We start from the raw sequence: 63,011 nt of genomic DNA on the forward strand, positions 1-63,011 counted from the left end.
GCACTTTAGTGGATTGTCTTGTTACCTTCTCTTGTACTTCTGCTTGAGGTACTACACCATGATATGGCTTGAGTCGAGAGACATGAAAGACTGGGTGTATGCGCAAATTCTTAGGCAAACTCAATTTGTAAGCCACCTCACCAATTCTTTTCTTCACTTGGTAAGGTCCAAAATACTTTGGAGATAGTTTGGTTATGGGATCCTTGCTTAAAGAAAATTGTCCATGGGGTATGCGCTTTAACCAAACCCAATTCCCTACTTGAAACTCTTTGTCCTTTATGTTTTTGTTATATATTTGTTTCATCTGATTTTTGGTGCTCTTGATGTTTTTCTTACGAATCCTTAGAATTTCATCTCTTTTACGTAATTGGTGATCTACTAGAACAATGTTTGCTATCCCTTCTTCATAAAGAAGAGTCTGAGGAGGGGTTTTTTCATATATGGCTTCATAGGGAGTCATTCCCGTGGTGTTATGGAATGAGGTATTATAACACCATTCTGCCCAAGGCAAATATTTCATCCATTCATCCTGCTTCTCACTTGTAAAACACCTTAAGTATGTCTCAAGGGCTCGATTAACTATCTCAGTTTGCCCATCGGTTTGGGGGTGACTTGCTATGCTAAAACACATTTTTGTTCCTATTGATGAAAAATACTCTTTCCAAAACCGACCAAGGAATGCTGGATCTCTATCATAAGTGATGGTCCTTGGCATTCCATAGAGCTTGGCCACATTTTGAACAAATATTTTTACCACCATTTGAACTGAGTAGGTACTTGGTAGAGGTATAAAATGAGCTCCCTTTGACAGTCGGTCCACTACTACCAAAATCACTTCCTTTCTTTGGGACATAGGTAATTTATCAATGAAATCCATACTAATGTCAGTCCAAATCTGATTTAGAATGGGAAGACATTGTTGAAGACCAGGAGGCTTAATCCTCTCATACTTGCTTGGCAGGTGCGACATTATTTGACATATTGTTTGATATCTCTTTTCATTCTTGCCCAATAGAGCTCATTTTTTATCCTCCAACAAGTTTTGTGAATTCCCTCATGTCCTTTCATTCTAGAGTCATGAAAGTGTTCCATGGTCCCCTTAATAAGAGTTGGATCCTTAGGCACAACCAACTTGTATTTATAGAACAATCTTTCCCCTTTCAAGTTATAGGAAGAATGACTTGTTGGGTCTTCTTTTAACTCTTGAATCATCTTCTTAATTTCCTCATCTTCACATTGTATTTGAGTTATATTTTCCACAAATGTGGAAGAAACATAGGTGATGACCAATATAGATTCATCCTCCATCATTCTAGATAAGGTATCAGCTACCACATTCTCGACCCCTTTCTTGTATTTGATTTCAAAATCGTACCCCATTAGCTTGGTGAGCCATTTTTGTTGAAGTGGTATAGTGATTCGTTGTTGGAGTATGTACTTAAGACTTTGGTGGTCGGTTTGTATTTGAAAATGCCTTCCAAGCAAATATGGTCTCCACTTATCCAAGGCTAACACAATAGCAGGTAACTCTTTTCATATGTTGACAAACTCTTGCTCTTGCCGGATAGAGCCTTGCTCAAATAAAACAAGGGATGCTTCTCTTGTAAGAGGACAACCCCAATGCCAATATCACAAGCATCAATTTCTAAAACAAAAGTTTTTTCAAAGTCGGGTAGGGCAAGGACCAGTGTCTCTACCATTGCTTGTTTAAGCCTTGAGAAAGCTTGTTTGGCTTCTTAATTCCATCCCCAAGCATCTTTTTTAAGTAAGGTCGTTAAAGGATGTGCCATAATTTCATAATGATGAATAAAATGGTGATAACATCCGGTTAGGCCCAAGAACCCTCTTAGAGCCTTTATCGTGCGTGGAGTTGGCCAATTGACCATGGCTTTAATTTTCTCCAGGTCAACTCCTATGCCTTTGCTTTCCACAATATGACCCAAGTAAGATACACTTTCTTGGCCAAAACTATTATTGCTCCTTTTAGCGAAGAGAGTGTGATCTCTCAAAATCTTCAATACAATTTCAACATGTTTGAGGCGTTCTTCCCAAGAAGTGATATAGACCAAGATGTCATCAAAGAAGACTAAGACAAATCTTCTTAGCAAGGGTCTAAATACGTCATCCATGGTTCTTTGGAAAGTAGCCGGTGCATTTATTAACCCAAAAAGCATTACAAGGAACTCATAGTGCCCATCATGAGTTCTAAAAGTGGTTTTCTTAATGTCTTCTTTTGCCATTCTTATTTGGTGATAACCCACTCTTAAATCAAGTTTAGAGAAATATTTGACGCCATTCAACTCATCCAATAACTCATCAATAACCGGAATTGGATGCTTATATTTAAAAGTAACTTCATTGAATGCACGATAGTCTATGCAAAATCTCCAAGTGTTATCCTTCTTGCGCACAAGGAGGACCGGTGAAGAGTATGCGCTAGAACTTGAGCGTATAATGCCACTTTCAAGCATTTCTTGAACTAGCTTCTCAATTTTACTCTTTTGTGCAAAGGCATAGCGATATGGTCTCACACTTATCGGCCTATGTCCTGGCTTGAGTGGAACATGATGATCTTGGGTGCGTATAAGAGGTAACCCTTTGGGTTCTCCAAAAACATCCTTGAAGTTATCAAGGAGCTCACACATATCGCTTGGTGTGGTTTCTTCTTCTTTGATATAACCTTGATTCACAAGAGGTTGAGCTAGGTAAATAAATGTCATGTGAGTAGCTTGAAAAAATTTCAAGGCTTCATGACCATCTACTAATCCACTGTCACCTTCTTGATTGGCATTTATACTTAGCGGTTTTCCGGCCTTGGGAAATGTCATTTCCATGTCTATGAAATTCCATGTGACATTTCTAAGTGTTTGGAGCCAACACATTCCAAGGACTACATCAGCACTATGGATAGGTAAAACATATAAGTCCAATTTGAAATAAGAGCCTTGAATGTTAAGCTCCATATCCTTGCGCAAGCGACTGCATTTGAGATGGCTTTCATCTCCAACCATGACATCAAACTTGGGATGTTCACTAGATTGGCATTTGAGTTTAGTTATCAACTCTTCTTGCATGAAATTATGAGTAGATCTCGTGTCAATAAGAATGTCCACCCTCTTGCCACTTAGATTGCCAGAAAATCTCATAGAGTTAGGGACAACTTTACTTCCCAATGCGAAGCATTGGCCAATCGGTCCTTGACATTCATCAATTTCCTCTTGGTTCAATTCCTCCATTGAATCACTTTCCTCCTCTTCACTTTCCTCCTCTTGTGGTGTCACAATTAAACATTTTAGGGAATTGCATTTGTGACCGGGCATCCATCTGTGTTTACAATTAAAACAAAGCCCCTTTTTGCAAAGGTCATCCATCTCCTCCCTAGAGATGCGATCCACTTTATTTTTTTGAAAATCTTTTGATTTCTCTCCCTTGTTAAATGTAGGCTTTTGTGTGACTTTGGAGTTAGAATTTGCATTCCATGAACTCTTACATATCTCTTGAGTTCTCTTAAGCTTTTCTTCAATAATTCGTACTCAAATATAGTATTCTTCTAGTGTAGTTGGATTGTGAGCTAGCAACTCATGCCTTATGTCATCCTTGAGCCCCCCCATGAAAGAACTTAGGAGAGCTGCTTTGTTCCACTCATTAGACAAAGAGCACAAATCTTTGAATTGTGCTTGGTATTCTTACACACTACCCACTTGGCGCAATTGTTTCATCTCGACACCATGGTTGGTGTAAGGTGTAGGGCCGAACATTTTCATGAGTTCATTTTCTAGGATATCCCAAGTCGAGTATCTTCGTCTTTGTTTCAACCATCGAAACCAACGTAGTGCTTCACCTTCGAAACCCATAAGTGCGCAACACAACATTTGCTCATACTTCACATTATGACTTGTGAAGAATTGTCGCACTTTGTAGAGCCATTCCTTGAGATTTTGACCTGAAAATGTGGGAAGAGGTATTCTCACTGATCTTGGGAAGCTGTGATCCCAACTTCCCTCAACATATCATGGAGCATTGCCATAATGCTCCTCCTTGAACCCAAACCGAAGTCTTTCATCGTCTTCAAGAAATTCGTCCTCAAGGTGGTCACTTTGACTTATTCTAGTCATGCTTAGATTTGAATTTATCTCCTTGGAATTGTGGTATTCCCAATTTTTTCTTGAATTAGGGTCTTGACCCTTCTCATAGAGCATGGGCTGTTCACGACATTCACGTTCATGCATGGCATAGTATTCATCTTCATCACATGTTTGGTAGCATTTGGAACCCTCCCTCGCTTCACACACATCGCGGGCATCCAGCAGACCGCGGCCATCCGGTGCATGGCGCGCATGGACAACACTGCGCTCTTGGGCCATGTTGTATTCACTCTGTGTGTAACGCCCTTTGCGGAAGAGTTCACACGACAACTGCGCGTTGCGTGCATCCACAACATCATGCACGCCTCGCCTGTCGCCCGCCTCACAATTTCCACACGCAACCGAATTACCATGCGCATCATAGTTCCCACGTGCACTTCACATGTCGCGCGCACCATACACGTAGCACACATCGTTTGCGCCATGCGCGTTGTGATCGTCATGCGCATCACGCATGCCATGCATGTATCATATATCCTGTGCGTTGCGGCTAGACAACATTGTGCGTCTGCCAGGGTTGGCAAACACTTCCTTCATGTCGTCCATGTGGCGCACATGAGAGGTGTTCTGCCAAGCATCCGTCTGCTGTAAGCAATCCGCGTGTCAGCCTTTCTTTGTCGTGTTTTGCTCGACATCACATGCACAACAATCCTGCTCACTTGGCTTACCTGTGAAGTCAAGATCCGGTTGATTTGTGCGTGCACCAGACAGATCTGTCTCTGCTGCAGGTGGTCCTACAACTGGTGCAGCCTTAAGCACTTTCTGCTTCTCGTTGGATCGTAGATGAAGCAATACCTCAACAAATTTATTAGTCACTTCTTGTTGAAGTGCAGTGATCCTACTGTCAAATTGATCCAGTTTTACTTTAACTGCAGACGTTCTTGCCACAAGCAGATCATTCTTTTCCTCTAGCTTTTGCTGTAGATTATCAAGCTGATCCTCTTTGAGCGGTGTCTTCGGCGGCATGGCTCTGATACTAATTGATACGGTCCCTCTTTGAATTTGGATCTCCGCCGAGCTATTAACAAGTCCTCAAGTCTGGATACAATCTTTTCCTAGATAGCACACACATGCGCCTCCAATGCAAGTTAAGTTGCACACGGTTGAGCATAGCAACAACGCGTGTAGGAGCTTGCTGGTGATGTCTTAGTGATCTAACATCATTAACACATGCAAGTGTTCTGGTTGCTTAGCTTATGTCAAAGTAATACTCAAGTGACGACTAGAGCTCCAACTGTGATGTCCGACCTGCAGTGCAATATAGTTAATGATCTCCTAGACAGAAATAGCAATCAGAGTTGCTAATGCACTTAGCTATTTGGAATGGCAAGTGACTGAGATTGGCTCAAGTCACTGAGGCAATTAGCTGATATTCGATTAGTTGCATTCAACTAAGGTGTGTTCCCTGCTGCAAAATCTGCAGTAGCTCCGTGCATGATTTCAAGCTTAAACCAATACTTCAATAAAATTGGAAGTTGATTTGATTGCACTTAGCTGGAACCATGTGATCAGTGAAATTAGATAATTCTAATTACACCGGAAACAATATCAGTATCTCAATTTCTTGATCAGCCTTAACTGCTTGTTGTTCAAATCTTAGAAGTATTGAACTCCATAAAGATGATGATGAATAACGATGGATGTTAGATGTGATCTTCCTCAGCCGATGGATGGACTAAGGAAGCCGATCCTCACTTGGAGGCCTCTCCCAAGATGGAGCCAAAAAGTTGCCTTTTATTGAATGAAAATTTGTTACAGAAAAAATGATCCAGAATATTCAATTACAAAGTCAAAGCACTATTTATAAACTAGTCGAAAGTGTGCGCCAGCTCATTGGGCGGCCCACTGATCCAAACCTGCGGGTGACACCCTTGTTCCCAGGCTGCAAACCACTTACCCTCTGCATGTGCTCACAAGTCACTTGTTGACTGAGTTGTCCTCCATTGTTGTACATGCTCTGTTGGCTGCGGTTAGGAACCTTAGTTGCGCTCTCCCTTGGCTGCTTTTGTTCTTGCTAAAACGGTTTCAGCTAGGCCCGTATCACCTGTGTTAATGGTATGCTCTCGTAACAATCGAGTCCCCTTCAAACCGAGCAAAACTCCAAATGTGCCTCGCACACCAACTAAGTCCCTCTTGGACAACTCCAACTTTAAATCCAAGCTTGTATGTATCAAGATGTAAACACCCCAAATTTTTACCCTCATCCAGTGTTTACATTTTATGTATCATTGCATACATTCGACATATCATTTCATTGCATTGCATAGCATTGCATGTCAATGCATCTCATTATCGAGATCCAGAATTCTTGTTTTCAAAATATTAATCCAGATTCGAGTTTTTAAAACTCTTCTTTCGAAATCAATTTCAAAACCTCGGTTTTAGGTCGATGATTCTGTCATTTGCTAACCCCGAGGATCTTATATTTTGAAATGTTTTTCTCAGAAAACAATCTCGATTCATTTTAAACTCAATTTCAATTAATTTCAATTCTCAGATGAGGCCCATTTAGGTGGTGTCGCCTCTGAATCCCTTTTATTTATCAAAAATCTTAAAAATTTTAAAGTCCTAGTCGGATCAGGACTCTGTATTTTCATCTTTTGAATCTTTTTAAAACCCCATTCTGATTTTAAACTAGCTGTGGTCATATCCTTGTCCATTCTTGGCCAAAATTTCAGAATCTCAGTCCAATCAGGACTCTTTTTCTAGAATTCTAGTTGGATCAGAACTCTTTTTCTAGAATCCTAGTTGGATCAAAATTTTATTTTTTACTACCTTTTTACCTGTTTTTAAGAAAACCTATCAAAATCCTTTGTTTTTGGCCAAAATTCTAGAGTCTCAGTCAAATTAGGACTCTTTCTTATAGTTCTAATCGAATCAGGACTCTATCTGTTATAGTTATTTTGCTTGTTTTTAACCAATTCTTTCAAAATCTTTCAAAATGAGTCAAAAACTCAGAGTTTTAGTTTAACCAGGACTCTATTCAAAGAGTCCTAGTTGGATCAGGACTCTGACTCTGATTTCAATTTTGTGAGAATCTTTAAAAAATCCTTTTATCTATCCTTTCAGGAATCAAAATTATTATACCCTTGTCATGAAATTTCAAAATTTTGGGATTTTATCTTAGAATTCTGATCGAATCAGGACTCTACCCCAGAGTTCTGATTGAATCAAGACTCTATCCAAAGTTTGTTTTCACACTTCATTTTAATTGGTTTTCAAAAGCTTTGTTCAAATATCATCATTTGCTTTTCAGAAAATAAAAATAAAATTTCAGAGTCCTAGTCGAATTAGGACTCTTCTTCAGAGTCCTAATCAGATCAGAACTTTGAACCGAACTTCAATTCTATCTTGTTTTACTTGTTTTTTAAAATCCCCTCAGTTGTTTCTCAAAAAATCCAAAATTTATGGGAGTCCTAATCCAATTAGGACTTTGTCCCCAGAGTCCCAGTTGGATTAGGACTTTGTTTTGATTTCAATACTTGTCATCATTTTCACTGTTTTCATAAGTTTTTTCATTTGCTTTTCAAAAATAATCAAAAAAATCTAGAGTTTCAGTCCGATCAGGACTCTGTCCCAGACTCCTAATTCAGTTAGGAGTCTGTTCTGATGTCTGTTTTTACTTCCATTTTCATTCATTTTCAATTGTTTTTCAAAAATTAGGTTATTCTGTAGAGTCCCAGTTGATTCAGAACTCTATTTTAGAGTTCTGATTGAGTTAGGATTCTAACCTTGACTGCGTTTTCTGACTTATTTTACCATTTTTGATAAAATCTTTCAAAAAATTCTTCATTTGGCTTTTAAAATCCTAAAATCTCAAAGTCCTAAAATTTCAGGACTCTAACCCAGAGTTCCAGTTCGATTAGAACTCTATTTTCAAAACTTTGAATTTCAAATATTGATTTTAACTCATTTTCAAAGCTATTTTCAGTCTTTATTTAAATTTTTTCAAAACTGCAATGTGGGGCCCACCCATTTGGTGCCATATCTGGGGGAGTTCTGACCTAGTCAGAACTCTATGCTATTTCAAAATTTTCAATCTCAAAATCTACTTTTAAGTATCTTTTGAAAACCCTCTTATTTTTAAGCTTTAAAATCATTTTTGAAAATTCAAGTGGGGCCCACTCGGGGTGGCACCACATTTGAAGAAGTCAGGGTTAGACTAGGGTTAGTCATAGTTCTAGTTAGTTTAGAGGTTAGGAATCTATAAGAGTCCAAACTTGATTTTAAAAATCATATTTTTTTTTAGTTTAGATTTTAACCTTGATTTTAAAGTTTTAAATTAAGGTTTTTGAAAAATGCCAAGTGGCGCCACATTTGGGAAGTTCCCTAAAACATTTAGAAGTTTAATTGGGGTTAGTTAGGGTCCCTGTAGGGTTAGGAAACCACAAAAAATCATCCTCCCTTGATGGTTTTAGATAGAGTTTGAAAAAGTTAAAGTTAGGTATTAATTAGCCCTAATTACATGGATTTTCAAAAATCTATAAAAAGGGGTCTTTAGAAGGGTTAAAGGGGGCTCCTTTTCTCTCCCAATTTCGTGGCCTCTCTCTCCTCTCCAGCACCTCCACTTTTCGCCATTGCAGCTGAAGCCCCAAGGTGAGTTATTTAATATTATTTTATTATTTTTTATTACTTTTTTATGAATTTTTTTATAGATTTCACCATAGAAACCCTCTTTCATAGTTTAAACCATGGAATCACCATCCAAGAACCTCAAGTTTGGTCCAAAAAGATGATATAATCTTGTTTAGTGCTGTATTTTGAGATTCTAATCCATTAGAATCGTTTACATTATCGTTTTTCATGTTCTTAACCAAAGAAAAATGAGATTTATCCATTAAATGGATTAAATCCATGTTTTCAAAGGTGAAAATAATTTCAGCCATGGATTCCCTGTGTTCTATTATTTTTTTTATCAAATTAATGTTCATTTCATGTCTTCCAACATTAAATTTAATTTTGTTTTGCTGTTATATACTTTTTATTGTTTTTCATTGTTAAATCATGTTTTTTTTAATATTTTATTGGATTTTCATGTGTTTTGATTCTAGATCTGTGAAAAGCATGTTATTTCACATTTAAATCTTCGTTAGAAATTACTGATTTTTTTGTATGTGATACACAAATATGTTATTGAGTTTTTGTAAAAAAATCAGACATTTTGGGATTCGAGAACCCTGCTAATAAAATACAAAGTCAAATCGGGATTTCTGTTGGTTAAAATCATTGTTCAAATTCAAGTATAACTTGTAGATGCGATATTTCTCTTATCCGATATTCGATTTGAGATCCATAAAGTAGAGTGGCTTAGTGTTGATGTAAGCTATTTATTGTAATATTTCATAATTTTTTGTATCTTTTTGATATTTTTCTTCTGCCAGAAAGTCGGATCCATGTTTTGAAACTCGTTATGATTTACTAAAACCTTAATCCAACTTATACTGATCATAGATCTTTAACTGTAGATCTGATTCATGATCCGTAAAAAAAGAATCTATTTATTTTTCTGTCTATTAGTCAGTGATGAAACCTCAAATTTTTTTGATGAAGTCTGTTATTTTTTATTGTATTTACAACCAGAAGTGCTTGTTTTAATCAATTTTATATTCATTAAATTTAAGTCCAGATTGCCGGAACAATATCTCCCTAACCGAAGATGATTTTTCTGCTCTGTAAAATGGAGATTCTTTATTTTTTTGTATACTATTGTTCTATAAAATTTCAAAAATTTCCATGGTGAATTGGTTTCTGATTCGGGTCTAACACTGAAACTGGTACGCGATCGTGGGTAAAAATAGCATATTTTAGGGTTTTAATGCAATTTTTGAATTGGAATAATGTCAAAAATATATTTTAATAATTCCAATCCAATTGTAGGGTGATAACCAGTGCAGGTAGTGATTTTTGAGAATTTTAGATCTCATTTGATGCTTGAATGGATTAAATTACAAAACAGGGTGCCCGTAGGATCCCAAAACACTGCCAAAATCATGATTTTCATGATATTTCTGATATTTCGTGTATAAGTTCATATTTTTAGGGTTTGTTCAAGTTTAGAATCATATTAGGATGCTTCATGTTCAATTTTATGTTCATTTGAATCTTTTTAAACCCTAAACCCAAAGTTTTTACCAAAATATTTTCTGAAAACCCTGGTTTCAAGGCCATAGTCTTGCTATCGGGAGCATTTTGGTCATTTGACCTTAATTTTGACATTCCTAACTTGGTTTTCTCATTTTTAATCATATCATATCATCTTTAGTTCAATTTATCCTTATTTGAATTTCAAAAGTTGTATTTTACAAAATATCTTTCTCAAAACCCTGATTTCAAGGTCATAGTCTTGCTATCAGAGATATTTTGGTCATTTTAACCCAAATTTTGAATTTTCAAATCCCATTTTCATATTTATTCAATTTTATTTCATATTTCATTATGTTTATCTCAGGGAATCATGGAAAAAAGCTTATATCTAGCAAAATCCAGTAATTTCCAGATATTACTGGATAAATCTAGAAAGCTGACATTTCTTCACTAACAAGTTTGCTAGTTTTGCAGGGATATTGAAGACTTTATTTTCCTTTATTTAAATTCAATTAGTGATGTAAATCAAATATAATATTTGGAATAAGAATTTCAAATTCTGCTTAGCTTAGGATTTGCGTTGCATATAGTTTAAACTTTGATATATAACTGTTATGCTTGTCATTCATGTGCATATTTTTGCAAATCCACCATGGTCTACACGAATGGCACGTGCACAAGCTCTTAAGGAGTTGACAAACTTGGTGAAATTCGTATTTATGGCTATAATCAGAATACAAATGAGACCCGGATTTGTGATATTTGTATTAGCCACATTCATCCTACACTCTTAGGCTAACTTCAAAATGCACTGCATTTCTCAAAAATGCAAAAGAATTTTCTCAATTCCTCAAAATCAAGTCTTTATAATCCATATTCATTCATTTCATTCATTTGCAAATTTCAATTCCAACCCAGAGAAATCGATTTTCTAAAAAAATTTTAAGTCATAATATCTTCAATTTCAAAGTCTGAATTCAGAGAAATCAAGTTTTTCCAAAGTTATTTGAAATTACTCAAAAATTGATTTTCACAAAGCACTTGCATTTCTTCAGAAACTTTCTCCCAATCATGATTCACAATTTTCAAAGTGTTATATTTTCCAAGAATTTTCCAAGTATTTCAAATATTCAAAGTAAGCATCATGTTTTCAATCTGCATTTTCTGAAAGCCATATCACATGCCTGATTCTTTGTGCACTTAGGAAATAAAACATGATTTAGACAAGTTGAGCAAAGCTAAGCACACTTTTGATCCTTGGTTTGATTACCTCTGGTAAAGGCACCAGGAACTGTTGAACCTCGTACCGACAGGCGAGTCCCATTCTTCAGAATTATCCCGCATTTTAAAACGGAGGCAAGTTATTTTCAAATTCTTTTTCAAATGTCAGTTTGACTTGCAAAAGTAAAATTTTGCAATGATAACACAAGATCACAATACATGGCTAAGTTTGGTCCTTTATACCAAACACCAGCAAGGTCGAGTCCTACAAACCCACTCTACACTAATATCGGGTTGGATCCCTCAGGTCCCAAGCTTAAAAGCATTAACTTGCACCCAAGCTACAAAAAAAAAATCCTCTCACAAGCACTAGAGTCGACCCAAACCACTCAAGGCTCAACTCAGGCACTACAGGGTTGACCCACACTCACCAGGGATGACTCAACCACTGTAGGGGTTGACCCACACTTAATAGGGATGACTCAACCTCTATAGGTGTTGACCCACCACCTGTAGGGGTCGACTCTGACCTAATATGGGTCAACCCACCCTCTCTAGGGGTTCACCTTGGCTAACACATGGGTAGACTTTGCCTATGCAGGGGTCAACCCACCCTCTGCAGGGGTTCACCATGGCTAACACATGGGTAGATTTTGCATATGCAGGGTTCACCCTCAGGGCCAACCAACAAACAATATAACAATAGGGTGTCGACCCCTGACAATCCTTTATTCATTTTCACACTCTGAAAACTAAACTTTCTTAGGATTTTTTGCCACCATTGTAAGCAAAACAACACCCCAATACACCCAGGAGAAAAACACACAAACTATAAGTATTCTACCACACTTTCCTTAATTATTTTAAGGATTGGGCATCCTATCTCATTCAATATGCACAGAATCATGTCCCGCATGGGGACAAATCTAAAATCAATTGAATTATAATCATAACAAAGCCCAAAACAACATATAGGCACTTTAAATCAAAATCTACACAAGTTACATAATTCCTACGTATATGTTGCACGCCAATAAGCAAAACATGAAAGTACAAGACCAAACTTCGTAATCACCCAAAAACAACAAACAATCCATGAGATTATAACTCAAGCAATGTCCAATCAGTGCCTCAAATCCACCAAAAATGCCAAATCACCAGCTCCTAAATTATTAAATAATCACCATTATAAAGGATTTGAAAATCAGGGGTGTTATAAAGTTGGTCATCTCGTTTTACAAAGCAAAACATATCTGTTTAAGCGTTATCCTCTGGCATTTTTTATGAAGAGGAGTATAAAAAAAAGTTTTCACAAAAAATACCAAAAAAGAGCATTAAGAAAAAAAAGCGACATTATTGGAAAAAGAAAAATGTGAGAAGACTCCAAAAAATCCAATGCTTTCTCTGCAATTGAAGATCTCAAGTAAAAGATGCTCAAGATTTCTTAACCTATTTTCTTTTTTTTGAGCCTCATGTTTAAGAATGATGTGTGTAACCTTCATTGGTATCCCTTTTAAGCCTTGTGATACCCAAAGTTAAAGAAAATAAAAAATAAAGTCATTACCATTTCATTTCTCATTATCGTCAATCACTTAATTCAATAACCCGTGTCCTATTTGATTCCTTCAAAGTCTTTGAAACATGATTGACTACTTGGAAATATTCAATATGGATTTGTTTGATGCAAACCTTGGAGTAAGGAGGTTAAAATTCATTGAATTGAAATGTCTGAGGCTTTTATGCACTTAGAGCTCCCATTTTTAGGACTGAATGGCCAAAAAATCTTGCATTTGAAGAATTAGATTGGCATTCATTGACGCATGAGCTTATATATAACTAGTTGCTTTGAAATTTGAGGGTCAAACAAAATATTTGTTCTAGTAAAGAAGAGCAAGCTTATTTATCTTATGATGACTTTAATTAGTGCCAAAAAGCTGAAAAGCGAAGTCAAATCAATATTGGCAAAGAATCAAGCTACTGTTGAGTAATGCAAATTGCACACACTAGCTTATGCACTCACTCTTCTCATGTTTGCAACACTTCCTAAGGCAATCATCTAGCAAGATGAAAATGTTGATTTTCAAAATTTGTTTTCAATTTTTTTTGCAAAGGGTGGTTCCTTTTTTCTTTTGAGAAAAAAATGGAACAACATTTTTAGACTTAGGTCATCATGTGCATTGCATTTCATAAGTCCTACCATGACAACTAGCATTATGTCATGCACCATTTCCATTTATAAATATCATCTTTGTCTTGTCATTTGTTTATCATAAAGCTCTTTAACATCATGATTTGATTGTCTCATCCATAGCTTTCATACTGCAGTCATTCATTCATTCATTTGACCCATAAAGGTCTACAAGTTGGTCCTACCATAAGATTATTTTGGCAATTTTTTTTTGCAATCTTTATCAATTTTATCCAAATTGAGTTTTTCATAATGCCTAGATCATTGTCATAGATTTTGCAAGAAGTGTCATTTTGAGTAAACTGATGCTTATCTTGTTCTTTCTCTGATTGTGCTTGATCTAATTTTTTTAGGCACCTTCAGCTTTGGGGATATACACGTATCCTATCAACAAGGTGGTTTTTCCTTATCCTGTCGGTCATCCCTTTCTTACTTCTTGACTTTTTTTTTTTGGCCCTTGACTTATCTTTTCTACTTTCAGGTGTTGTGGAGGCCCTATACTTGAGAGGAACGACAATTGTTGGGGGTTGCTATTATTCTAGATAGTGCCCCTTGTGTGCTTCTATTCAACAGGATTGAAGAACCTTATTATCTTGATTTAGTGATGAGGCAGTTTAGTCTTTGTCAATTGATTCCTCCTACACTAGGGTTACAAAGGTTGTTCATAGCTCCTTAGTTCGAGGCAGGGTCGAGAAGATATGGTCAACATGGCTAGCTTGAAAGGCTTGAAGCAATCCGATACTTTCAAGGATTGTGTGGGAATGACTTGAGGATGACTCATAGTATCCGAGATGGTACTCTTTAGTGCAGTTGGGCCCACTCTACAATATATTGGTTCTAGAGGGAGCTCAGGTAGGACCAGGACTATCTGTTCCAGAGTAGGCAACAACAAATGTTTCTGGTGAATTCTAGTCGGGAGAAGATCAGGGAGCAATGGGTGGTGCAAACTTCTTTTCCTATGAGGAATTAGGGGTCAAGCCACCAATATTTCATCTAGAGCAAGCACCGAAGGAGAGATGGACCAGACAACCTTCTCAAGAGTTTGAGGTATTGTTCTCGTTATCCTTTATTTTTGATGCTTTTTGCTTTTGAGGTTTGCAACTCTAAGCTAACTTTCTTTTGACTTTCCTTTTCCTTATAGGAGGAGAGAGATATACAAGGTGATACAAATCCAATTGAACATGTATCTACATAGGCAAAGATTGGTTTGGATCTTGAAGAATATGAAACCGCATTAGCAAAGCTTGGAACAAGGCCTTAAGGGCCCGTATCCATAGTAGCATTAGACGAAGCAGATTGAAAAAGCCCCGACCCTATCTTGGAGGGATCTGGATCTAAAGAAGGATTGGAAGGGCTAGCTGGACCTAGCGGGACCCACATGGAGGTCGACCTCCCCTTAGAAGGTGCCTAGATGAAAGTGTGGTCACTACAAGAAATCTGTGGATTAGCGATGACCTTAATCCGTCGCTAATCCATCGTCAATCCGTCTCTAAACAGTTTAGCGACGGATCAACATCGACTTAGCGATGAATAACTTCCATCGCAAAATAATCTGTCACAAATTTCGTCGCTAATTTGAGATGAATTAGCGAATGTCATGATTCGTCGCAAGGCTGTCATTAATATATGGAGATTTTGGTTTGGCGACGGATTAAAATCTGTTGCTATTGTAGCGACGGACTTAGCAACGAATTAAAATCCGTCGCAAAAACATTGGCCGATTCACTTTTACGATGGATTAATATTCGTCCCTAATCTATCGCTAAATTGGACGCCGATAATAAATAGTGATGGATAATATCTGTCCCTAATCTGTCGCAAACAATAAAAAAAATTAAAAAAAAAATTGTTTAAAACATAAATATCGAGAAAAAAATTCTCGTGATACAATTTATATTTCCTGTACAATTTATATTTCCTGTGTATAAAAAACAAAGTACACATAAAAAATATATATAAAAACAAACTAAAACAATTTATCGATCCATTATAATCCTCGCCAAGTTCTAATTATTTACAAGTGAACATTTACAAAGAGTTTTTTTTTTAAACAATAAGAAGGTACAACAAATTCAACACATGAATCTAATCATCGCCAAGATTTTGTGTGTCATCTTCTTCATTGTCTCGATCTGACCCTTCAGCTCCTCTACGCTGATTATCTCCAGCATCCTATAAGAGAAAAGAAATGTTAGTATTGATAAACAAAATATAATGAAATAAATTATATGCAATGCACATAAGTTAAGGCAATCAAAGTAACATGAAATCTAACGACATGCAATACATCACATGAAACTTTCATATCTGAGAGGCACCTGCAGACGAAGTTCCTCTGTCCTGAAAAAAGTTGCACAACTCTTTACGGACTATGTCGAAAATTGTTTCATGTAAATAGTTACGCATTGTGTCCTTAACAAGCTGGCATACACCATCCCAAGAATTAGGTGGGTCAGTCGGATGCTTGGAGTTGATGCTGAAGGGAGAACTCTGTGAGCCGTGACTGGAGGAGGCAACAACTGGTGAGGTATTCATATTACTCCCAAACCTGAATACACAACCCTTTTTGGGTTAACTTGTTACAGTCACCCATGCTGCACGATAAAAAAGTGGATGTTGAGTGGAGTCATCGTCATATCGCTCTACTATCTATTGCTCATATGACTCCTACAAAGTAATGATTACAATATGAATTAATAATTAAGAATTACAATATTTAAGATAACTTGTATATTATAATGTTTATTAATATAATAAATATATGTCATTGTCGTTCTTGCCTTCTCTGATACGAACTCTTCCATGGTCTTACGTTTATGTGTTTCAACAAACACATCCTTGTATGACACAATGCCTCCTTTTTCTGCTTTCTGCGAAGTTAAATGATAAAAGAATTATTTAACAGGTATGCAACAATACTGATAAAATTGATAATATATATATTGATGAGTTACCATTTTCTTCAGGTGGCTCCCAAAAGTCCTAGATCCACCTGTGTGTAGATGGGCATTGAGCATTTTTACTCAGTTTTATGCAGCCTTCGCTGAGCGGTTTCGAAATTCATGCCCCGCCCACTTGTCGCACATTGCATCCCAAACATTTGACCTGATAGTAGGAGTTCATGGCCCTTCCACTGCAGTGGATCATTTATCCCACCAGATGTTTTTCTTGTTGCAGTCTTCATATTGTGCAGCATGACAGCAAATCAACTGGTAGCCACCTTCTGTCACACATTTCATGCATCTTGCTACTCCATCGTAGTCGCGAAGCGATTCGAAAACTATAAATATTTTAAGAAAGTTAGCAGACATGACTATACCAAAAAATTAAATATGAAACACATTAACTATGAGAAACGACTGTATACCATGAATAAAGACCATATTCTGTCCAACACATCTTTCGGGTACTCTTTTCATTGAGAGACTGGTCCTGGTAGATGTTGAACTAGTGAATTTTTAATCTCTCGTATTACTTCTTGTGGCTCGAACCTCGCACTGTACATGAATTGATACACATTAACTATCAATATATAATATTTATAAGATAAGTATAGGATAAGTGAAAATATAATACTTACAGTTGATTATCGATATACACTATTTGAATGGATCTTTTTGTGTCAGACTGAGAACACCCTATATTTAGCGTTGTCTCGTGACTTGTATGAACAACTGGTGTTGGTGGGTCATGTGCAGGCGAAACATCATCTGTAGAAAAATGAGTTAGAAATTCACACAACATGCATTTAAACTAATCAAGTATATAATTAGTTAAATGATATACCTATCAAAGCAGCCCATGCAGATGAAGGTTGAGACTGGTTATCACTGGGTGATCGACCACTGTAACCGCCACGAACCATATTCTAACAAATAAAAAATATCATGCAATACATTCAAACATTGCAATACCTTCAAATCATTACAATACATTCAAATAATTTAAATCATTCAAATCAAATATTGCAATACATTCAAATCATTCAAACACGTTATAATATATTCAAATCATAACTCTATATGTATCAAAGATACATAATCAAAGAATAAAAAATGTCATGCAATATATTCAAACATTGCAATACCTTCAAATCATTCAAATCATTGCAATATATTTCAATACATTTAAATAATTCAAATCATTCACATCAAATATTGCAATACATTCAAATCATTCAAACACGTTACAATACATTCAAATCGAAACTCTATATGTGTCGAAGATACATAATCAAAGAATAAAAAACGTTATGCAATACATTCAAACATTGTAATACCTTCAAATCATTGCAATACATTTCAATGCATTCAAATAATTCAAATCATCTACATCAAATATTGCAATACATTCAAATCATTCAAACACGTTACAATACATTCAAATCATAACTCTATACGTATCGAAGATACATAATCAAAGGATAAAAAATGTCATGCAATATATTCAAACATTGCAATACCTTCAAATCATTCAAGTCATTGCAATATATTTCAATACATTCAAATCATTCACATCAAATAGAGGTTTGTATTACAAGATTTATTTCACTAGCTCAAGAATTTTTCCTCATCACTTGTTTGACTTTCATATTCTTCTTCTTCCTCCTCCTTTTTTTCATCTTCTTCATTGGCCGCTCATCCACTTAGTATATCATTTGGATCACATTCTTCCATGAATGTTCCATCGACCAATGGAGATATGACATGCATACCATGCGCAATATCGTGACCATAAGAGAAGTCATAAATATCATCTAATTGATAATAATCACTCTCTTCAATTAACTTGTCTTCTTGTAACTGATCATACTCGGGGTATAGTTTGGACTTCACCTTGCAATACCCACCATTCATTTCTATCTAACTTCTTTGTACTCGGATATAAAGTATAGTAAACTTGTTGAGCTTGCGAGGCTAATATGAATGGTTCATATGTTCTAAACCTTGATTTATGATTCACCTCCACAATGCCTGAGGCTTTGTCTACTCTTGTTGCAGTGGGATCAAACCAATGACACTTGAATAAAGTTACCCTATTATTTATGCCTAAGTAAGTCAAATCCATTATTTTTTCTATAACACCGTAGTGGTCATGTTCATTTTCACCGTAGCTGCTACCCTTGACACACACACCACTATTTATCATTGACTTGTTTACACCGTAGTCTTTTGTATGGAATCAATAACCATTTACGATGTACCCATTGTAACATTACACAGCTTTGGTCAGACCATTTTTGTAAATCACATATTCCTTGATCTTTAACATCACCATGATGGACCTATAAACATAAACAATGACTGTGATTATGACCAATTAAGTAATTTATTGTTATTTACACAGAGACAACAATGTATGTCATCGTCCTTACCAACTCTTTCAACCATGACACAAACTTATTTTCACGTTCTTTTTGTACTTCTGCATCAGTGAGATATGAAAGTTCACTTCGCAACTCCAGATCAAATCGTCTGCACTTAACAAATACTTATATTACCGCACCATGTATGAACATATAGAACATAAAAGGATATAGATTTGTGTTGGGTCTACATATATTTACTCGATGTATGGGTCGATCACTCAGCAATTTAAAAAGATATAGATTTGTGCTGCATCTTGCTCTCGATCTTCCAAGAGTCTTGATCGGCAACTGCCAAAGGCATGTTCAAGTGGTTGAAATATCGACAGTTTGTCAGCTACAGTAACAAACTTATTTTCACGTTCTTTTTGTACTTCTGCATCAATGAGATGTGAAAGTTCACTTTGTAACTCCAGATTAAATCGTCTGCACTTAACAAATACTTATATTACCGCACCATGTATGCACATATAGAACATAAAAGGATATAGATTTGTGTTGCGTCTACATATACTTACTCGATGTATGGGTCGATCACTGAGCAATTAAAAATGATATAGATTTGTGCTGCATCTTGCTCTCGATCTTCCAAGAGTCTTGATCAGCAACTGCCAAAGGCATGTCCAAGTGGTTGAAATATCGACAGTTTGTCAGTTACAGTAAATTATTCTCCATCATCGTTACGAGGTGGGCATGTGTAACATGTTGGAATGTAAGGTTCAAAGTACATAGATGAGAAATTTGAAATCTCTTCTAAAGTGCATGCCTCACAAATAGCGCTCTCTACTCTTGCTTTAGTCCAAACCTTTTTTTTTAGGTCAAACATGCATCTGTCAAAAATATACATATTAGATTATAATAAATTTCTCAATAGCATTGAAAAGAAAAATATAAGAAAACATATACCTTTCAAATGGGTACATCCACCGATATTGCACAGGACCATCAACCCTTAGTTTATATGACAAATGTATGATCAAATATTCTATAACATCGAAAAATGCTGGCGAAAATATCTTCTCTAGTTGACAAATAATAGTGGCGACAGAATCTTCGAGATTCTTTACCTCAGATACTACGACTTACAATACGCACAATATCCTAAAAAATCTACTCAAATCGGATAATACCCCCCATATAGGTTTGTCTAACATATCATGGAATGCTAGGGGTATCAACCGTTGCATAAAGACATGATAATCATGGCTCTTCAACCCATATAATTGTCTCTCATCTATCTTCACAGCCCGAGCAATATTAGAGACGTATCCATCTGAAAATCTCAATTGTCTTAACCATTGACATAATTGCTTTATTTGATCTAGTCCAAGTACGTACTTTGCCTTTGGTTTATGTACTTTGTCATTGTACTCTTTGAGTTTCAATTCTGGTCTTTTACATATTACTTTTAAATCCATACGAACCTTTGGATTATCCTTTGTTTTCTCTTTCACATTCATTGTTGTATTGAACATATTACCAAACACATTTTTTTTCACATGCATCACATCCAAATTATGTCGTATTAATAAGGTCGGTCAATATGGTAGTTCCCAAAATATAGATTTCTTTGTCCAATTGTGATTCTTCCTAAATCCAAGGAATGGCGTCGAGCTACAAGCATCTGTCAGTCCATATGAAAAGTATCACAATCTTCTTAAAATCTCTATGCTAGACAATCTTATGGGTGGACCTTCCATTTCAGTTGTGCCTTCTCGAAACACATTCCTTTGTCGTCGGAATGGATGGTCGCTGGGTAGAAATCGATGGTGACACTTAAACTAGCATGACTTCCTTCCATGCATCAATCTAAAAGATTTTGTATCATTCGTGCAGTACGGACATGCCAACCTCCCATGTGTGCTCCAACCAGATAACATACCATACGCAGGAAAGTCACTGATTGTCCATAGAACAACAACCTTCATATTAATTTTTTTTATGAGCATCATACATGAGAACACCGTCATTCTACAGTACTTTCAGTTCATCAATCAATGACCTTAAATATACATCAAGATTTTGACCCGGAGAGGTCAGACCAGGGATCAATAGAGACAAGAAAAGATTTTGACACTTCATACACAAGCTTGGAGGAAGGTTGTATGGAGTTACAAATACTGGCCAACACGAGTATGAAGTTGATCTACTACCAAATAGATTAAATCTATCTGTACATAAACCGAGCCTAACATTTCTCACTTCCATTGCAAAGGTCTGATGAGTACGATCAAAGTGCTTCCAAGCTTCCGCGTTAACAGGATGCATGATCTTATCTTCATCATATCAAACTTTATTTGCATGTCATCTCATGTGTTTAGCTGTCCTCGAAGACATATACAATCGTTGCAATCTAGGGGTGAGAGGGAAGTAACAAAGCGACTTGTATGACACTTCTTTTGACATCGTGCTACCATTGCCTCTTGTCTTTGGCTTGAACCGAGGATGCCCACATGACAGGTATGATCTGCTATTTTCTTGATCTTTGAAATACAACATGAAGTGATTTGGACAAGTATCTATCTTTTGATACCCCATACCTAGAGCGTTGACCATAACTTTCGCACGATAGAAATTTTGTGGCAATTTCTCATCCTTAGGCAACATACTCTTCATAATAGAGCACAAATGATCAAAACATAATTGACTCAAATTAAACTCGGACTTTAAATTCAGTAGTTGAGAAACTGCGAAAAAGATAGTGTGACTCTCGCAACCATTCTAAAGTGGCTCATCAGCATCTCTAAGTAAATCATAAAATCTACTATTTGCATCGTTTGGTGCTTCTTCCTCTACCCTAGTTGTTACATCACTAGGACCTATAGTAGAACCCAGCTCTAGTCTTGCGACATCAAATATCAAATTCATATATGGATTATCGTGCACCACATCCACCCGTGCATCAAAATTGTTCTTAAATTCTTCACCATGAAACGTCCAATTTTGATAATCACTCACAAAACCCTTTCTGAATAGGTGATGTCTAATGCCATGAGGTTCTACAAATCGATTGTTCTTACAAATCTTGCATGGACACCTAATTCGACCTTTGGGATCCACTGTACTAACACTTGCCGTTGCAAATTCAATAAAACTTTCAACATCATCCATATATTCAAGCGATACCTCATTATCAACTATCCTACGATACATTCATTCACAGTTTGCAGTCATTTTGTCGTATGATGTTATGAATATTATCTTAACCAGTTAAAAGAGAATCATCAGAGTGCTATGATGAAGAAAATATCAAATTTATCATGCATTCGTGGTAGATGTAATAATTTAATATATATATCACACACACACACACACACACACACACACACACACATATATATATATATATATATATATAATGTCATACAATTACAAGAACTATGATGCATGCATTGATAACTTAATATTTTCATGTGCAAACTATTCATAACACAATACATTCATTTGAAGCATGTTTTCATAATACAATTTCACATGAAAGCTATAATCAAATTGAAAGTAACTTCATGCAAGCATGGATACAATCACATCAAACATTGCAATACATTCAAATCATTTATATCAAAACAATGCCAAACATATATCTATAGTAAACACACTCCAATATTCGGCTAACTACTACCATGACTAGCATGAAATCCAAACTTCAAAAATAAGAACACTTCTATTTTCATACATTAAAATCATGCTCAGTATGATCTCTGAACTCTATCAAAGCAGTTCTAGATATCCACAACTAAGTGAGTGTGTGAACAGAAAAGTGTTGCATCCAAGAAATTAAATAACATGTGATGCACATGCATCAATTACTCACCACAGGTATTTACCTAATTTGTATTGCTTTTGTCACTTACTTACCATGGGTGGTGGGGCACAAGCGGGATCCGTTGAGAAATCTGCAAGAGACACTATGTTAAAATGAAGTTTATTATCCGATAACAAGGAGGGTGACGCCCTTCGTCGGAAACGAACCCGGACAGGGAGACACAACCCTCTGGTGAAAGCGACACAGATAGGGGCACTGCCCCTACCGACAATAAGGTCAAGGCAGGGAGGTTTCGCCCCCTCCTGTATCAATCATGAGGCAGGAGGTCTCGCCCCCTGTCGAGGCAAAATTTTTTGGCAGGAGGATTCGCCCCCTATCGAGGCAAAATTTTCCGGCAGGGGGATTCGCCCCCTGTTGAGCAAAATTTCCTGGAAGGGGGATTCGCCCCCTGCCGGGCCAAAAAGACAAGGGGCAGGGGGGCTTCACCCCCTGTTAAAATTATCGAGGAGAGGGGGGCAAAGCCACCCCCTGCCAGAGAAAACAAAAGGGCAGGGGGCTTCTTCCCCTACCGACCATTCTCTAATAGCGGACAGGGGGGGCCCTATCAGCAAAGTCAAAAGGACAGGGGCGGAGCCCCCTGTCCTGTCGAAGAGATCAAGGGAAAGGGGAGGGCCTGACAGAGGCGATCAGGGCCTCTGTCAGCCCCCGTTGACTACACAGGGGTAGGGAGGGCCCAACAGAGGCTGTCGAGCCTCTACTGGCCCTTCGGCAACCGTAGGGGGAAGAGGGCGGCTACACCATAGGGGAAAGGAGAATGGTTACCTGCGGACGGGGCTCACCGAAAATCCAAAGGGGGAGCAATGAGAGAGAGAACGGGACGAGGAAAGAGAGGTCGACGGTCGTCGGTCAGGCGGGCGGGCCAACGGAGGTCGACGAGCGTCGATCGGGTGGGCGACAGGAGGTTGCCTGGCGGCGGGCAGGCGACGACCGACGACTAGGGATGGCAGTGGGGCGGGGCGGGGGACAAGGTCTCCACCCCCGCCCTGCCTCAAGATTTTATCCTCCACCCCCGCCTCCCTCCCCGGCGGGGAATGAATTTTATCCTCCATCCCTGTTTCATGTCCTCCATCCCCTGTTTAAACGGAGATGAGGCGAGGATATTGCGGGGAAAAGTGGTCGGGGCGTGGATAAGGCGGGGACGGGACGGGGCGGGGCGGGGAAAAGTGCACGTCCATCTCCGCCTCCATCCCCGTTTCATACCCTTCATCCCTGGTCCAAACGGGGCGAGGCGGGGCCCCGCTTTCCTCCGGTCCACTGCCATCCCTATCGCCGACGGGCGGGCGATGAGAGGTAGACGGCCGGGCGGGCCAACGGGGGTCGACGGGCGCCAGTCGGGTGGGCGACGGGAGGTCGCTGGTCGGGCGGGCGATGGGAGGTCGCCTGGCAGCGGGTGGGCGACGACAGGACAACGGGCATGTGATGGGAAGCAGACGAGCGACTGTCGGGCAATTGACGAAACAGAAAGGGAAAAGGGGCTTGCATTAGGGGTTTAGGAGAAATTTAGCGACAGATTAGCGACCAAAACATTTCGTCGCAAATGTGTGACGGAGTAACAACAACAAATTTCTGATGTTGAGCCGTCACGAAGTTGCGACAAAACTTGAGACAGAATTTTGCCGTCGCTAATTTGCGATGGATTCCCGACGAAATTTTTTTCATCGTTAAGTCCGCAAATAATTTGAATGTTAGCGACAGATAGTTTTCTCTAGCTAATCTGTCGCAAATTGGCGACAAAAAAAATCTGTCGTAAATTTTCATCGCTAATTAGAGTTTTTCTTATAGTGGGTAGAGTAAAGGAGGGCTAGAAAATGGTGTCTCTATTTTCCTAGGGGTGTCCAACTTTAGGGTATTGTCAAGAATTTTTCTTCAACTTTTAGATTTTTGTTATGAAGAAAATTGTAACTTATGTAGAGATGTTACTGCCCCTTTACACTCTATTTATACCCTTATTTTGTGCCTTGATGAATTAAGAAATAGAATTGAAGATTTATCTCTCTCTTCTCTCTCAAATTCATCCCTCCTTTCTAGTTTATGCCCCAAGGGTCTCTCTCTCTCTCACGTTTCACTCTCTTTGCAGATGCATCGAGATTAGACCCTCTCCTTGGTCTACCTTTGTCCAAGCTCAGGTGAACGGTGGACTCGAGCTTGGTGGTGGTCAAATCCTTGATGCATCATTCTGCGCCCAGACGACCCCCCCTGAACCTCCAGACCTATAGCAGACATTCTCAAGAGACCCCTCTGTGTCCCAGTAAGTCAACCAACCTTTGCCATATTTTTCTGCTCAAGGTCATCTTTCCACGGAGTGTAACCAAGGTTAGTAGCAAAGGTTTTGATTTTTTGCCCGATACTAGGTCCAACATCATCTGATCCTCCAATATTTTCTAACATGGGTTGCTCGGATTCTGGTCTCTAAGGAGCTGTTGGCCGATCTTGCTCTTGACTAACTAATTGATGCATCGTCAGAAGTATTCTTCCCAAGTCATTTCTGTAGACTCAGGCTGAAAATACTCCCAGATCTGATTGTTCCAATTGTGGATCCTCGCTTTAACTTTACATTCTAAGGCATATTGCCCAACCCAATTTTGATATCCGATCACATTGCCACAAAAGATTTTCACTTGGTTAGTGGAAAAGAATAATCTGAGTGAAGGGGGGTGGGGAAGCAAAAAATAACATATATTAATATAAAAAAACATACAAAATAAAGAGAAAGTAAGGAAAAAGAGAGTGGGGGAGTGAAGAAAGTGTGAAGTGTGTATTTTGTGAGATAGAAAGCAAGGTTATTACAAATGAGAAGCGAGCTTCATCACGCTTCCGCTTTCTGAGTGAAGCGTGACACTTCTCATTTAGAAGCTGCACTCCTCTCCAAAGGAGAAGGTTCATGTAAGGGGTGTCAATGGGTAGGGTTTGACCTGGACTCAATCTATACCAAACCCTATAGGGTCAAGGTTTGGTGATAAATAAGGTCTGATTACAATCTGAGCCAGACCGAAGGGTCCGATTAATATATGGAGACAGGTATGGTTTGTGAAATTTCATGACAGACCCGGGTGCTGACCCAAGTTCTGACTAAGATCCTTAATTTTTCAATGTAAAAAGGTGAAAAAATATTATTTTTCTGGGTATGATCCAGTTCTGATTCATGTAATCCTTATAGGATTCGGGTATGGTTTATCTTATGGTGGTTCCGATTGGACCTGGTACCAATATCTCAATCAGGTATGGGTCTGGTTTCACCTAGGTCTGAACCAAACCCGACCCATTGACACCCCTAGTGCTAACCAAACTAGCTTAAAATTTATTGGCAAATTGATTAGATCGAACCAACACTAGCTCTAAAATTTGAAAAGCCAGTTTGATTCTGGATATAAATACACCTTGGATTTTACAACGAAGTCCGAGCTTCATCAATGAGTTGAGCCATGTGGTACTGGATCAAAAGGGCTAAAGATCAGGAAAACCTATTGAAAAAAGTCAAAATGATGAGGTCAATGTTGATTCCAACCTGAATCCACATATTTTCTTACCTGTTGCTGACCATAGACCCAGCAATGTTTATTATAGACCTGATGGAAATCAACATTATTACCCGGATTGAACAGTATGGATGTCCCCCTCTCCCATTAATGATTTCACTAAGCCATTTTTAACATGAACCAGAAACGACGAGCATGAATTGTTGGATCCAAAGCAAAATATGGTCACGACCATCCTGATCCAGATTGGAATTGAATGAGCATGTACTCTTAAGCCCTTAACCAAAATCGAGATAAATCTAAACTGTTTTATTTTTTGAAATTGAAAGTTGTTAGTCTTCACCCAAATTTCATCAGCTCCAGTACAAGGTGTGGGTGTACATATCTTAACCGAATTTAGAACTTATTTTGAGATCTTAATCAAATCCAATCCAAAACGAGAACCATTCTCGGATCCAATGTCAGGTCCCCGCTGACCTAATTATATTTTTTAATGACAGAACCGATTAAAATAAAAAACTTTACCATGTATATTTTAAAAATAAAAGAACTTTACCATGTTTAGATTCCTCAGCAAATGATAATTAATCGATTGAAAATATAATGATTAATTGGCAAAAACTTTACCATGTATATTTTAAAAATAAAAAACTAAAACTAACATTATATTTCAAAAAGGTTTTTAAATTTTATTAAAATTGGTAATGCATATTAAATAAAAATTAAGAATAATTGCATCTTTAATGCTGGTTGGTTTCCACAAAAATGTTAGGATTTTATCAACTTTACCTTTTTTATATCAACTGTTAACAATAATTTTTATAATTAGTTTAATTTCCTTAAACGATGGGTTTTAGAAATCTCAACAAAGTAACTAAATTCAAAATAGTTTAACTTGAACATCTAATTCCTATTTAGGCATCCATGAAAAGAATCAGTGTTCTAACTAAAAATAAAAATGTAAGACAAAAAAATAAAAACATTAAAAAGAGCAAAAACTTCATATAACAAATTGTGATATTTCCACTATCATAATATTGTTTTTAAAGGTTTTAAAATAAAGTCAGGCTATGCTGCATCCACGTAAATTCCGTTGAGAAGGGAATCACACATGGTAAATGGCGAAGAATCTGCTTTGTCTATTCATCAATTTTGATGAAAAATCAAGATCAGTTCCTCGCCAAAATGACCACTTGTGAGTTGGTGATTTATGGAAGATTTGGCCGATGAATCGCCCGAATCACCAAGTTCGGCTACCATCTTTTAAGGTGGCGTATGGGCATACCCATTTTTCAAGAAAATTGGTATTTAGGATATGGCATCACAGAACTGGATGCTATAATATACTGATTTATTCTAGCCATCGGAACATGTGGATGCATCATCCAAACACCTACCAAGAGTAACACACCTAATGATATCAGACTCCAGTGTTCATGTATCGACAACTGCATCTGGCTCACACGCACAAACCAAGACATGCACATGCAAAAGAGAGCAATTTGGACACCAAATGCCAAACTCAGAGAAAAGAGCGCAAGGGCATGTACTGAAACATGGAGAGTAGTCATGAACGACTCAGACTGCCAATCAAGTCAGGTAAATATGCTATAACTTTAAAAAGAGGGGCATGCATGGTATCACATACAAAGCACATAAACTAAACAAACAAACAGTCCAAGGAGGGGAAGCCCATGTGCCTTCCGTGCCGTGGTGAATCAGAGAAGCATGGGACTACAATCCATGGGGAAGTGGTGAGCAGCCATATCATCAATGTAGTAATGAGGATGAGAAGCGTCCATTACCACAAGCTGCATTTCTTCAGATGGCCGCCAATGCCGCTTCCGCTGATTGATAAACCAGTTGTTGATTTGCTTCTGATCAAGTCCTGTAGATTCTGCCAAGGCCAGCTTCTGTGATTCCTACAGTCACAAGGCCAAAGTTGGTGGAACCATGCATGATAAAGCAGGATGAAGCTAGCTACCAATATAAATTACAATGAGTGGGGTTGGGGTGTTAAACCTACCGATGGATATGGCCATTTGTAATGCCTACCCCACCAGTCAAGCAGCTGCTGCCTGGCCTCCTTTGGCAGCTTCCCTTTCTTCCTCTTCTTGAGAAATTCCTGCTTTAGACTGCCAAGGTATCCGCTGTATCTTTTCAGCAGTTGGTCCTTGAGTTCCCTCTCCTCAGCCTGAGGATCGATACGATTTTCGTTCACATCAACCTCATCCTCGGATGATATGTTCCGATCACCACCTTCATTAAAACCTGCCAACATGCCAAAATGCATATCCGCAAAAATGATGAAGGCCTACTAGAAAAGTAAGATGAATTATATTTATTTTCAAGGACGCTATTAGAAATCGGTTCATTTTGCAGCCTGTGAACAACTTCAAGATGTGAGATGAAATGAAGAGAGAGAGAGAGAGAGAGAGAGAGTCTTCCTTGATCTATTGAAAGATATGCAACCCATTCAATCATAAACCCTTGCCTAACTTGACTATAAAAGATTAATCAACTTTAGCAACTATACGGAGGTAAAAAGCCTTTTTTTTTATTTCTTTTTTTTGCTAAGCCAAGGAAAACCACACGACAGGCCTCTGGATTGTAAAACCCATAACATCCCCCTTTCTACCAGAGAGTACACCCACCTTCGACCTCACAGCAAGGGACACAACCCACAGGTTTGGAATTCATGACGTCCTATCAACTTGGTGGCATTCACAAGCTGCCCCTACCAGACGAGGGGAGATTGAATGGAAGTAACGACTGTATTGACATTAACCTCATATGAGAGATCAATGAAGCTATGAACGATGATCACGAGTTGCCAAGATATTTGATAATCAGCAATTTGTCATAGAGAGAAATGGGTGCTGCTTCAGTGTCAACACCACGCCAAAGAACATTTCAGTACAAATATGTCATGGTAGACTATTCATATGAAGCACATCACAATTGGTGTTTCACCAAGTAAATAGATCAACAGCAGACAACCATGTTCACTGTTACTGTTTGAGGGAAATCATGAAATTAGAAAAAGCAACAGAAAAAACATAATCTTTAAATTTTGCATCAACAAAATCATTAAAATAGTACTATCCTGGTAGGCTCCTTATCATTAAAATAACTCAAAAAAAAAATAAAGTACATGTGAAGAAGATTGACCAATGCAAACTAGTTCATATCTTTGGAATACTTCTCCAACACAGAAAGAGAAGGATACAAGGTGAGATCTCAATATCAAGTAAGCATTACAATTAATTAGAACAATAATGTCACAAAAATGAAGGTGATAGCAGGACACTTTTCTAACATCATATGGTCATATAACGAGGTCGATCACAATATCATGCAGACAATTACTGAAAAACAGCTAAAGAACACTAGAAACGATGGAGAAAAACATAAAAAATAATGCCTTGACCAGTAGAAAGTCTGAAAAGTATGTCTGGGGAGCTATTTTACTGCCATAAAAAATGTAATAGAAGTTTTCCTCACAAAATCAGCTATTTAGTTAGAGATGGCAACACTACACGAGGGAATTCTTACAATCAGCTATTTAGGTAGAGATGGCAACATTACATGAGGGAATCTGATATTCTGGATTCCAGTTAGGTCAAGTCTGACTACTTGAGGAAAATCATGAAGGTTCAAAGATGAACAAGCAAATGCAGGTTCACGGTTTACTGAGTGATCTTGAAAAGGTAGTACTCGCAGCATTGTATGAGGAACCAAAAAATAGTCACTTTTGACTGGAATATAGCTCAAAAATCAAATTGTGTCTACTAATAAGAATAATGGTATCACGATCCAGAAAACAAAGTCCAGATAGCTCTTGTAAATAGTTTGTAGTGAAATTTTGCCTCATAATTTTCTGACAATTCCAAAAAGTAGAAAAAGTTTGTAATAGCAGGTGGTATGAATTGATGGAGACATGATGTTTAGGATTCACCTGGATCATGATATCACTAGTCTTGCTAATTGTGCAAATTTCTTATCTGTTTATATGACATAGTTGCGATCATATCATTATGGAAGCCACACTATCAACTGAAAAAAACTTAACCTTGCCTGAAGAATGGAGGGAAGACAATTATTAAGAAAGAAGAATGGGCATTAAAGTAATCATTGCATAACATCCACATAAGGAAACAGTACATGCAATAGACTCGATCGCCACAAGGTTTTAGCGGTTTAGGGCCCCCAAACATTACCATTGTCCAATCAATTGTACATACAATTTACATAGAAAAACCCATTTTTTAGTTTTTCTTGTTTGTTTGGTACATCTAACCTCAGCTGTGATTAACAAGCTCCCTTTAGTAGGAATCAGTTTAGATTGCTAGAATCCACATTTTTCCAGCAACACAAAGGTCAACAGCCATAAAAATGCCAATTTTTTCTGACTTGCGAAAAAACATGTTTTTTCATTGAAAAACACGATCTAGGGGGTTGATTCACACTAAATTGACCATTCTGAACTACATATATGAAGCCAGATTGAGTCAAAATGACTTGCATCCCCAGATCCCAACTAGAATGTAGGTACAATTGACTGTAGCATATATATATATATACAACAACAACAACAACAACTACGCCTTCATCCCAAAACAATTGGGGTCAGCGATATGAACCAAAAAAGAAATTCATTTTGGGTCTTCCACATGAATCCTTTTCCTCCAATCATTTCTATCCAACGCCATGTCCTCGGTGAAGTTCAAAGCATTCATATCCTTTCCTATCATCTCCATCCAAGTCTTCCTAGGCCTACCCCGACCTCTTTTAACTAATATATTTTCCCTCCAACCTTCTAACTGGAGCATCATTAGGCCTTCGCCGAATATGTCCAAACCACCGTAAACGATTCTCTCGCATCTTATTTTCAATGGGTGCAACACCTACCTTCTTACGTATCTCTTCGTTCCGAATCTTATCTTTTATTGTATTTCCACACATCCATCTAAGCATCCGCATCTCAGCTACACTCATTTTTTGAATATGATGTCTCTTGGCAGCCCAACATTCCGTACCATATAGTAAAGCGGGTCTAATAGTCGTCCTATAAAACTTTCCCTTCAACCGCAATGGCATTCTACGATCGCACAACACTCCAGTAGCACTTTTCCATTTCATCCACCCAACCTTTATCCTATGATTTACATCTCCATCAATTTCTCCATACTTTTGAATGATGGATCCCAAATATTTGAAATAATCATTCACCGGTATATCTTGCTCACCAAGCTTCACTACACTCCCATCACTACTTCATTGCTTACTAAACCGACATTCCATATATTCAGTCTTACTCTTACTCAACTTAAAACCTCTAGCTTCCAATGTCTGTCTCCATAATTCTAACTTAGCATTAACCCCAGCTCTAGACTCATCAATCAAAACAATATCATCAGCAAACAACATACACCACGGTACATTTTCTTGAATTGATCTCGTAAGCTCATCCATCACTATCGCAAATAGGAAAGGGCTTAAAGCAGATCCTTGATGTAACCCAACCGTTATCGGAAAATTGGTTGTCACCCCTCCACAAGTGCGGACATTGGTTACTACTCCTTCATACATATCTTTAATTATACTAATGTACTTGAGAGAAACACCTTTCTTCATCATTGTCCACCAGAGAACGTCCCTAGGTACTCTATCGTATGCCTTCTCTAAATCAATAAAAACCATATGCAAATCTTTGTTCCTCTCTCTATATCTTTCAATAAGTTGTCTAAGAAGATGTATAGCTTCCATAGTTGATCTTCCAGGCATAAAACCAAATTGATTCTCCGATATCATGACAACCTTCCTCAACCTAGACTCAATCACCCTCTCCCAAAGTTTCATAGTATGACTCATGAGTTTTATACCACGATAGTTTGTGCAATCTTGTATATCACCCTTATTCTTATATAAAGGCACCAAAGTACTCTTCCTCCACTCATTAGGCATCTTATTTGTACGCCAAATCAAGTTAAAAAGATTTGTCAACCATTCTAAACCTTTCTCTCCCAAGCATTTCCAAGCCTCGATAGGTATACCATCTGGGCCAACTGCCCTTCTTGATTTCATTTTCTTCAAAGCCTCTGCAATTTCTTTCTTTTGAATCTTGCGCATGAAGTCACGATTTATCTCATGAAAAGGAATGGAGAAGTCTCCAAGATCTTGAGCATGACTATCATTAAATAGCTTATCAAAATAATCTTTCCATCTCTCCTTAATCTCCTCATCTTTGACTAAAACCCTTTGCGTTTCATCTTTGATACATCTAACCATACCCAAATCCTTCGATTTCCTATCTCTCATCTTTGCAAGCCTATAAATATCCTTCTCGCCTTCTTTGGTATCCAACTTGTCATAAACCTCCTTATATACCTTAGCCCTCGCGTTTCGAACAACTTTTTTTAGCTTCCTTCTTTGCTATCATATACTTCTCCAAATTCTCATTATCACGACTCTTACTTAGATTTCTATAACACTCTCTTTTAACCTTAATAGCTAATTTGACATCCTCGTTCCACCATGATGTATCCTTACCTAGTGGTGCACCGCCTTTAGACTCACCCAATACCTCCTTAGCTACTTTTCTCATACCACCTGCTATCTTATTCCACATTGATTCTGAATCCTCCTCGAGACACCAATCAACTTCCTTAACTACCTGCTCTACAAACATTCCTTGTTTAGCTCCTTTCAGTGCCCACCACTTAATTCTAGGATCTATCCTATGTCTATCCCTTTTGCGGCATTGTCTAATTCTAAGATCTAAAATTAAGACTCTATGTTGTGTAGCTACACTTTCTCCTGGTATAACCTTACAATCGATGCAACAACCCCTATCTCTCTTTCTAAGTAGGAAAAAATCTATCTGACTCGTATTAACCCCACTTTTAAATGTTACTAGGTGAGACTCCCTCTTCCTAAACCAAGTGTTTGCTAAGATCATATCATAGGACAAACAAAAATCTAAAATCCTTTCTCCACTTTCATTTCTTTCTCCTATACCATAGCCTCCATGGATATTCTCAAATCCATCCCTACTAATGCCTACATGTCCATTAAGGTCACCGCCGATGAAAAGCTTTTCTCCATAAGATGTCTCTTGTACTACTCCATCTAAATCTTCCCAAAATTGATGCTTAATGGAATCATCTAAACCTACTTGAGGTGCATAAACACTAATAATATTAATAATATCCGTACCTAATACTAATTTAATAAGTAAAATTCTATCACCCTTCCTACGGACCTCAACTACATTATCTATAAACTGACGACTCATAACAATCCCTACTCCATTCCTATTCCTATTTATTCCTGTATACCAAATCCTATATCCCCAAGGTTCTATCACTTTAGCTTTCTCACCTACCCATTTGGTCTCTTGAAGACATAAAATATCAATCTTTCTCCTACACATAACATCTACTAACTCTACCAACTTACCAGTTAAAGACCCTATGTTCCAAGTGGCTAACCTAATTTTATGGTCTTGGACTAACTTCTTTACCCCCACCCGTCCAACAAAGTGAGGGAACCCTTGCCTATTTGACACCACACCCGGGCGCCGGTGTGACGCGTCGCTTCTGGGCGACGACCTAGCAACCCTTGCACATTTATCACTGCCTCCGAGCCTAGAGAGTACAGCGCGTCGCTCAGTAGGGAACGCCCCAACGAAATTCTCATATTGGTTCATTTTCATAGGATATGACAGTTTTTATGCTGGCTGTCACAGGCCTACCGCAACCCTCCTCCTTTATCCGGGCTTGGGACCGGTACGATTGTTTGTACCAAACTTAAACCCCATTATATATATATATATATATATATATATATATATATATATATATATATATATAATGGGGTTTAAGTTTGGTACAAACAATCGTACCTACAATCTAGTTTGAATCTTACAATGGGAGTTGTTTTTACATAATCTAGCATCATAGATGTGTTCAACATGCTAGATTTAGTAGGAAACAACTGTTGGATTATGTTTTTCATTGAAAAATATGTTTTTATGAATCTGGAAAAATTGATGTCTTCATAGCTGTTGATTTTTGGATCACTGGAAAAACCTGTATACAGGTCGGATTCGGATTCCGGCAATCCAAAAGCCGGTTCCCACTAAAGAAACCTGCAGATCACATCTATCGCATTAAATGTGAGGAAAAAACCAAAACAAGGGGGTCCACCCCATTTGCTAGGTCGTTTGCACATACAAACTGTAGCAAACATAAACCCTATATATATTCCATTGAATCTATATAATGACATAATATTGTAAATTCCCTGTTTTTTACTATTTCTTGGTCTTGACCAGGCCGATTATACGTAAATTCTACCTTTGAAAAGCAGGAAACAAGCAATCCAAATTGTGTTCAGCACATGTATAAGGCAACAACCAGTAATTCCATAGAACTTTATTTTTTCCCAGACACCTTGCTTGTCTACTTTTATCTGATTTTTTTTTTAATTGATGTCTCAAGTTACATGTGATCATTTAGTCTAAATCCTGTAGACTTATTTACCTTTAAATAGTAGTTCTCTCTGTTATCCCTACTTGAACCACCTTAATAAAATCCATATCACCTAAATTGTTTTTGGTGATCTTAGTGCTAAAGCATGAACCTATAGAGGGTGCAAGATGGATTTTGGTCTGGTTATCTGCTTCATATATAACAGACTTGACTGATCAAAAGTGTAGTCGAACCAAGCCATTGAGTGTTAGTCAACAACATGGCTAGCTTGGTTTAGATACAACTCACTGACAATGACAACTCTGAAGCCAATAGCATGCTCAGCTTTGAACTTAATAATCAGGTCAGCCCAATACAGGAAAGAAACAACCTTCACTATACAAATTAAAGCATGGGTCAACCAAAATCACCAAACTAGCTTGTATGTCAACATTGATTAGCAGCCACTGTTGGGCAGGTCCATGTCAAGAAAATAAAACAAGTCAAAAAAAGTACTAGACATTGTCCAGAATGCTTCCAAAGGATGACATATTCAAATATAAAATAGAAAATCATCCTCTTGCCGGATTGTGTGGAAAATAAAATTACGGATGACATACTAAATAGAAGAAAATCCTTTAGAACAAGATGTTTAAATTTTGTTCAAAGGAACTAGATATAATCATAACTATACCAAAAGCTCACATGTCACAGCACTAGCTTTTGGTGAATAAATTAAATCAAACTGCATGTGACTAGAAAGACTCAGAGTAAATTTCTGTCCTGTAGGATTCCTTATTGGAACAGCCCATAGGAGATGCCACAAAGCCTACATAAATAGATAAAATGCTTCATAGAGTACAATTAATGCACCACCGCAAGCTGATGTATGATGCATAAATAGGAAAGAACCACAAGTCATACATCCTTTAAAATGATTATTATGGTCTTGGCATCCTGCAGAGAAAGTGATTTCACTGTTCATAGGACACTTCATAATCTATTATCATAAGCATTTGACTGATTACATAATAACACATACATATAAATAACATTTTACACAATTCATACTACTAAACATGCTTTCAGGCACATATATAAAAAACATAATCAATTAAAATTAATTGTGCATGCTTCCAATGTTTCACTGAAAAAATCCCAAAAGCAAAGTAACACACATATATATATATAGATATAATAACTAAACACGTTTTCATGATTTCACAGAACAAATCACACACACACACACATATATATATACAAAAAATAACAAAATATATAAGAATAATAAATGACTAAACTGCCCTGACTAGGGCACCTTAATTGGTGCCTAATTGACAAAATTGGTACCTTTTAAGGTACCCACCTAGGAATTGCAAAGCATAGGCATTTTACCTACACTGACTATGGACAAGTCGGTGCCTAGTCGGGTCCTCAGTGCCGAGAACCAAATTTTACAAACCAGATTGCTTGAACTTTAACTTGTTTGCCCTTGTCCAGTCCTAAATTTTCCAGCAACTTTAAAATTCATAACTCCTTGTTTATTGTATCCTTTGACATTGAAATTTGAACCGAACCTACCTTAAGATGTCTGGAACCACGCCCATCAAATTTGAGATTTTTCTAACGCACCAATTGGGAGAATTGATTTTTCTCTCAAACCCTATCTGAACACAACCACCTTGCCTACCTTATTTAACCTATTTTAAACTTACTCATTCCCGTGTTCAAACCTTTTGAACCCCTTGGGCCAAGCGCGCACCAACTGGTATCAAAGCAAACCCTCCATGCCACCTAAGAAAACCTAGGACCAAACACCATAGATGAATCCCGATTTCATCAAGTTTGCCGAAAAGATCAACTTGGTTGGTGGTGTTGAAAACCGCATGAGCGGTCTCGAGGTCAACCTCCAACAAATCACGAACTTGCTGAAGCAACTCCAAGGGAGCTTTCAAGCCGTGCAACAACAATTCCTATCCACTAACCTTGGAGGAGATTTCTGTGAGGAGCATGATGACTTAGAAGACAAGGATGTGCACGAATCCATTCTTGGACCGCACCCAAGAGAGTGGAAAACAGGCCCTAGAATAAATTTTTTTGGCAATTTCCTTGCACTGCTGGTAAAAATTATGTTTTCCACTTTCATGGAAAGAACCCACATGACTGCATGTATAAGGCCAAACAATACTTTTTAAGTCAAACCATGCCCATCGAAAAACAATTAAGATGCGTCATAGCCAGAGTTACCGGAATCACCTAAGTAAAAGGAGAAGCGCGCTTTAGAAGCGCGAAACATTGCGCTTTCGATTTCGCGCTTCCGAAGTGTGCGGGGAAACACCACTTTTAAATGGAAAGTGCACTTCCCTTTAATGGGAAGCGCACTTCCCTCCCATCACGCTTCCCCGTGCTTCCCCCCCATTTTTTCCAATTTTTTTGTATTTCGTATTTTTTCGCTTCCTAGGTCACTTCCGGTTCGCTTCCTAGGTCGCTTCCGAGACGATTTCTGAATCGCTCCTAAGTGGTCCCACGCTTCCCGCTTCCTAAAATTTTGAAAGTAGCTTGCTTCCCGCTCCCGCAACTGGCAATCATAGTCATAGCTCACCTCGATGGTGAAGCTTTAAGGTGGTTTTGATGGCATGAGCAACGCCATGGGACACCTACCCAGTTTGAGTTTGAAAGAGAACTCCTAAAGAGGTTTGGACCTTCGCCCAAAGTGAACCATGATGTAGAAATGAAAAACATTACGTACAAGGGTTCGTCCAAGAATATCCAGCGGAATTTGAGAGCCTATGTACCATGTGCGGGAATTAGTCTGAAACCGCCTTGATAGGCACATTCGTGGGAGGAATTAGGGATGACATACAGGGTAGTTCATGGCTCTAAGAAGTCATCCTTAATAAAAATACCTAGTCGAGCCCCTGACGGGGTGGAAAACCGCAAGCCAAAAAAGGAGGGAGCCAAAGCAAAATTCGGTTACAAGGTGAAGACCAAATTCATTAGCAAGACCCAAATTAATGGCGGATAGGTGAAACAAGGGTCTAAGCTATCATTGTGATGAAAAATGGGCTCTCGAACACAAATATAAATCATTATGAATGTACGTGTGTGAAAGCATGGATGAAAGTGAAGAAGAACAAGTGTGTGATAATGGTGAAACAGATGAGAAAGACGAACAAGGACATGAAATCTCTTATCATGCCCTTATTGGTGTATCCATCCCAAACTCCATGAGGGTGAAAGGGTGCTTGCATAAACAGTAAGTAGAAGCGTTCATAGACACCAGGTCGACACACAACTTTGTGTGAGAAGATCTTGTGCACTTACAACCATTTCAAATGAAATAGCTTGTGCCCAGGTGTTGAGTTGGATCACTAAGGATCCAAATTCAAATTGGATCTTTACGTATTGCGTAAAGAACAAGTGTGTGATAATGGTGAAACAGATGAGAAAGACGAACAAGGACCTGAAATCTCTTATCATGCCCTTATTGGTGTATCCATCCCAAACTCCATGAGGGTGAAAGGGTGCTTGCATAAGTAGTAAGTAGAAGCATTCATAGACACCAGGTCGACACACAACTTTGTGTGAGAAGATTTCGTGCACTTACAACCATTTCAAATGAAATAGCTTGTGCCCAGGTGTTGAGTTGGATCTCTAAGGATCCAAATTCAAATTGGATCTTTACGTATTGCCTATGAAAGGCGCCGATGTGGCAAGTAACCTTTAAAAGGTTAAATCGATTTTTTGCAAAATAGAGAAGTGTTTTGACAAGGCCTAGAAAACAATGTCTAAAGGTCATAGACCTAGGGAAGGAGATGAAGAAGGCTTAGATAAAACTCTCAAAAGTTATAGAGCTACTCAAGAGGCCTTCCTTTGCATGATTAATGTGAAGAGTCAGATAGGATACGATTAAAAACTCCAATACATAAGGGTCACGATGTCTTATCTCAATGAATGGAGGAAGCAAAATTAAATATTTTATCAATTGTAACTTGCAATATATGGGGCAAGGCATGTAAGATACAAAAAGACAGTAAAAAAACATAGAAGTTGAAGAGGACCATCGAAGAAGATCCAAGTAGCCACCCCCACTACCAAGTGAAGGGTGAAGCGGTCTTCTATAAGGGATGATTCTTACTTACCAACGATGCATTGATCTCATCCACCATTACCACTTGTCTCCTTTGGGTGGTCACGAAGGAGTCTTTAAGACCCAACAAAAGATCAAGGGTGAATTATACTGACCCAAAATGAAAGAATACATGAAGTTCATTAAAGAGTGCCTTGCTTGCCAAGGCTAACAAATATGAGGCCATCAAGTGTGCCAGCTACCTCTACCCTTTGCCCATACCAGACCAAGAGTGGTATGATATTTTCATGGATTTGATTGAAAGCCTACCTACCTCCAACAGAAAAGAAGTCATATAAGTCATAGTTAATAGACTCACCAAAATTTTCCGCTTCATGGCGTTGCCCCAAAAATACTCAACCTAGACTGTAGTTAAAGCTTTTCACCAAAACGTAGAAAAACTCTATGGAATTCTCAAATCCATAGTGTGTGACCGAGATTCCCTTTTCACTAGCCGATTTTTAAAAGAATACTTCAATCTTTTAGGAATCAAGATGAAGTATAGTGCAATATACCATCTCCAAACCGATGGCTAAATTAAAGTTGTCAACTGAACAATAGAAACCTACCACGTTGTTGTGCCAGTGAAAAACCTAAGTCTTGAACGACTACCTACCTTGGTCTGAATAGTCCTACAACAACTCCTTCCATTCCTCTACCTAAATTCCCCCTTATAAAGCCTTTCAACTAAAACCTTGACCTATGAGGAGGAAAGTATCAAATCCCTTGAAATGGACCGGCAATTGAGGACAAGAGATGAACTTTTGCGTGATCTCAAGGATAACTTGGCAAGGGCACAAAATTGGATGCGACAAATCCATGGAAAAAATCAGAAGGATAGGGAATTACAAGTCAAGAATGGGGTTTGGTTAAAAAGAACTTGAAGGCAAGTACAAGAGCAAGAATGGATAGTTCAGAAGCTTACACCCCGATACTATGGTTTGTACCAGATCTTAAAGAGGATTTGACCAACTACATACAAAATCAAATTACCACCATCAGTATGGATTCATCTCATGTTATATGTATCAAGAGGCATATCAAAGTTGGAAAGTTGGGGTTGGTAGGGCACACCCAGGGGGTGTCTTCCCCTGTTTTTGGCCTTGATTGAGGGGGCGTAAATCCCTCTTAAAGATGTGGTTAAGAAGGTGCTAAGAATGTGAATAAGAGGATATGAGTCTGGATTATTTTTGTATGTTAGGATTCCAAAAATAGCCTAGTCAATTTGGAGTCTAAGGATACTTAACCAAAATTAGGAGATTTTTAATATTTTATAAAACTTGTGTATGGGTTTAATGTGGACCTCATGTGCCTATAAAAAGGCCTTGTATTTTTCCTTGTAGGCATGAATGAAAATCAGAATTTCTCTGCAAATTCTCATGTCTTCCTCTCTCTCTATCTCTCTAATTTTTGCCTCTCTCAATCTCTCTCTTTCTCTTCTCTTCCCTACCTCATGTCTCTCTCTCACTAAGGCTTCATCTCTCTTCTTTTATCTCTGGTTAATTGATCTCCAATAGATCATGTGAAGCCTAGATTGGATCCTTGAGTGTTCCCCAAGGTCCAGCCTAGCCTCTACGTTGCTAAGTTTGTGGAACAGCTGTGATCAAACCACCCCAAGCCTTTCTTAGCGTAACAAACCTATTCAACAAGTTCAACCATGTGGGAAAGCCCTTCACATGGTCCTTGAGGTCTGTATAGGTCTGAGTCCCTTCCCCTAATCACCCAAACTTAGTTGAACCTATGGTAGCCTAACTCAACCTACCTAAACCCTGCACCCCTTTAACCCTATCAAACTTTGAAAAATCTCCTAAACCAAACCATAAGAAGTCTGGTTCTGATTTTCGAACCTAAGGTGCCTTAGTGTGTCCTTAGTCAACCCCCAAATTTTCAGGATTTATTGAGTCTCCAATGCCTAGAATCTATGTCACATGGGTGCGGGTGCGGGGGTGCGGCAAAAATATAAAAAATTATATATATATATATATATATATATATATATATATATATATATATATATAGTCCAAAAGTTGGAGATAAATGACCCTGGGTGCATTGACTACAGGTTGACTGCATCGGGTGCGAGTGCAGGTGCGACGCGGGTGCGACACCTAGTTGAAGAGTTCCTGTGGCAGGGTCTAGAACCAAATTTTACAAACTGAATTGTTTGAACCTTAAGCTGCTTTTTCCCTTTCCAATCTTGAATTTTCTAACTTTAAAATTCGTAACTCCTCGTACTTTGAAATTTGAACCAGACCTACCTTAAGGTGTTTGGAACCATCCCACCAAATTTGAGATTTTTCTGCTACACCAATTGGGAAAACCAATTTTTCTCCCAGACCCTGTCCGAACCCAGCCACCCTGTCTACCTGATTTGACCCATTTTAGACTTATCCCGTCGGCCCAAGCACACACCCTAATGAATTATCAATAAGTTCTGACATAATAAGTAGTAGAATTCACAAATGCCTAACAAGTTAACCACCATGCTTTTGAATACATAAATGCTAGGCCATCTCATAAGAAAACATTTTTTGAAATCTCTTATAAGGCACGCCTACTAATGATAAACTCCTCTATGAAATTTTTACATGCAGAATGAAACTAATGCTTCAACTGTATGAGTGTCAATGGATTCTTCTTATTCAAATGCCCAATTAGATAAAAAGGTTCACTCTAAAACATAATAAACTATTGCTGTTAAAAATGTATTTAGCAAAAACAACAAAGAACCCTAACATTATTGTAAGTTCTGGCACTGCTTTCATTTTTAACGATTATGTATCAGTTAAGTTTTTCCATCTAATCTTTTAAGGTCTGAAATAAAATCATTAACTAGACCAACAACAATGGAATTGTGTTCCTCTAAAAAAAATGGAATTGTGAGTAAAACTATCTGCTAATGGTAACTCATTGGTCATTAATGCCGCCTCACATATTTCATATGGTAAATATTGTCCTTCAAAAATCAGATAATAAGAGTTTAGGACAAATGTTCTCGGAAGGATGCTAAAAGATAACAATACAAGGCCAATGAATTGGACTAATGACTATTAAATCCCAAGCATCGTGATTGGAGAATGCTACCACAATTGTGGTAAGAAACCTTAAACATATTGAAAAAAGGTTATCTGTTGTGGTCATGCCTGCCATGCTCAATAACCATGAAGCGAAATAGATAATAATATTTAGATGCAAAATCTGTCTCTATGCACATGTAAATCTCAAAATGTGTCAGTAAGTTTGAACATTCTATAACTAACAAATATAGTTAGCCTTCTTCATAGCCAAAAGATAATGCAGAAAGAAAAGAAACAATATTAAAAAAAATACTTAATGAACTTAAGAAATCTGACATTCAAAATGGGGAAGCATCTTTCTACTACAACAGAATGGGAACAAATATTCAGACATTACAGTTAATATTTATACCCAAACACTTCTTGTTTGTGATGGAACAATAAAACACCCAAACACTACTTGTTCGTGATTGAACAATAAAACAATGCTACCCAAACGCTGCTTGTTTGTGATGGAACAAAAAAACAATACAGTCAACTAAGATCTCTTGCCTGCCACTTATCCAGCTATAGCAGTTTGCCTCAGGCATTGATAGCACTTACCAATGACTAGGCCCCTTAATCCACATGATAACGTGGCACATTCATACCAGTATAACCTTCTTAATAATAAGGATCTGACCAAGGAATGCGTCAATTTATAGGGAGTTCTTGATTTGCTATCAAATAACAAAAAACATACAAGGTGATAACTACTTTGCCACAATTGATGCAAAAACTAGGCATGATTTAGTGGAACCTCGTTCATTCTTCAATCCATAACGCATTTACATCAGCACATATGTTCTAACATTGGTGATTGCACAACTGATAACAAAGTGCAGAACCAACTAATGCTAAGTTGATATACTGAGTGTCGTGTATCACTTTATAACATGCTTGAATGAGGTTTAACTGGTAATATGAAAAGTTGGCACCCAGAACAAGGTTGGCAACATTTTCCAAAGTCCAAAATCAAATGCAGGTGATCTCCTAGAAATACAACAAACATCAACCAAAGGATATTCATGCTTTCCTCATTAGAAGGCTGAAAAACGGGGTATCAATATGAACAGCATATGCGTCTAGCTGAAAGATTTTCGTCTGCCTTGAAAAGCGTTTCATGTTCTTTCCGGGGAGAGAGAGAGAGAGAGAGAGTTTCTTCCACCTTCGAAGAACGAACGGATGAACGTTTTCTAGGCAAGGTTTTGCATGCCAATTTATATGTACCCACACGCCACTCTGCCAACACGTAGATAATAATGATAAACAAAATAAAATAAACTAAGCAGCGTATCTGATATCGGAAAAGAACACCCGTTTTTATTGTTTTTCTTGGGATATTGATCGTCTTTTTCGTCTTCAATTAATATAACTAAGAGTTGATAATACTATTCACGATGTTCTCGGCCCCATTCCAGACAACTACCATATTTATTGTTCTTCAATATTTTCTTTGATGAACATATTTGCTATCGTCTTAAAAATGCAGTTCTGTCGAAGGAAGATCAATTAGTCACATGTTGCCACTAAATAATTCACAAACAGAGAACAGAGGATGGTTAACATGTAAGATGAACATTTTGTCCTCTCTCTCTCTCTCTCTCTCTCTCTCTCTCTCTCTCTCTCTCTCTCTCTCTCTCTCTCTCTCTCTCTCTCTCTCTCTCTCCTTCTGGGCTTCAGCGTGCTTACCTGCTGGTGCCCATTGAGTGGTTTGAAAAGGATGACAGGGAATGATGGGAGGATTTACCTGACTGAGACGATGTCACTGTGAGGGCCTTGAACTGAGACTCAATCTTGTTGATGAAGAGCATGGCTTCTTTGAAAGGCTTGGTCAGTTCTTGCTCATATTTGGTCAGCATCTCGCAGTAGGCCTCCATGAACTGGTCGAGTGCTGGATCTTCACCTACGCAGCTCATGCCGACTCTGGTGGCAGCCTGTTCTGATGCGCACACCTCTTCCAGTTGAGCAATCACTTCTGAGGGAGCACCCACCTTCCACATCAACAATAAGTCTCAAATTAATATCCACGCAAGATAGAAGATAGACAATTAATGTCTCTCTCTCTCACACACACACAAAGAGATGCAAAAAGGAAAGAAAAGTTAAGATGTGCCTTATGGCAATTGGCATATGCTGTCAACAGACGTGGGTAGTGAGGATGTGCCATTATTTTGGCCTTCAAAGAGCTGTTACTGTCATCCACGGAGTAGCAGTTCTGGTCATCATGTGATGGCGGAGGAGGAAGAAGAAGAAAGTGGGGAGAAGAAGAGGAGGAAGAAGAAGGGAGAAGAAGAAGACTGTTGTTTGGAGAAAGCAACGGTGTATGCCCTCCACCCATTACACTAATAGAGTTGTTGCAGCTGCTGTTAGGCTGTGGGGTGTCATCAAGGCGGTCACTTCCACCACGCTTGGTCATCAAAGGCATCATTATCGCTGGGATGGTACTGGTTTTGGCACTACCACCTTCGGAAAATCCCAGCAGGCCGCTGCTTCCCCCATACATGCAGGAATTACTAGGTACCTCCATTTCCTTTTAGCCACTACCTCCTCGCTCTCTTGTTATTCTAAAACAAATTATTCCTTTAAGCTTGCCGGCTACGGCAGGGACGCAGACACGAACAAGACCTTTTGCTTCTGTTTATTACAAAACACCACCATCAATCCCTTTCAGCAGCTTGGCGTTGCCAGATAATCCACGCTCACAGACATGCTTACTTCTTTATCCATGAAAAACAGTACGGCGTGAGTAAATCTTAGGTTTCTGAATGCTTTTCTAATGCCCCAAGTGAAGGTCTTTCCAACGAAATCACTCGATTTACAAGCAAAAGTGCATCTCTCTCTCTCTCTCAACCTCTTCTTTATAAAACGTCTTTTGATGGAAGAAATTTTCAAAAGAACCGGCCAAAAAAAATTAATATACTCAGGCCATTCCGTACTGCAGAATGCATGTTATAACGCCTGACTAAAAAATTCCGAAAAAAAATCAAATCCCTCTCTCCCTCTCTGTCTGTTTCTTACCTTCCCAACGTACTTATAACTACAAAATAAATGAGAGGGGGTTGTGTGTTGTCATAAGCCATGCTCTTGTTCGTGTCCCTAGTGTGAACAAGATCACTAGGAATAATAAACGGGAGTTTCAGTGCTGCCCCTCATTGTAACCAGCTTTTCTGGCCTGACCTCCTTAAATTAAAGATCATTTGGCACCAAGGCACTCTAGCTCCCTAACCTGGCCTACTTTACCCCCTCTACGACTGTAATGGAGGTCAACAACATAGGAATTCTGAGTCCGACTTGTACTTGCTCTATCCCGAGTCTAAATATCAATTGGTGGAGACTGGAAGATGAGCGTGGAGGGTGTTTGAGAGATTGGATCTCATATTGAACAATCCAAAGAGGATTTGAGGTGGTGTGGCAGTAGGGCTGGTAAACAAGTTGCACTAACGGAACAGGGCATATTCGAGCTTGACTCATTTACCAGTTGACCGAGCTCGTGTTTAGCCATATATATATATTTCTCATACATCTTTCGCTTTAGATTTATATCCTATGCGTTTTTCTTTTTATATATTATACATAAAATGTATACATATTTTATCAATACGAACTCACCTCGAGCTGAGCAGAACACACAGTGTTCAGGCTCAACCCGTTTAAGCTGAATAAGTTATGTGAACCTATCGCGAATGAGTTCGTGATGAACCGAACTAAGCTGGGTTACGAGCTACTCAGATCGTTTACCAGCCCTATGCTGGATCTCCAATCGCCGTTTTTGAGGATTTGATATCCCTACTACTAAGTGCACAAAGGGAAAGAAGCGGGATCTAAGAACTGACATGAGTGATTCGGTTCTGATATTGAGAACCTCGGTTATCAGATTTGAAGAATCCAAACGTAGCAATTTTGTTTTCTTTTATTGGAATTGCCCTCATCAAGACTGAGCCTCCAATCGTTCGACCACAGAGGCCTGGCCTTTGACATGGTGTCTGAGTTTTTAGTTGACATATTTGACTATATACTGTATTCAATCAAACCCTTACTCTTATGACTTGTTTGCTGGGTTCACGTGTGATTCCAGCTTAGATATGATTTGGAGTCGTATGAATCATAATCACAAAAGGTTCCTTGTGATTCTGGTTCTCCTGTAGATGAGAAAACAACTCTTGTTTACAAACACAAATGGGAGTCCGTTTCTTATAGCTCATTTTCTGAATTCTTGGTTAGCTGTGCAAATGAGATTCGCTCTCTCAATTGCGTAAGACTTTGTTTCGTGGAGTGGGGGGAGTGGTCGAACAATGCAGGACAAATAAGCAAGACAAATAAGCCGTTTGAATCCACCAATAACACGGTCAATTTGCAATATTTGCAAGAGTGAAAAACGTACTGTAATCAATCTGAAATATATCAGATCCATCAATCAAGACTACGGTTTCCATAAATCAAAGCCAAAAGGGTTACCACTTCTATGTGAGCCTAACTAGATGGTGACAGGAACTTCGAAGAGACAGGAACTTCCACAAGGATTTATACAGTAGACTGGGTTACGATGAACGCTTATAATTTAGCCATATCTTTTTTTTTTCAGAATGGCAAGCAAGGGCAAGGCAAACCCCATGCCAGCCAGTTTCATGGATTATTTTTGCTAGATTTCATTTTAGAAAAATGTGCCTAAACACGCTCAAACGTCGAGCGTTCGTTTTGCCACCTTGAACGTGTTTATGTAAATTTTCTTTTATTTTATGCGTATAATTGAAACCCTTGTATGGGGGAGCCAGGATCAGGGTTCATCACATGGCACACTTTCAGTGTGCCCTCCATCTTTGGATGACAGTCTGCCATCTTTGGCAAAGTTTGTTTGCAAGAGAGAGAGAGACTGCCAGTAGTAGTGCGGTTGGGGATTCCGTGTCCGTAAAGCCATTGTCTGCAGGAAACTGTAGTAGTGAGCCACAGGATATAGCCTCTTTTTTCCCGCACATCACCTGTACCAAACTCCCGCCAAGAGGACGTTCTCTCTCTCTCTCTATAGAGAGAGGGGCGAAGGTGATGGGTGTTAAATCATTCCACTGTAAAGGTAGGGCCCACAACTTTCTCCGCCGATTTGATTGTTTCGTCTCCGCGCTTCACTCTCTCTCTCTGTCGCTCTCACAGGCTGCCGCGGATAATGACCAAACGCTACTCTTCTGCCTCATTCTTTTCATCTCTTAAAATACTGAATAATGTGTTATTAATAAATTACTTATATTTAAATAATTGTTAGCTGACCAGAAACATCCGCACAAATATATATATATATAGAGAGAGAGAGAGAGAAGCTACTTTTGTCATGAAAAAATATTTCCGAGTTAGAAATAAAATATTGGGACCTGCTTAAAGGTATATCTGCAACTTGGAAAAGGCTGAGCGCCCGCGGGACAGGACGGATGTATAGTGACAAATCATAGATGAGTTCTCCCTCTTCACCGGGGGACGCTATTCTCTATTCCCATTTCAGCGACTCGGTGTGTCATCTTTTTAACTGCAAACCATGCTATCCATTTCCAGAAAAGAACGAGTTGGGTTTGGCTCATCTTCCCGTTTTCGTATAGTTTTGATCAAATTTGACCTTATAGACGGATTCTGCGTGATCGATAAAAAAACAATGGACACTTGAACCGTATTTTCCAATGAAAAATATAATTTTTTAAATAATACACTTGTGTGGTTTGTCAACCATTGATTTTTCAACCGTTAATTTTTCAATAGCCAAAATATCCTTCACACAAGTAGGATTTCAGTGATTTAAATGCCAATCTTCACTCAAAGAATGATGTAGATCAGAGTGTATGAAAATAGGGATGACATGAGAGATGAATCGAACAGATGGAACAGATTTGGTAAAAAACCTCATTGTTTACCAAACATGAGACATTTGATGGAGGGGGAGAGCATTGTTGGCTTGCCTGGTGCCTCGAGAAAAAAACATTTGGGGTTTAACTCGCTATTCATTGTGACGCGACAAAACTGGGATGACTCATATTTTTTATATATTTCAAAAAAATCATTAAAAATTAAAATAATATATTTTTAAAAATAAAAGAGGACAAGAAAATGTAAAAGAATATTAAGACACGTACAAACAAATGAAACCCAACTTTCTATGATACGTAGAAACATTAACCATCTCAGTAGATAAGAAGAAAGTCTTGCTAGACAACTAGAGACATGTGTCAGAGTTAGAATAGGTTGTTGGAGGTCTAAAAACAGTAAAATGGGTCATTGGATAGCTAAGATATTCAAATAGGGGAAACAAAGTTTTTAGGCTAAAACACATAGATACAAATTTGGTTTTATAGTTACGAAAAGTAAGATAATGCAACCTAAAGTCTAGGATATTAATATCATAGATTTAAAGGGCTAATTACGGGAGTTAGGGTTTAGAGATGACAAAACAGCAAAGCCACGATTGTAGAAGCTTCAGAATGACTTTCCTGAGTAGTGTAGCTTTCTGGAATATCTTAAAGGAATACGTGAGGGGATTAAACCCTTTTGCTCAAGTTGGATCAACTACCACACACGTTATGCTAGATAAGATTAGTGAAAAATAAGAGAAGACGTTAGAGGAGGAAGGGTCCTCCAAGGAAAATGAGAGAGAAAGATGGGGTGGCTAGGCCTTAAAGAAAATTTCAATTCATTATTTAATAATCTATAGGGCTCTCTAAGGCCTCCTTATATATAAGGAGCATAAGTTGATTCCTAATTACATAAGACATCTTCTAATTAGGAAAGTAAAAAACTCAACTAAACTAGGACTCATGCTTAGATAAGGACTCGGCACTAAATCCAAGAACAAACTATTTAAAAGACTTACCCATAATAATTAACCAAACTTAATTAATATCAATTAATTCTAATACTAGAGACTATCTATATGTCTCTCTAGAATTGCACACCCCTCTAAGTAGACCCTACTAATTAATTATCATGCCTTCTAGAGATATGTGCTACAATATCAAAACCTATAAAGATTAATAAGTGGATTAATAAATAAATTACTAAATAAATATAACAAAATCATATTTTTATATCAATTAAATCAATATTTGTACCTCCAACAACAACAATATGTTAGTCAAGTTTTTTTTCATGCTTCACTTGACTCAATGATGCATACAAGTGTGCACGTGAAACTGCTTCCCATGCAAATTCATCAATTCAATTCAAGTATTGTAGCAGTTGTACATATGATGTGTGAATCGGCTTTTCACCACTATTGATGAATAAATAGGTGCACAAAAAGTAGAACAATAATGCCCTCAACTTCTTCTCTATCTTATGACTGTTCTTTCCTCCAACACATGGTGCCACGGGCTTTTTAACCTTTTTTCCAATATTTTTGGCTGCTAAAGGTGTTGGATGTTGCTTATTTGAGTATAACTTTTTGGGTCTCCTCTTACATACGCTGCATTTATCATGGTATATATTGGTCACCAATATTTCTGTCTACCTTCTCTATCCATGTGACAAGTCTCAATTGTACTTCATAGTAGGACAAATCAGTATGTTGGTAAGGTATTTGTAGCTCTCCATCAGTAAGTATTAGTGTAGGTATTATTGCCTCTATGATAGTCTCTTCAATCATCATTTTATAATGAGTGTTGCATACAAAATGTGTTAGATTTACAATCAAAGGTGAAATCAAGTAGCATAAGAAAATAAAATGCAATGCATTTGATAAACAATCATGCATAAAAGTCAAAAAATATTTAGAAAGAGAGAATGCTAAAAATATATGCTTACTGCAAAAGTGAATGTCAAAATAATATTAATAGGAAAAATATAAAATAATTTCTAGAGTTGTACATTTATGTATTCATTTAACAAAAAAATTAAATGCCAAAGTAAACGAATTCATGCCAAAAATTTACAAAGACAATTGTTTTAGAAATTAATGATGTGCTTATTGAAATATCTAGCTATCAAAGATGTTCTGAACAATCAAAAAGTCATCGAAGGAGTGTCGTAAAAAAATACTTTCTGGAAAATAATCATCGAAAATAGTCATCAAGGAAATGTCAAAAAAAATTGCCAGCAAAAACACTGTAAGGCAAATAGGGGTTGGGGACCACAAACAAAGCCCTAAAATATGAATCGTCGTTTTTAAATTAAATATCAAAGCATCACATTTAATGCTAGTATGGACATTTGCAAGAAATTAGGGAGGTTCACAATCAAGTCTTTAGAAAATTTGTGAATATCACATCCAATGTGCAAATATTCGAAAAGTCTACAAATGAGGTATAAGTTTCGCATATACATATATTTGTGAATGTAAGCGTACATTTGCGGATCTCCTAGAGGAGTATTTACTTCTCAGAGGTTTGTAGATTATATTCGTGAAGTTCGTATTATAATGGCAAAGGTCATATTGTATTTGTGGTCAATTTACTTAAAGAATGTTCATATGTTATACTCGCAAACTTCATATTATATATGCGAATTTAGTAAAATATTTATGAAGTTTCTATGTTTTCAGTTACTGCAAGTTCACATATATAGTTATGCGAACTTCATACTATATATGAAAATTTATTAGAATATTTGTGAAGTTTTTATGTATTTGAGTTACAAGAAGTTTGAAGATATAGTTATGTAAACTTATGGTCCGCAAAAAAAATCATATAAATTTACCATTTAGTGAGAGTTTTCCATACATGAAGAACATATTGATATATAGTGTGAACTTGAGAAAATTCACTTGTGCGAATGTTAAAAATATCCTTTTACAATTAGATATTTGCAAATTTGGATGTCTGGCAGATTTAAAAAATTATAAAGCATTTCAAGAAACACATCATTTTGTTATATAATACGATAAATTTCTATTAAAAGAATTTATGCATCGTCCTTCGTCTACTGCTTAAACCTAAACTCATATATATATATATATATATATATATATATATATATATATATATATATATATATATATATATATATATATATATATATATATATATATATATATATATAGAGAGAGAGAGAGAGAGAGAGAGAGAGAGAGAGGTCCAATGCTTCCATGTTTCTTGTTCCTCGTTTATTCCTTTCAAAAGCTGCAAGTAGGAAACTAGAGAGTAGAGAGAAGTGAGATTGGAGCACAGAAGGCAAGACGTTGGATATTTTCGAAAAACAAACGGGTAAGCTTATGAGAATCCAATCCCTCCCCACTGTGGGTTTCCTTATGCAAACAAAACTTCTAAAAACCATTTTTTGAAACACTGGTCATGAATCGGGCATAACCAGTCAACTGTCAACTCGGATGAGTGGACCAGTTCCAACCCAGTGATAGCCAGATTCTAGCCCAAAATGAGCAGAACCCAGATCACCACTTAGTGGTGGTCCTGCTATGTCCGAGTGGGCGAGTCGATCAGTTCAGACCGGCAAGTCAATCGACCATGGGAGAGAGGCCCAGCTCATGAAATGCTTCAATATTTAAATATTGAAAGTTGCGATGAAGGCATCAATGTAGTGACCGGTAGGATTCAAAGGCTATTTGAAGGCATGAGGCCTACAATGTGACTTGGAAAGAGCTAACCATATTTCAAGGAAACCGCAGTTGGTGAATCATGGGTTCACATTCTTTTTTCATTTACCTTCTTATATGCTTGTATATAGGGGTGGCAAAACCTGACACGACCCGCCAACCCAACCCGCCTCTTAGGCGAGTTTGGGTTGGGCTTAAGCCAACCCGTTTAATAAACGGGTCGACCTGCGTAACCCGTTTATTAAACAGGTCGGGTTCGGGTTGAGGGTATGCCAACCCGGCTGACCCGTTTAATAAACGGGTTAGGCGGGTGGGTCAACCCGCCAACCCGCCAACCCGCCAACCCGACCCGTCAACCCGACCCGCCAACCTGACCCGCGAACCTGAGAACCTGTTTACCCGACCCAACCCATTTATTAAATGGGTTGGCGGATCGTGTCAGGTTACCCATTTATTAAACCGGCCGGGTTCGTGTTTGCCACAGCTGACCCGTTTAATAAACGGGTCGGGTTCGGGTTGAGATATGCTACCCGCCAACCCGTCAGGCCGACCCGCCAACCCGTCACGATTGCCACCCCTACTTGTATATTCACACATGTGACCCGCAACATACAGATATGATCGAGAGAAAAAGCATGTTTATTTCAAATTCACATTTTCATGCACAAGAGGAAGCCATCAGGTGCAATCACTTTGCACAAATAATGTTTGTTTGATACAGTTGAGTGTTCAACATGTTTTCGCCCATCCATTTATTTTGTAAGGCCCATTAACATGGGCTGTTTATGAAGAATAATAATACTGTCTCGGACCAAACCTTTGGGATGGGGCATGTGCAGTGTAGAGCTCTATTAAGTAGAAAATACATCGAGTGTAAAAACATGTGGTATGTGTTGGCTTGATCGATGATATGTGGTGATAGCATTATGCGATAAACTACAATATCATCGTTGGTGTGACGATATGTAATGACACAAACATAGAGTATTGTTTGGTTAAATAGTGCCAACTAATTAGAGGATGTTGCCATTGAGAATTTTTGTATAGTGATTACCCTCTATTTGAATTATTACAAACCAGCGATAGTTCAAAGATTGAAGATCAAGCCAGAGGTACCATTTGACAGCGTACAATCATGCAGATGAATGTCTTTAAGCAAACATTGTCGGATAGCCTATCTCCCAAATAGGCCTCACAAAAATTTTAAGGCCACTATCATCTAAAGAACGGACAGATGAGACAAAAGCAAACATCATAGCTGCTTGATATCGGGCATCATCATAGATAAGCAGCATCCTGGTGACCACTAACGGTTTGTCATGAAGGGTACCCTTACCCTGATCCCAACTCTAATTTGAGAAGAGTTGAGATTGAATATGCACTACACGCGTAGTTTGTTGTGGTTTATGATGAGCTGCATGGTTATAAGAAGAGCTAACAACAAAACGTGTCACAATCTATCCCAAGGTTATCAAAAAACACTACTTGTATGCGAAAAACCATTTCGGAAACGTGTGAGAAACTTGTGGAGAACTAATTATGAGAAAAAGTTTCTCATTCTTCAAGAAATTTGTTTTCACACTTAAGAAAATTATTTACTTTGTACAAAAAATACTGAGATTTTTATAGTTTTTTTAAATTTGTTTTTTCTAAAATTTCACCATACTGATGTGATCTAGATGCTTGGTTTTATAAAAACAGGCTCTTGGATCATCCCGATTATGATGTATAACAAGGATCTTTTAAGCGTTGAAAATCAATGGCCTATAATTTTCATAAATATTTAAGCATAAAAAATCACATTTCTTGATCGAATTACGATGATCCAATAGTCGATTACAAGCAAATTGATCACGTCAAATGCATCTGCAGGGTTACATTTGTAAAAAAACCTATAAAATTAAATCTCGATTCATACCAGTTTACTTATTTTTCTGGTTTACATATTTCAGTCTTTTTATATATATGTGGTAATGATAGGGTTCTCCCGAAGCACCTACTCTCACTTAATTGAAGTTTTAAATTTTCAAATTTCTTTAACTTTTTTGGTTGATCAGACCTTATAGATATGATCTATAAGCATCATTTAGTAGAAAACAAGTTTTGGATCATGTGATTATATTATATATGTATGTTTTTTGAGACCTTTAAAAATCAATGGCTGACAATGTATCAAACTTTCATGACTTGAAAAATCTTACTTTTATGTTAAAAAAACATGATCCAAAGCAATTCCTATCAAATAAACTATGTTGAGTCCATTCCTAAGGTTTGATTGAGAAGACACAACATACAACCATGATTTTTAGTACGTGGGTGTAGGTTCTCCTGGAGCACCTTAACATTACTATATATATATATATATGCTCACGTTTCTTTCCTTCAGGGCAACTTTACTCTGTCCTCTCCCTTGGATGGGGATCGCCAGTTTGGAGATCTGTTGTTCAGTTATGATATACCGAAATTTTGATGATATTGAACATGACTACAACACCCTCACTCACAATTCATCCCTGGGATTTCAAGTTGGGGGTCCAACCATCTAGCTTAGGTGAACGGTCCATTGATTGTAGTTATGCAGCTTTAGTGAAGTTCTAGAACAGAGCCCCCAGTGTCGATGGCAACGGTCGTTACTCTCAGACATGCTAGCAGTACCATTTGGGCCACTGATTCAGTTGTATGGGCAGATACCGATACTTTGGGCTGCACAACAAGCTGAGATAGCTCGAGCTCGGACTCGTTCGAGTAGTTTAAACCTGACTTGGACTCGTTCGAGTAAATAAATGATCCAAGCTTGATCAGGCGTTCGAGCTTAATTAAGCTCGATTAAGAGAGTAATATGGGGATTATTTTTAGGATATGTGCTATTTTTGTTGAATAATATTAATAAAACTTGAATTTAGTCTAGTGGGTAATGTCTTTGCTTGTATGTTTGAGGTATGGGATAAAATCTTGGCCTACACGCTATTGAATTAATTTTTTTTAATGCAATTTAATCGAGCTGAGCTTTTGAGCTTGAACCCGGCTTGAGCCCGGCTCATGCATGTGCACCTCTATCGATACTCAATTGAATCGTTCTGTATCTGCCCAAAAAAAAAATTTATTGTGTCAATCGTAACCTGACACGTGTTAAACCTATTCAAATAATTTTAAAATAATATTAAAAATTATTATTTTTGTATTATTTTATGACCTGCAGCGTATCAAAATTTTGCCGATACGATGTGTATCGACAGATACGCACCAATACTGATAATATTAGTATCACCCTTCCCAGCTCTCTTCACTGCTTTCCCTAATTTTTGGTGAGACACACGATTCTTCACCCAATAAAAAGTGTACACTATCAGAGATTTCATTTGAAATATATATAAATATACATACATATTACATATATATAGGATCCGCAATATCATCAGATGCCACGGGTCCGATGTGTCAGATGTGTTGGTCTTTTTTTTTTATGTTTTTGAACTTTTAGAGGCGGTCCACGATTGCTGCTAAAAGTAAAACAAAAGCAAAAAAAGGCAGCATGCTTTCGTCGGACTGTCAAATATTTGTGTTTGATGAAAGAGACTACTATATATACATATATACAGAGAGAGAAAAATGAAAACCTACCCTATAACAAACATGTTAAACCCAAGGTTGTTAAATGCGATGAGGCGACGCGAGGCGTTGAAGCGTAAGCTTTATAATCAAAATAATAAAACATATAATATTAATAAAATAATGAAAATTTTAAATAAAAACTAATAATAAATAATAAATGATAGTATAAAATAAATTATGTTCTCACAAGATCAATTAAGTTTCAAATCCTCATAGTGAACTGATTGGTGTTAGTGTGGTTGCAGGGGTGTTGGGCCATCAATGGGGCGTGGGAACGGAGGAGGCTACGAGTAGCGCGCCCTGGTGCGCGTGGGCTTGGCTTCAGCATCAACGTCGGTGGCGGAGAGTGCGACCTTCCCCATTGACATCACTAAGATGAGGATGCAGCTCCTTCTCTCGGGCTGGCTGGCGCGCTCCATGTGTTGTAGGAGATCGTGAGGCTGGAGGGTCCCCTCAGCCTCTACCGGGGGTGGTCCCCTGCCGTGGTTCGCCACCTCCTCTACACCCTGAACTGGATCGTCACCTATGAGCGCCTCAGGGATTCCCCCCTCCATAAAGCCCTCGTCGGAGGCATCTCTGGCGTCGTAGGCGAGGTTTTTCATTCCCTCCTCCCGCTCACTACGACAATAAGTGGGCCACCATCGCCCGCATCCTCTTCGGCCGCACAGACAACGCCATCAAGAACCACTGGAACTCCACCCTCAAGCGCAAGTGCTCCACTGTCGGCAACCCTCTGGCCAAGCAATCCAACAGCTTCGGTGGTACCAGCCCCTCTTCCGCCGTGGTTCGCCACCTTCTCTACACCCCCATCCGGATCGTCACCTACGAGCGCCTCAGGGATTTCCCCCTCCACAAAGCCCTCGTCGGAGGCATCTCCGACGTCGTAGGCGAGGTTTTTCATTCCCTCCTCCCGCCCGCTACGGCAATAAGTGGGTCACCATCGCCCGCATTCTCTCCGGCCGCACAGACAACGCCATCAAGAACCACTGGAACTCCACCCTCAAGCGCAAGTGCTCCATTGTCGGCAACCCTCCGACCAAGCGATCCAACAGCTCCGGCGGTGCCAGCTCCTCTTTCGCCGTCGTCGGCGTCCTCTGTCTCAGTCTGAGCAGCCCGTCGAGCTTCGATTTGAGCAACTCCAAACATGATGCGCACGTCTTAGAAGCGAAGTGCGTTTCGACTTGAGGCGTGCGCTTCACATGAGTGAAGCGTGCGTTTCAAGCCTGAAATGCTTCACTGCAACGCCTCAATACCTTGAGCGTGCGCTTCGCCTCTGAGGCGTACGACTCTCACAACACTGGTTAAACCTACCCATCACAAGTTTTATTGAATTTTTCCATGTTTTTTTTTTTAAATTCTGACCCTACAATATATGCTTGTTTTTATAGGAATCAGTTCTTGGAGCGTTTGATTCCGATGCATGGATATGTTTTTATAAGTTTAAAAAATCAACCGCATACAAGTTTTATAAATTTTTGAGGCTCCAAATGCTATTTTTTTATCCAACATTCATGATCCAAGTGTCGATTTCCAGTAAATCAATCACGCTTAACACAACTGGTTAGAATTTTAAAAAAAATCATCAAAAATTTTCTGGTGGGTAGGTTGGCATTATATATATATATATATATATATATATATATATATATATATATATATATATATATATATATATATATATATATATATAGTGAGTGGCAGTGGCTCAATCCAATGCTCAATCAAAAATTCAATTTTGCTTATCATCTATCGTGAATAATGAATGCTCAATATTTTTTTGCTCAAAAAGGCCTTTAGCAGATGCTTTTGGAGTGCCACTAAAAACAGTCTAAAAAAATACTGAGCACATTTCCTGCTCACCTTTAGCGGCGGTTTTGATGCCGCTAAAGGTCCTAGCGAAAAAAGACCTTTAGAGGCTTTTTTTTGGTATTTTGTCCATTTTAACGTGTTTTTTGCCATTTTTTGCTAGCTGAGCGTTATAGAGGGTCAGCTTGATTGTATTCCTCTTGAGCAAATTGAGCAGCAACAAAATTATATATATATATACTATCAGAGATAATTTTGTGAATCACCGTCGTAGTTGGTTACATGCACACAAAAGATAAAGAAGGTTCCTTATCCTCCTCACGGGCTTAGTCGAACGGAGGAATGTGTACGGAATGAACCTGCGTAGTGCCTAATTGGTGCAATCTTGCAGTGTGTTTCGAGTCTTTTGACACAATTGCATCTCTCTCTCTATTACGTTTTACTAATAATTTTCTTGGTTGTCTGTACCCAAGAATCCTTGCTTCACCTTTCTTGTTTTTTTATTTTTTGTTTCTTTTTTATCTCCCTTGCACTTTTTCTGTCACAAGTCACAAGGGAAACAGGGTCATCAGATTGCTAAAAGTATTGATTTTTTTTCTCTGTTTCCCATTGCGGAGTTCGTAAACCATCACGGGCAGTGGCTGCCCTATTCTTGACGGCTACCGTCAATCACTCCAACAACGACAACGTCAATTCTTTCTCCTAAATATATTCTCTCCACCGGGTATGATATGATAGAATGATCAGCGTTAACATTATTCATGCTTCAAAATTTGCATATTTTAATTTGCATATTGAATTTTTGATGTATTTTAGTATCAGGAAGTGGAATAATTGACTGAATTGCATTCCATGTGAGATAGAGAAAAGGATGGTACGTACGTGAGTGCTACCCCAGTGGATAACATCGGGAGTGCAGTGCCATGTTTGCTGGTCACTTTAAGTCGCATCACACCTTATCGATAGCCTATAATTATTTGGAAAAAGGGAGAGAACGCAAAGAATTATTCTTTTTATTCTTGCCATGAGTGCAACTGTATCTGAGAGAGAGAGAGAGAGAGAAAAGCGTTGCTACTGTCCTCCATCTGTGCAATTAGTGCAAGGGTACCTTTTTTTTTTACAGAATTAGTGCAAGTGTACCTGTAACCATAATAGTGTTATTATTATTATTATTATGAAGTACTGATATGCGAATCACTACAAACACGAGTGTTGCAAAGCGGTATTAATCCGTGATTCTAAGAAGCAACTCAGACAAGCATTTTAACATGTGAAGAAGGAACTAACGCTAAAATATTCTCTTTATTTAGTTTAGACGTTCTTTTTTCTTATGCTTTGGCTATTGCAACAGTTATTTTAGCCTTAATTTCTTAATCTCGGTTACTGTAAAATAAAACTCTAATTATTTCCTTCCAATGAAAACAATAATATTCACATAGATTTGTTCTCTTTCTTTTTTTTGGTAATGAAGCTGTCTTAATTTCATGATTAGGGCAAACTTACAGGTCATGTCTTGTTTTAAGATTTGAGAGTATGGGACGTGAGGATGCTGGGTCTTCTGGGAGGTCGCAGCGGTAGGATCCGATGGACTCCCCAGGGACTTCTGGGACGTGAGGATGCTGGGTCTTCTGTAAGATTGCTGATGGAAGGGAGAGACGGAAAAGAATTGAGGATGCTTATTGTGTTGTTGTTGCATCCTATGTTGAGCTCAAGTGCAACCAAAGTCTTCTCGAGTCATTTCTCTCAAGTAGTGCATCAACTGAATCGGTCCTTGTGGAATAGTCCACGTAGTGGGCTACAGAAGGAGGTTGGTGCCCATATAATGCCACATTTTTTTTGGAGGAATGGTGGCTGGCATTGTATGATTACTCAGCACAAGAAAGAAGTCTCACCCAATGCTTTAACCGATCACCCATATAAGCCATTAAGTAACTTTTAAGGCACTAGTTAAGTACCTCCATTTGATTCTGTTTGTGGGTGGTAGGAAGCACTCATGGCCAAGTTAGTGCTATGGAAAATAAAGACTTCCACCCAAAATGAGCTCACAAAGATGGTGTCTCAGTTACTAACAATGACCTTAGGCATGCCATGAACTTTGAACACATGACACATTAAAGCTTCGGTCACTGATCTATCTATACAAGGGTGCACCATAAGAATGAAATGACCATATTTGGTGAGCCGGTCAACCACCATTGAAGTAGACGTGTGCCCAGTAACTTGAGGGAATCCGTCATTGAAATTCATGGAAGTCTTCCCAAACTTGCATAGGAATTGGGAGAGGTTGAAGCAACCCAACCGAACTTGACATGCAGGCAAGTGTCTCACGAATTACTTGATATCCTACCTCATGTCAACTCAATGAAATTCTCTACTAACCCGAAAGTAAGTTTTTTTTTCAATTTACTTATGTAGCTGAGTGAGCTATGAACGTATTTTAATAGGTTAGGGATGAGTGTAGACCCTTGGGTAGGAGAATCCTTCATTTGTGAATCACATAGGCACCCCGAACTTCATAATTCATGAATCTCCAATTAGGTTTTGATCCACATAATGTCCTCATTTTGCTGATATCCATGCAACGATTCTTCCAAAAATGGGAAGGTCACAACTGAAAACACATGCATTTTCACATCCTCTTAATCCCTAGACTACTCGATTTTCAGCTTTGAATTTCAAAATTGTATTCCATCAATTGTATTTTTGGAAAGATTTTGAAATGGATTTTATAAATGAGTATTTGAAAGTGGATCAGATAAAGACTCCTGTGAGACAAAGGTTTTGTTATTCAAGAATATGAGTCTTATCTCCTATGGTGAGCAGAGATGGGCTGATTAACAAAAGTGAGGTTGATAGTGCGGGACACTCAATAATAAAAATAACATAAAAAATCCAACAAAAAAAATACGAACATTAGAGATAAACACCCTAATAAATAGAATAAAATGAAAGAATGGAAATAAAAAAGGGAATAGAGCTAACCATGGGCTTAGGTAGCTTCTACAGGATCAGGATTCCAAAAGATTCAGATCCAATAAGGTGGACCCAATAGGGCAATAGAGTTAGATATAAAAGAAGGCTAGTTGACTCAATAGAGTGAGGGCACCTAAGTTAATGAGATCTCTCACAATAACAACACTCTCACACTTAAGTTCTAGATGCTAAGAGAGAGAGAGAGAGAGAGAGAGAGAGAGAGAGAGAGAGGACCCCCTATTTATAGGTTTTTAAGTAAACGTTGAACCCTAATTGCTGGAAATCTCGATCTGGCTATCCCGTTCTGACTATTGCATAATAGCCTAAATATGATTGGTTGGGAATCTTTGGGTTTTTTAAAAGCTTACTAGGCTTATCCTAAGATTTTGGAAGGCCCAATCACGAGATCTTGAGTTTTTGGAAGGTAAGATAAGCCTTATACTCATTCCCACATGTTTTTGAGCCAAAAAATAAATTTTGGTTTGATAAAAATTGGTCTAACAACAAGGTATGAAGCTCTAATGACATGCCAAAGGGTCCTATGACAAGAAGGTTATCTGATGACAAGATGGTTGTGTCTGGTTTGACGACAATTGGGTATAATGACAATGTAGTTTCCTCACTTATCATAAGACAAACAAGTATCAACCACACTGAAAGACTAGCAAGTTTTAGTCATACATTAATTGTAACCAAAGATGAGTTTAAAGCAAACTTGGACGAGGATGAACCCATGGATGATCACGACAATGAAGAGACCGAAAACATGCATGTGCTTAGTGAGCAATGTTATGCCTTGGGCGGCAAAGCTGCACCCAACTCTATGAGAGTGTCCAGCACTTTTGCAGGGAAAAGAGTAGAAGTGTTGATGGATACGGGGTCTACACAAATTTGTGCAGAAAGACTTGGTACCTAAACTCAAGTTTATGCTACATTTGCTTTGTCTGTTTGATGTCATGGTGGGAGATGGTAGCCATCTCAAATGTAGGCAGCTATGTACGGATGTTGAGCTTAACCTACAAGGGTCACAGTTCACCTTGCACCTATTTGTGCTACCAATGCATGGGGCCGACATTTTGCTTGAAATGTATTGGTTAAGGTCATTAGGAAGTGTGACTTGGAACTTCACTAACATGGAGATGTCTTTTAAGAAAACGGCAAAACCCATGGTTTTGAAGGCCAACACCACCCAAGATGGGGAGGTTATGGATAGTCAAAAGACTCAAGATATATTGAGCCATTCATACGGACATGTTATGCATGGCCCCATATGGTTGCTTCAAGTGAAGAGTCAAATCCTTTGAGTGAGCTTCCAACGGATATGAGTTTTTTGTTATGTACTTCCGAAGACATATTTGGAGAACTCAAGAGGCTACCTCCTACATGAACACAAGACCATCACATACCTTTATTGCCAGAGCATGGGCCAGTTAATATGCATCCATATTAGTATGCATTCACACAAAAGGGGAAAATAGAGAAGTAAGTTCAAGAGATGATTGAAAGTGGCATTATTCACCCAAGCACAAGTGCTTATTCCTCTTCAGTTTTTATTATGCACAAAAAAGATAACACTTGGTGATTTTGTGTGGACTATAGAGCCTTGAATGAAGTGACTCTTAAGGATAGACACCCTATATTGGTAATCAATAAACTCTTGGATAAGTTATTCGGGGCCAAGTACTTCTCTAAATTAGATTTGAGAGCCAACTATCACCAAATAAGGATGACCAATTAATGAGGACATAGCCAAAATGACTTTTCTTACACGTGATGGCCACTATGAATTCCTAGTGATGTCATTCGGTCTCACAAATACACCAGCCTCCTTTCAAAGGATGATGAATGACATCTTTAAACCTATGTTGAGGAAGTTTGTTTTAGTATTTTTTAGGACATATTGGTCTATAACTCTTCATGGAAAGAACACTTGGGTCACTTGCGCTCAGTTTTGAAAGTGCTACAAGAACACACACTTTTTGCCAGGATAAGTGTTGCTTTGGGCAAAATATTATGTTTTATCTTGAGCACATACTGAAAAGTCATGGTGTAAGTGTTGATTCGAAAAAGATAGAGGCCATGACAAGTTGGCCTACTCACGCCATCAAAGCATTGATAGGATTCTTGGGGCACATTGTTATTATAGATGGTTCATTCATCACTATAGAATCATTGCTCAACCTTTTACCATGCTATTGAAAAAGAAATCATGGAGATGTAATGATGAGAAGGAACAAGCTTTTTAAATCCTCAAGAAGGCAATGAGTGAGGTGTTAATGCTTAGCCTCTCAGATTTTAACAAAGTATCTGGATTGAAAACTGATGCTTGTGATATAGGAATCGGTGTGGTTCTTATACAAGAGAGGCATCTCTTGGCGTACTTGAGCAAAGCCCTTCCAAGCAAAAGTAGAGCATGCTGGATCTATGAAAAAGAGCTAATTGCAATAATTATGGCGGCTCTTGAAAAGTGAAGACCATATCTTCTTAGCTGGCACTTTGCCATCCAAATGGATCACAAAAGTTTGAAGTACATAATCCAACAAAGGGTGATAACTCCACTCCAACAAAAATGGTTGACCAAACTAATGGGGTATGATTTTAAAATTAAATATAAGAAGAGTGTAGAGAATGTGGCAGCCGATGCCTTATCTAAGAGACTTGAAGATGAGTCTCTCTTGGTCATCACTATGGTCACATGTCAATTTGGGGAGCAAGCTTGTCATGCACAACAAGAAAGTGAGAAAATCCAAATCCTCAAGGATTAGTAAAAAGATCCCAATAGCCACACACACTATATGGTAAAGGGGAACAACTTGTTCTATAAAGATAAATTTGTGTTGCCTAATGATACTCATATCATTAAGGACATCTTGGAGCACTTTCATTCTTCTAGAGAAGGAGGACATGAAGGGGTTCATAATACATGAGAAAGGATAAAGTCTGAATTCTATTGGCCAATGTTGAAGAGTGACACAAAAAGGTTTGTGCATGAATGTAAAGTATGTCAAGCATACAAATATGAAGGCATTAGACGTCCCAGGTTATTACAACCATTGCCTATCCTAATACGAACTTGGATAGATATTAACATGGATTTCATTGAGAAGCTTCTTTCTTCTCAAAAGAAATAAGTCAT

The 63,011-nt window shown here is 38.2% G+C and overlaps 1 protein-coding gene across 1 annotated transcript; it reads right to left on the bottom strand.

Annotated features, from left to right (window-relative positions):
* Positions 1 to 28,023: 28,023 nt before the first annotated feature.
* LOC149818710 (homeobox protein knotted-1-like LET6) lies at positions 28,024 to 44,494 on the bottom strand. The gene is made up of 4 exons (XM_089986279.1): positions 44,081 to 44,494; positions 43,715 to 43,958; positions 28,332 to 28,576; positions 28,024 to 28,227 (listed from the first exon to the last, which is right to left on the bottom strand). The coding sequence occupies exons 1-4, from the start codon at positions 44,492 to 44,494 to the stop codon at positions 28,024 to 28,026; spliced, it is 1,107 nt and encodes a 368-aa protein (XP_089842405.1).
* Between the last annotated feature and the right edge of the window lie 18,517 nt (positions 44,495 to 63,011).

The sequence above is a fragment of the Nuphar pumila genome, chromosome 13 (genome assembly GCF_984573655.1).
Source record: "Nuphar pumila chromosome 13, dmNupPumi1.hap1.1, whole genome shotgun sequence".
NCBI classification, from domain to species: Eukaryota; Viridiplantae; Streptophyta; class Magnoliopsida; order Nymphaeales; family Nymphaeaceae; genus Nuphar; species Nuphar pumila.

Bases quoted from the DNA above. Each gene is read 5' to 3' on its own strand.
- LOC149818710 (XM_089986279.1), bottom strand. From the start codon at position 44,494: ATGGAGGTACCTAGTAATTCCTGCATGTATGGGGGAAGCAGCGGCCTG. The intron at 43,959-44,080 runs GCACATCTTAAC...TTGATGTGGAAG, and splicing joins CATATGCCAATTGCCATAAG to GTGGGTGCTCCCTCAGAAGT. The intron at 28,577-43,714 runs GTAAATCCTCCC...GCATGTTGGCAG, and splicing joins AGTGACATCGTCTCAGTCAG to GTTTTAATGAAGGTGGTGAT.